A 72,089-nucleotide genomic window follows, 5' to 3' on the forward strand; every position below is an offset into this window, starting at 1 on the left:
TTAAGTACACCGCTTAGGAGGTGCCAAGCACGAGATTATCCACTCGCGACGGATGTCTTACAAACTCCCAAGTCATACAAATAACATAAATAACTCAAAATAAATACTCAAAGATCACACACTCAAATATCTTATATCCCCAAAATCATATATAAATTTATCAAATAACTATTTGGGGTTTCAAGGGGAGAGACAAAGACAGGGATGCTTTTTAAGAAAACAAGAGGCTCTGCACCTTTAGTAAGGATAAAAGAGGCTTTATAAGGGGAGGGAAGGAGGGCTAGGACAGGGGAAGAAAGAGGCTAGGAGAAGAAGGCGGTACTTTGAACTTTAATGGAGGGTATAGATTAAAACCCTAATTTAATAGACGACCTACACTAAATAATTTAAAAAATCTCTAATTCCAATTGCTCATTAAAATCCTAATTAAAATTTACAACTCACATATCAAGCAAATTCACTCCTCCATCATATTCACTAAATCAAAAAAAAATCAATTATATCATATTTCTGCAAATAAAACTTTAAATCATTAAAAATAATTAATAAATACTAGAACTTTTTTACCAAGTTAGTATTATATTTTTTAGTAAATATTATATTTAAGAGACTGCAAATTATTTTTCTTAATTTTGATGTTCATTATTAATAAAAAAATATTTAATTTTGGAATAAATTTTAGGTTTTACTATTAATTTATTATATGGCACTAAAATATAAAGTTTACTTTCTCTTTACAACACTACTCAATAAAAAATATTTTAAAAAAATAGGAAGTGATATAATATTTTTATTTATGAGGCATGCATATAAACATTTTCTTTTCTTAATTCTATTATATGATAAAAAAAATTATTTTTCTTTTTACGAAATGAAAATTATTTTATACTACTATGATACAATGTGATACCAATATAATAACTTTGTTTATGCAAATCACATTTATCTATTTCGGTCTTGTGTGTATATTTTAAAATTTATAAAATTTAATTTATTTCACAAATTTGTAATGCAAAATGATTGAAATTTAAGAAACACTATAAATAAAATGTATTGAGGAATTAAATTATTTCTTAATTTAGTGTATGGACTTATAAATTAAAATATACTTAAAAAGAAATTAAAATGAGTATCCATTAATTGTTAATCTTTAGATATTTTAACAACATGAAAGATAAATGTAAAAGAATATAAATACAATTCTTCATTATATAAATTAACTGTAATATTCGGGATATCGTGTAAAATTATTTTTATCAATAAATGAAATAGTGCCTACGACATCACCCGTTTAACATCAGTTAGAAATGTCACCGATGTTCAAAGCAGTTTTAACATCGGTTACTTTAAAACCGATGTTAAAGGTGTTGTAAGACATCAATATCTAAACCAACCGATGTCTATAATCGTTTTTTTTATAAAAAAATGCCCGCTTCTTTCTTCCCCCGTAAATACACCAAAAAATTCGTGGTTAACAAAATTTTTATTTTCAGTTCCCCCCATTAACCAAAATAGTTTTCCCCCTCTCTCTCTCATCTCTCTCATTCTCTCATCTCTCTCTCATTCTCTCACTCACTCTCTTCAACCTAAAACCCCTAAATATATATGAATTAATAAACTCGACTAATTCATAAGTCGAGGTCGATTGGTCCTGAAGAGCCTTGAAGAAAGTCTGGACCACTCGATTAGTGTGTGAAAAGTATATTTTTTCGAATTTAATTTCAAATTTTATGTTTTGATTTTAATCGAGTTTGTTTTTTCTATTTTATGTTTTTTCGAGTTTGATTTTAGGTCTCTGAAGCTCGGTTTGGTTAATCTTGAAGTTGGTTTGCTCGATTAGGTAAGATTTCACATGCATTTATATGTTTTGTTACTTTAATAGATGCATGTGTTCCTGTTTGTTCTTATTTAATTTTAATAGATGCATGTGTATGGATCCTGTTTAGTTTATGTTGAGTATGTTCTTGTTCTTGTTATGTTTAGTTTATGTTGTTTATGTTGTGTTCCTCACTGTATGTTCTTGTTCTTGTTTATGTTCTTGTTTAGTTTAGGTGTGGAATTGTATATGTGTAAACGTGTGTAGTTGTAATAACTAATTTATTTGTTTAATTATGCGTGTTATAAGCATTCATATTACAAGCTTGACCAGGATGATATGTATTATGTTTTACTGTTATATATCTGATTTGGCATACATCATTTGACAAATTTTGTGTGACAGGAGTGCTTACTGGGTCTTCTGGAGTCGAAGACAGTGATTTATGTAACACATCAAGTTGAGTTTCTACCTGCTGTAGACCTCATCCTGGTGAGCTAGACTTCTTATTTTTCTCCTTCATCATTATATGTGATGATATATTTTGAGATAATTCCATCTTATTAGGTTATGAAATATGGTCAGATTACACAATCCGGAAAATATGGCAAATTACTTGATTCAGGGAATGACTTTATTCAACTTGTGGGTGCACATAAGACAGATTTATCTGCTCTCATCTCTTTAGACACTGGGCCAGCTTCGAAATCTTCTAATCTCGGTGAGAATAGAAGTACAGGGAGTTTTCAGGCCTCGTAACAGACTGTAGATGTTCAGAGCGCTCAACCACCGGATGAAACAGTAGGAACGAAAGGACAGCTTGTTAATGAAGAAGAAAGGGAGAAAGGGAGAGTCGGCTTCTTAGTCTACTGGAAATATGTGATAACAGCATATCGGGGTGCGCTCATACCCGTTATTATGTGGTCACAAGTTTTTTTTCATGTACTTCAGATTGGAGGCAATTACTGGATGGCCTGGGCAACTCATGTGTCAAGGAGTGTGGCTGTTGTAGTTAAAGTTTCTACTTTAATAATATTTTATGTAGCCTTGGCAATCAGAAGTTCTTTTTGCATACTTGGAAGATCCCTATCTCTTGCAATTGTTGGACACTAGACAGCAACACTCCTCTTCTACAAAATGCATGCTTGCATTTTTCGTGCTCCAATGTCTTTCTTTGATTCTACTCTAAGTGGACGCATCGTAAATAGAGTAAGTGCATTGAACGAATGGTACATTTAATACAAAAACAGGATGTCTGTATAATTAACTTTTTTTTCAGGGATCTACAGACCAGAGCACGGTTGATTTGGATATTCCCAATCAAGTTGGTATATTTGCCTTTTCAATTATACAACTTCTAGGGATTATTGCAGTAATGTCGCAGGTGGCATGGCAGGTCTTCCTAATTTTCATTCCCGTTATTGTAATTTATATTTGGTTACAAGTACATTTATGTCCCTTTTCTTAGTACTTCTTATCCGTTATTGCTGTAAGGATATTTGGTTGAGCGTTCTAAAAGAAAGAAAAAAATGATGTGAGCAATTCACCTCTACTCATAGTTCTAAGTTTTTCATATCTCCTTGTGTAAACTTCAGTGTTGGTATAGAAAATATTCAGAAGCATACAAGTTTTGAGCATAATTGTATTTTCCATAGTAACTTGTCCTTTATCTTGAGCTGCATGTCATATTTTTATACTGCAGCAATATTATCTACCTTCAGCATGTGAGCTGGCTTGTTTAGTTGGAGTGCGTCAAGCTCCAGTTATACAAAAAATTTTCGAAACAATCTCAGGATCAGCCACGATTAGGAGTTTTGATCAAGAAAGCAGATTTCGAGAAACAAATATGAAACTAATCGATGGAAGCTCCCGACCAAAGTTTCACAGTTTTAGTGTAAGGGAGTGGTTGACCTTTCACTTGGATATATTGTCTTCTCTAACATTTGCATTCTCGTTAGTTTTCCTGATCTCTGTTCCTCATGGAACAATAGATCCAAGTATGTGGTTTGATTCTTGATAATTCTTATTTTCCATCTGATTTTGGTTCTCCACATTCTCAGTTTTTTCGCCAACATTGGTGACATATCGGTTTGCAGGCATAGCAGGCTTTGCAGTTACTTAAGGCCTCAACCTAAACCAGTTACAAGCTTGGGTAATATGGAGTCTCTTTAATCTCGAGAATAAACTTATATCAGTTGAAAGGATGTTCCAATACACTTCCATCCCAAGTGAGCCTCCTCTTATCTTAGAACCAAATAGGCCAGTTGATCACTGGCCATTGTATGGTAAAGTTGATGTCTTCAACCCACTACGCCATAGATGGCCTATAGTTACAACAGACCCAAAAAAAATGTTACCACAGCCAACAAAAGCCCTATGGTAACATAAAAATTAAGTTGCTTTTTTTCGAGTTACCTTTGGCCCCTAAGGTAACATTCTTTTGCCCTCTTGCAACCTTGAATTTTGTGTTACAATAGGCTACAAAGGTAACATCAAAGTATGTCTATAGTATCACACTATACATGTTACCTTTGCACTTAAAATTTGCAAAAAAAAATGGGCCGCACATGTAAGGCCACTGTGGGTCACCCAATCATTATAACATTTTTTCCCTGCTGTAATAGTTTTATAATAATTTATATTATATTATACTATTTTTTTTGTAATATTGAAGTAACTAATGTAACATATTTCTCAAAAAAAAAATTGACATGATTTGTTTGTAAATTGAACATGCCATAAACCTGTTTTTCATACAAGTCAACAAAATAATCAATTCTAACCACCAAACTTCAAATAAATTTTCACAAACCCCCACCAAATACTACTTCAGTTTTCACACAATTCACCATCAACTCCACGTACTCCAAAAAACTGTTACTTAGTCTATAATCTAGGACGATAAATAAACATCTAAAATCAATAAAACTAAATAATAGTATACAAAAGAAGATATGTAAAATGATACACATCTGAAATCTAAAGGTAACTGGTGTGAGGTTAATCACAGTCGACAAAGCACACCTTCCCACTTCCCTGTCTCCATTTAAGTTTGGGCTCCAGCCTACACTTGATGTACTCAAAGGTCTCCTGTAGTTTATATAGTTTTCCCTTTGAAGTAGCAATGCTTCCAACTGCCATTACTGAATGAAGGGCATGCTTGGTGTTCTGCGTGCGCATCTGAAAATATTTGGGATAAATGAAATTAGACATGAAATTAGTTAGCTCATTTACGATTTCATTTTGTCTTGTTGTGCCTGGATAGAGTTATTCTAGGGATGCTAACCTATTATCGAATTGAAAGAAAAGCACGACAGTGGGCTAAGCTACGCAACCACCTCTACAAAACCTAGCACAAAATAAGTAGCACCTATATTATCATAATTTTGTTCTTGAGTAAATGGTTTAAATACCTCTGTTTTATTATGTGATGGGAGAGCAGAGCTACGTGATGGTTCCACGAGAGAAATGTCATCTTGTAATAAAGATATCTTCGATATATTTTAGCTAGTTAATGAGTGTATTAAACCGAGTTTTTTCCATGAGATAGCGAAACAGGGTTTTCCTGGCTTATGTTTATACTTGTTGATGTTCTACTGTCATTCTAATATCCTTATACTTGTTGATTAATTTGGTTTCTTGTTAATATAAGATGGATAGGTCATGGTTATGAGCTGATAGAAGAACGAAAGAGTTTCAAAGAGGCGTTAAAGATTTATTATTGTTTGCATATGGAATGGGGTATACCGAAGAAAAGATTAGTTGTCCATGCACAAGGTGCGCACATAGTAAATTATGGAAAGCTCAAACGGTTAAAAATCATCTTTTTCAATATGGTATCGATCAAACTTATACATGTTGGATATGGAACAGTGAGTCAAATTTAGTAGAAAGTCCTGTACTGACTGAAACAGACAGTACTTCAGAATCTATCAATCAATTTTCCACAGGAATGGATATACCTGAGGACGATGAAGATGATATTTCTTTGATTCTTCAGATTTTATCAACCATGTTAAAGGTGAACATCAGCCACTTTATCCCGGATGTGAGAGTTACACTAAGTTAAAAGCTTTAGTTAAGTTGTACAATTTGAAAGCGATGCTTGGTATGCCTGATTCATGCTTCTCTGATGTTCTACTACTAATCGGGTTTATGCTCCCGGAAGGCAACAATATTCCTTCTTCCTTCACTGAAGTGAAAAAAACCTTATGTTCATTAGGAAAGGGGTATGAAAAGATACACATATGTGCGAATAATTGTTTATTATACCATGGTGAGAGAGATGAGGATGAGACTACATGTCGCATATGTAAGGCCTCTAGATGGAAATTGAATCGGAAAGGAGAGGAACTGGAAGGGGTCCCTGCTAAGGTTTTATAGTATTTTCCGTTGATACCAAGATTAAGAAATTTATTCAGTACACTGCACATTGCAAAAGAAATGACTTGGCATGACACTGGGCGAAAAAATGATGGTAAAATGAGGCATCCAGCTGACTCAAAAACATGGAAGGATGTCGACCAGAATTGGCCGAATTTGCATCAGAGACCAGGAACCTTCGATTAGCTTTATCTGTTGATGGTTTCAATCCCTTTCATGGAAACCGTACTGATCACTCAAGTTGGCCTATTTTGCTATCAATTTATAATCTTCCTCCCTGGCTTTGTATGAAGAGAAGATATATTATGCTCTGTTTATTGATATCAGGACCAACTGAGGCAGGAAATGATATCGACTTGTACTTTCAACCACTTATAGAAGATTTACAGGAGTTGTGGCGAGGGAAACAAGTGTACGACGCATATAAGGAAGAATCTTTCATACTTAGGGGCATTTTATTATGGACAATAAGTGATTATCCAGCCTTAGTGAACTTGTCGGGAAATGTCATTAAAGGTTATAATTCTTGTGCTGTATGCATTGATCAAACAAAAGCTACCAGGCTTGTTAATTACCGCAAGACGGTGATCTTGAGGCATCAGAGGTGGTTGCCCCGTCATCATCCGTATAGAAAGCAAAAGTCATCTTTTGATAACACGATAGAGAAGGAGGGTGCTCCTATTCCGTTAACTGGAGAGAAAGTTTTTCAAAGAGTACAACATCTGAGGGGTCATGTCTTTGGTAAGACACAACGCCCACTTCGATGGAAGAAAGGTGAAGCTCGACCCATATGGAAGAATGTTTCTATATTCTTCCAACTCGAGTATTAGAAGTTTTTTCCAGTCAGGCATGTCCTCGATGTGATGCACATCGAGAAAAATATATATGAAGCTTTGCTTAGAACTTTTCTAAATATTCCGGGAAAGATAAAAGATCGAGAGTATGTCCGTCTTGACATAGCTGAAATGGGAATAAGAACAGAGTTGAGGCAAAAAAATCCCAGAAAGAAAGAGAAGGTGTCATTGGCGTCATGGAACTTATTACATGCTGAAAAAAAACTTTTTGCTCATCCTTTCTTAAAATGAAGTTACCGGATGGATTTTGTTTAAATATCAAGAATCTGATAAATATGGAAAATCTGCGACTTGGTGGAATGAAATCGCATGATTGTCACACAATATTGCATTATTTGCTTCCAATTTCAATTCAATCAGTACTGCAAAAGAAGTCAGGTGCACAATTATTAAGTTTTGTCTCTTCTTCAAGGCAATTTACAGTAAAGTCATCGATATAGATAAACAGGAAAAAATCCAATCTTAGTTGGTGGAAATATTATGCCAGCTTGAAAAGCACTTCCCTCCCTCGTTATTTGATGTGATGATCCATCTCTCAATTCATCTTGTGTGAGAGGTTAAACTTTGCGGGCCAATATTCCTAGGTTGGATGTATCCTTTCGAAAGATACATGAAGGCGTTTAAGGGATATGTACGGAATTCAGCTCTTTCTGAAGGATGTATTGCCGAGGTATATGTTGCCGAAGAGGCCGTCGAGTGTTTGGTAAATTTTGAAGAAGCTACCAAAGGATTTCCGTGAAATCCTAGGCAAGAGCATAATGCTGGCAGACCCTTATCTGGTGCAACTATGATAAAGCCAATCAATCACGACTTGCACCTAGCACATATGCATTTTTTGCAAAATGGTAATGACATAAGGCCATATTTTGATTAAGTAGTTATTGAAATATGTGTGTGTGTTATTTCCTTATTTTGTGCATTTCGATCAATATATAAAATCCATGGATTTTACTCGCAGGGAGCATATGGCATCTTTGATGATGAGATTTAAACACCATGAAAATGACGAAGACTGGCTAAAAAATAAGCAAAATGATACATTTCCCACATGGTTTAGGAAAAAGGTATGATTTTTATTTGGTTTTAACATTATATGTAGGCCTAATTAATATGCTCACAATAATTAGTCATACTGAAAGATGTTAATTTAACAAATCTAGAACTCCACACTATCAGTTTCTACATATTTCAAATTCAATAATTAGTAATTTTCCTCGGATGCATATTACATTTTTGATACATTAAAAAGAGAATGATTATCACACAAGAGAATAATGCAGTAAACTACCTCTCTCACCCTCTATTTTCTAGTTTTACCCTAATAAAAGACTTGTTATTTTACATGTTGTCTATGTACCTTCATTTCTGTTTCCTGTGTGTTATTTTTACATTTTTCAAACTTTCCTTTATACCACCAAATAATAGTACTTCCACTAAAATACTCTGCTTCTGAAACTAAAAGTTCAGACATAAAATAAGGGGAAATATAAAAACCAATAGATTTATAATCAAAAAATAAGTAAAAAGATGCCTCAGTACTTTTATATTTTTATAGTAGCATGAAGAAAATTTAGTTTGTTTAAAAAAGGTGAAAATAGGAATAGCTATGTCTATCATGATAATTAAATATTAAATACTATAAATATAAAAATAATTCAATATGTCTTTTCTCACTAAAACATAATGGACCTCTCTTTTATTATTTCACTTATAAAATTGTATAATAATTTAACTTTCCCGCTTTGGCTAAAATTAATAAATTTTTATACATTAATAGTTTGGTTTGCACAATATATGTGCAAGGCCTGGTCACCCACACTATTGTGGAAATTAATAACCATTTAAGTTAAATTTATACTTTATCAAAAGAATTTATATAATTACATTTTGAAAGACCATATAAAATTGAAACCATAATATTTCACTCCCTAGTAATATGAAATAATTAGTTTTAAACAAATTTTTTTGGACAAATTGAATCAGAATTGTTGGACGAACACAATACTATAACCGACCAGATATGGTGGATAGCAGAAGGCCCGTACAAGATTGTGCCTACATTTAGGGGATATAAAATCAACGGTGTTACTTATAGCACGAAGGAGTGTGATGATAAACGGCAAGTTCAATGCAGTGGTGTTTGTGTGGTTGCAGATACAATGCTTGTGCAGGGTAAGGATAAGAATATTGAACATACTTCGTACACCTACTACGGAGTTATAAAAAGTATCTGGGAGTTAGTCTATAACAAATTTCGAGTTCCTGTATTTCGTTGTAATTTGGTAGATATCAACAAAGGGGTTAAGGTAGATAACTTGGGATTTACACTGGTTAATTTAAATAAATTAGGCTTTATAAATGATCCTTTTGTGCTAGGTAAACATGTTAAGCAAGTATGTTACATTGAGGATCCTCTTGAAAAAAATTGGTCTGTTGTGTTGAAATTACCGGAAAAGAACTATTATGACCACTGTGATGACGAAAATGATGGATCGGTAGAAATAGAACTTGAGAATGAGTTACATGTACCAACTTTCGCGAATGATGATGAACATGATGAGGAAGAAGCTAGTTATATGAGGGATGAAGAAAAATGGATCCAACTTTCTTGATGGTAATAAATTATATTTGTTTTAAATTTGAAGAAGAGTATACATGTTTTGTTAGAAAATGGAAAGTTTGAGGCATATTTTATATATGTTCTTGATATGATTTCCGGAAGCTAACACTTGGAGGTTGTTCCTTGACATGAGGACTTCAACTTTCATATTTGGATCTAAGACATTTTCTGAGTGGAATCCATGAATATATTGCGATAAAGTTGCTTGTTTGAAATGGGTTATGGGGATTTTGTCCCACATTGATATTGTAAAAGAAAGATATTGAGTTTATATAGCATCTTGTATTAGTGTTGTTTATAACTACTAGCATAAGTGGAATGCTTTGTGGCCTAATGCTAGTGGGAACTCTTATATTTTTCTTTTCTATTACAAGTTTAATTATTTATATTGATTATTTAATTATTAATATAAAAATTATTGAGTAAGGATTATTTTAATCATACTCTGAATATATTTTGTAATATTAATATTAATTAATCAGGATATAATATAAATAATAAGGAAAACCTATTTTGTTTACTTTTTCTATTTTGTTACTTGGTGTACCACATCGAGTAAAATAGAAGAAGAGTAATTGAGATGCCTATATATTGAAAGGTACACTTGAGATAAATATAACACAAGTCACTGTGCCTACCTCGCAAACATATATGAGTTGCATAGGTTTTATGGGCAAACTGAGGTGCGAGTCGTCGTTGATCATTGTTGGTTCTGTGGCCAGATTGATCTGTTGTTGTTTTATCCAGGAAGCGATATTGCTGTATTCCATCACAGCTTAAGTGGGGGGCAATAATCTCTTCAAGAATAGTCAAGTCCTCTTGAAGGGTTTGGCGACTCAGCTGTTGTATTCTTCTTCTTATCAGAATTTGGAAAATGATAAGAAATAAGTTTTCTTTACTTTCTTTGTCAATTACAGTCTTTATAGTTTGTTATTGCCTTCGTGTTTTGTTTCGTTAGTTGGTTATTTTGTTATTTGCCTTGTTCTTGTTGTTATATATATATAACTGCCCGTTGTTGCTGTGTAGTTAGAATTATACCCAACAATCTTGAAGAGATTATTGTTATATATAGTTAATTAGAAAGATGGTTAATGAAACTGATGTTCCTAATACTATTGAGACTGGTTATGGTTCTGATGGTACTACTACCATTGACTGGACCACGTATCGTTTTCCCCTGCTAATTGATTTATCAGGTATGCCTAATAAATTCAGTGGTGGAGCTTATTTTTCTCGTTGGCAGAAAAAGATGACGCTCTAGTTAACGGTTAAGTGTCTTTGGTTAGGGGAACATTATGATCCTCCTGGGTTGGATCAAGAGAAAGCTGAATCTGTGAAGGTTTATGCTTTATGGGCTGAGAAGGATGGGGTGGCTAGGGAAGCCATTTTGGCAGCTTGGAGAACACCTTGTTCGATGTTTATTCATCAGATACCTATACTGCTAAAGTCTTATGGGATAAGCTGGACCAAATCCATAATACTGATTCTTAAGGTCTAGAGAAGTATTATGTGGCTAGGTTCCTTGATTTCAAACTGGTGGATGAGAAATCCATGACTGAACAGGTTCATGAGTTTGAGATGTTGGTTCATGCTTTGGGTGAATCCGATATGGTCTTGCCTTAGAAGTTTCGAGTGATGTCTGTGATTGAAAAGCTCCCTAAGTCTTGGGAAGAGTTTGTTCTCCCCTTGAAAAGAAAAAAAAGGAGAGATCACATGGACTAACTTGATGTTGGACATCTCTGTATAGGAGCAGCACAAGTCCAAACAGGGACATGTGTTGCCTGTGGAACATGGGAGCTCGAAGGTGAATGTAGTGACTGTAGGACATAAAAGAAATGTAGTCACTAAGAAGGCTAACACTAAACCTAACAAGAACAAGGCTAAGAAACCAAAGGCGAACAAACCATGTTGGTCTTGTGGACAGGATGGTCATTGGGGCAAGGACTGTCCAAGTAAGAAAGCTAAGAAAGCTGGAGTTGTAGCTCAAGCAAATACTATGCTTGGACTTGGAACCATGAGTGGGCCAGTAGCTAACATGGCCATTGGTGAGGTTGTTGCCTCTGGAACAGATGACTGTTATGTTACTTACCACCCTGTACTACTTTCCACTTATCTATCACGTGAGTGGTTGATTGATACTGGAGCTAATATACATATTTGTGCTGATATTAGCTTGTTTGTATCTTATCAACAGTCATGGAGTGACAGTGACGATGGGTAATGCTAGTGCTGCACAAGTGCTAGGAATAGGAAATATGGACTTGAAGTTTGCTTCTGGGCGGATTTTATCTTCAACTACGGTGCATCATGTTCCCTCTATTCGTAGAAATATTATTAGTGGAAGTTATTTAGTTAAAAATGGCTTTGAACTTTCTTTGAAATGTAATAAAATAGTTATTACTCATACTGGTACATTCTTTGGCAAGGGTTACTTGTCTAATGGTTTGTTTTAATAAATGTTGAACCCGTTTTGGTTGGTTTTATTAATGATAGTGTTGCACCTTCTGTTAATTGTATAATCATCTGATTTGTGGCTTTTACGACTTGGTCATTTAAATTTTGGTGCTCTAAAGAATATGATGAATTTAGAGTTGATTCCAAAGTACGCCATTGATAAGAAATCTAAGTGTCAAGTGTGTGTAACTGCTAAACAAACAAGGAAACCTTTTCATAATGTTGTCAGGGATTCAGACTTGTTAGATTTAGTGCACTCAGACGTATGTGAATTTGGTGGTGTGTTGACTAAGGATCACTGTAGATATTTCATTACCTTTATAGATGATTGTAGTAGATATTGTTATGTTTATTTGTTTAAACATAAGGATGAAACACTAGATAAATTCATTAGGTATAAAAAATGAAGCTGAAACACAAACTGACAAAGTACTTAAATGTTTGAGGTCTGATAGAGGTGGTAAGTATACGAGTACCTTGTTTAATGAATTTTGCACAAGAAATGGTATAGTTCATAAGGTTACTCTACCATACGCACCTGAGTCTAATGGGGTGGCAGAACGAAAGAATAGAACTTTTAAAGACATGATTTACAGTATGCTAATTAATTCTGGGTTGCCTAACTACATGTGGGGAGAGGCTCTGAATACGGCTTGTCATATTCTGAATAGAGTCCCTCTGAAACATATGGACAAGACACTATATGAATTATGGAGAAAGCATAGGACACGTTTGAGTTATCTTCGTGTGTGGGGGTGCCTTGCTAAGGCGCTTTTCCCTGAACACAAGAGAAAGAAACTGGGTCCGAAAACTGTTGATTGTATCTCTCTGGGCTATCTTGGAACCACAACTGCTATGAGATTTTTAGTATTAAAATCTGACATAGATGGTATTGTAGCGAATACGATAGTTGAGTTTCGTGATGCAACTTTCTTTGAGGAAGTATTCCCAATGAAGACTGATATACATTTGGGTAGTTCTGAGGATGATCCCACTCACACATCGATTTCTATTCCTGATCATGTGGAAAAGATGACAAATATGGGGGTGGATCCTGGTAGTAGCTCTACTCCTAACGAAGTAGAGGAACCTAGAAGGAGTAAGCGTGCAAGGCTAGTCAAGGACTTTGGAAGTGATTACATCACTTACAATGTTGAGGACGAACCTTTTACTTTCCGTCAGGCCATGGATTCTTCGGAGTCAAGGCACTGGAAAGGTGCTGTGACGAGTGAGATGGACTCCATTGTTTTTAACAGAACATGGGAGTTAGTCGATCTCCCTCCTAGGTGTTCTACTATAGGATGTAAGTTGATTTTCAAGAGGAAGTTAAACCCTAATGGTTCAATAGATAACACTACTAGAAATAGTTGATACGACATCGGTGCTTAGACATCGGCATGTAATGCACCCGATGTTAAAGTCCTGTTTAACATCGGTTTAGAAAAAAACGATGTTGAATAAGAATACTGACATCGGTTTCACATAGTAGGCGTTGTCTATGTTCAGAAATTAAAAAGGCCAAATATATGCGTTTAGCTTTGACATCGGTTAATTTTGTTAACCGTTGTCTATGGCCTTTTAAAAAAAATAAAAATTTACTTATCTTTTTTCCCCTGATTTCAGTACAGTTTTCCCCCCTTTAATTTTAACAAAAAAAATTGTTCCCCCTTTACACATATTTCATTTCCCTCTTTCCAAAACTATCTCCCCTCTTTCTTTCTTTACTCGCACGCCCGACTCTCTCTCTGGCACCTCTCTCTCTCTGTCTCTAAACTTCATCTCAAACACCACGACTCTCACTCATCTCTCTTCTCTTTCTTTCTTTTCTTGCCATTCCCTCTCGTAAACCCTAATTAGAAACTAGTATATAATCGACACTAAAATTGGATTTGATTAGGAACCAAATCGTGCTTCAAATTGGTAAGGTTAGACCTAAATAGTGGCTTTAGAGCTTGAAAAGGGCCATGGGTTTCGTTCTAAAAATATCATCGAGTTCTTGTGTACATCTCTCTCTCCCTCTCCCTCGGGCTCTCTCTCTCTCCCTCTCTCCCTCCCTCCCTGCTATACACACACTGTATGTGAACATACACTTACTTCTTTATTACACACACATCTCTGCACTCCCCTCTCTCCTCTTTCTTACACATATGTGCACCCTTATTTTAGGGTTTTTTCAATTGATTCAATTTTTCTCTTTTTCTCAGTGCTAATTTCGAAATTAGGACCTGTTTCAAGTTTGGGGCTTCATTCGAGTTCAATTTGGGCCTTTAGGGTTTGAATTGAGTTTAAGGTAATTCTCTCTCTTGTGTTACATATGTTAATTTATATATGTTATTGAATGTGCAATTTGATATGTTGGCTGATTTTGTTCAATTATCTTTTTTGTTCATATGTATGGATGTTTGTGTTATCTATATTATTGATCTGAAGTTCTTCATGTTGTTCCAATTGATTGATTTTTCGTCTAAATGTTGTTGATTTAGTTGAATAATGCAAGTTTATCGAACTATTGTTAATCTGAAACTGTCGATCTTGAGATACCTCTACTTAATTGATATTGCATAACAACTGTTTGTGAAAATTACTGAGAATTTTCTTATCAAAATATCGTCTAGTTCTGCAAATCCTACCAGCCGTTGTATTTCTTTTATTTTCTTTTTTCCTGAAAAACATGTGTTACTTGTTACAACATGGTTGAACCATGTATTTTTAGTTAATATAAAGATTCAGCTTATCAAATTTTGTATTTCACAGCTCAACTATTCATTAAAAAGATGATTATCCAATCAACAGTCAATACAAACAAAGTAACAATGTTTCAACCAGAAAGCTATACTAGTACTAGTAGTCTTATAAATCCTATCATGTAACTCATTTTAAGATTTTAGCAGACCATAACCACTAAAAAGTAAAAAGTAGTAAATGAAAACAATTTTAAGAACACAGGGTAGAGTTTACCGTATTTGCTCTGTATCTTCCTAATTAAGCCTCCTAAGAGAAGTTGAGGAAGTAAGTATAGGCTGTATAGCGCTTTTCGGATACCTTATTCCCTCAAGTCCTTCATGGTAGGAAACATTAAACCATAACCTGATGCTCACTGGTTTACAAGAAATAAATAGACATGCAATCTAATTTCTTGAGGGTTTAAGAGGCAATAATGTATCTAATGGCACTGGACATGAACATGCAACAATGTGCGTAGAATATGGATTGTCTTTCAGATCTTTGATCAGTGATAGAGTCTGTATTCTCTAGTTCTGCAACCAAATATTTCTTAAAGCTCATATAGCTTTGCTTCAATCATTGACAAGGGAATCTACTATGATGAGAAAAAGTTTAATATCATATTATATTTACTTAGTGGAGTTAATAATTTTTGGGCCCTTGAGTGTAGGAGGCCCTAGACGCAAGTCTTGCTCGCCTATAGCCAGGGCCACCCTGCATGGCTATTAAGATTTCTAAAAGTATACTATTTAAGTCTGGTCCTTGATTATAAAAAAGTAAACTAATCAGAAAGTAATGAAGTTTGATAGTCTTTGATTATTTTCCAAGATCTAGATAGGAAGAAACATATATGTTTGATTAGAAGTTATAGAGTATAAGAGGCATGAAGAACCTGAAACTAGTACGAAATGAAGGACTCTTAACAAGGTAGTTAGGGGTTTGTAGGCCCTATTTTTCATTAGCTCATGCATTCCATCCCTCTCATAATATATTTCAATCTAATATTTATCAAACACTTGATTACTATTATTTATACACTAACTAATTAAATTCCACTAAACTTGCTACTCTTCTTCTGGTAACAAAGTCCAACTCCCTCCCCCTATGTCATGCATGTCATTCTCTTCATCTACAACAGTAACGGCATATCTACATATACATCTATTTTATATAGCTAAGATAATAGTGAGGTTAGGATATGAGGATACTCACAACATGATGTTGCAGTTAGACATAGCTATCTGCCATCTACTGGTATTGGTATGGACATTTGCTGCTTTTTTTTACTTGACTTTTGTTTCTTGCAGCATCCTACTTTTGTTTACCCTTACATGCTCAGGTACAAGATATAGATATATCTGATGTGGAAAGTTCCCTTTCCTGTGGTTGCCAAGTAGTAGAGCCGACACTTTTTTGTTCTACCAGTTCCTTTTCTAACAATTCTTATTATCAGTCAGAGTTTGATACCATTCCATATGAGACAGAAAACTTTTCCTATGATCACACAGATTCAGAAAGTAGAGTTTCCGAAACGCCAGGTACTCTTCTACTACTCCAAATATCACTTTTATATATTTTTTCTAATGCAATATTAGTTTATCTATATGTTTTGTTTTGAGTAAGCTTGTGCTTGTGTATATGTTTTGTATTGATATAACCTAGAAACATGATTAAAGTGTCATCTTTTACCTTGCTAAAATAAAAGCGCGTATTAACCTTAGTGGCTGTATGGCTTTAGCCTTTACACATATTCCTGAGCATGTAGAAGGCAAAAATTTATATAAGTAATGTACACAGCCGTTCGGTTTTTCCTTTTTAATAAAGAAACATATTGTAGTTGGAAAGACTTTATATTCAATTTAGCTGTGTATATGATACAACATAAATTTTATAATCATTCAATTATGAAGTGTGGCATCAAAATACATGAGGCTATCATTGTAGTGAAGCCCAAAAGAAAGCTAAAAAGCCTGCCATTTTGAACTTGAGATGCTCCAACCAGGCCCAAAATAGAGGGTCTAGTAAAATTATTTCGGTTAACTTTGATAAATATTATTTGGTGATTACATAAGTGACTAATCTTTACTATCCAAAAGAACAATCAATTACAGAGAAATTATAGAATATAAAATCTTCTTTACGCTTTTACTATTTTCTGATAAGTCTACGCTGTCTTGTAGCTTAATTAATTTTTACATTTCTTATCTAATTGAAGTGATGAGCATAAAAAGTATCTGTTTAGCAGTAGTATATGTAACTGTACATTAATATATGTTTGTGTGTGGCTGAATTACTAATTTGTTAGGGTTCTAGTAGAGGATGTTGATAGTAATAGAAGCCTATTCCAGTTGTAATCATGTCGATAAGAATGAAAATTTTTAGCAGAGTATCAGGCCTGGAAATGCCATCATCATCGCAGTAGTTTAAAATTTTACTACTTTAATGAGCTTTACCAAATTTGTTTGTTTAATTAAAGACTCTCGTATAATGCATTATATCTTATATAGTTATTCCATTTTCTATAAAGTCCAATTAAGAACATATTTGTTAGTCCTGCAAAAACATGTGATTATTTGTTTTATTATAATATAAATTATATACATGCAGGAAGAGATGACAGAGTTGAGAAAGAGAGCTGATGAGTTTCTGTGCATGTTTAATGAAGTTCAAAATGAGAGCAAAGACAGACTTAAAGAAATAGAGGAATCCCAGTTCTTCGGCAGCGTCATCGAGCTTCTCCTACAACCCTGTTTGACAGAATGGCACAAGTTAACTTTTCAAATTAGAGCTAAAATTTTATAGTAGGAAATTACCATATAAATATGTTGACTCAGTTTTTAAAAGTCTACTTATATGTACAGGGTTTTTGTGCATCTTCAATGGGAAAGTAAATCTTCAGTGGGTACACTGGAATGGAGGGAAAACCAAACACACAATTGAAAATACAAGCCAAGTATACGGCTCTGCTGTTTAAGCAGCACTTAACGGCTTGTATTGAAAAAATATATGGACTAATCTGTGATAGCTTGAAGAAATAGATTAGCCCATTCCTGAAGTTGTGTATTCAAGTATGTGTTTTACTTTAATTTTTTGGTCATGTATAAACTCTTGACAAGTCCTTAGTTAAAAGAGTCTGGATAACTAAGTTATTTTATTGTTATTAGTTGGGATGTGTATTTTAGACTTGGAATGTATGTCCGAATTATTTGTTGGAATATTATATGTTAAGAAATTTGGTATCAATGTAGCTTTATGTTTTGTTGAATGTTGCATTGTTTGGTATTTTTTTGGTTGTTTAAATGAAATTGGTTCATGTGGCTGTAAAATAGGACCAGGATGGCATGTAATTTACACCACATTAACATCACAATGGTAAATGTAAACCGATGTAAAAAATGTACAAAAGACATCATGTAAAATAATATTAAACAAAAAAGAACTAAAAAACTGATGTGAAATTGACATTTGACATCGGTTCTGAAAAGAAACTCAATGTATTTTAAGTCAAATAACATCAGTTTCGAGAAGAACACCCATGTCTTATCCATCATTTTACATTGGGGGCCAATTTAATCGATGTCTGATCAGACATTTCACATCGGGCAACAAATCTAACTGATGTCTGATCTAGCATTTCACATCGGTTTGTTCGAAATTTTTTTAATTTATGGCTTTTAGAGCTTGTAGGTTTTATGTTTTAATGGATAAATACCTCATAATATACTTATATTCACCTAAAAATACTGTAATATAAGCTGAAATTTGTTGCAAAGACATAACATTTATTCTTAAAACCGATGTATAGCACTGTAATAGACATCGGCTGTTAACCGATGTCAAACGCTGATGACATTTAACATCACACGCGAAGACATCGGTTCAGATTTTTTTTAACATCGGTTCTGAACCGATGTCTGATCCCATATTTCTAGTAGTGTTAGTACAAGGCTAGGCTAGATGCTAAGGGCTTTAGGCAAAGAGAAGGAATTGACTATTTTGATATACACTCTCCTGTTGCTAGAATGATAACACTCAGATTGCTTATTGCATTGGCTTCCGTACATGGTCTTATCATCCATCAGATGGATGTAAAGACAGCTTTTCTTCATGGTGACCTTGAAGAAGAGATTTATATAGATCAGCCTGAGGGATTTGTTGCTTCTGGTAACGAGAGTCAAATCCATTTATGGCCTAAAACAAGCTCCTATAGACTGGCACAAGAAGTTTGATGAAACTGTTTTAAGCTTTGAGTTTTTAGTTAATGAAAGTGACAAGTGTGTCTACTTTAAAGTTAGAGGAAATGAATGTGTGATTGTGTGCCTATATTTGGATGATATTTTGTTGTTTGGAACCAATATTGAGATTATTAACGAGACAAAGAGTTTCTTAAAAAGGCATTTTAAGATGAAGGATTCGTGTGAAGCTAGTGTGATTCTTGGGATCAAGTTGACTCGGTCAACCGATGGAATAACCTTGTCACAGTCTCATTATATAGAGAAATCTATACTTGAGAAGTATGGTTATTCAAATTGTAGAATCGCTAGTACTCCATTCGATCCTAAAGTTGGCCTTATCAAGAATAGTTCAGGTTTTCCTATGTCTCAGTTAAGGTATTCTCAGATTATTGGGAGTTTGCAATATCTTGCTAATGTGACTAGACCAGATACTTCTTATTCTGTGTCTAAGTTAGCTAGATATACAAGCTGTCCGAACAAGACTCATTGGGAGGCACTGGATAGAGTTCTTAGATATCTCAAGGGAACAATTTCTCTTGGCTTGCATTATCGGAGATTTTCGGGGGTACTCGAGGGGTACAGTGATGCAAGTTGGATAGCTAAGAAATCTAGTTCCAATGGAGTGACTGGATATGTGTTTACCCTTGCGGGTGGAGCAGTGTCCTGGAAGTCTGCTAGACAGACTATGATTATCCGGTCTACTTTTGAGGCTGAGTTGTGTGCACTTGATGCCACGGGAATGGAGGCTAAATGGGTACATGGACTCATATGAATGTTACCCGTAGTAAGCAAGCCGCTTCTTGCCATTTCTGTTCATTGTGATAGCCGTACAACTATCGACAAAGTCAGAAGTGTAAAGTATAATACTAAAACAAAGAGACACATCCAAGTTAGACTAAAGTCTATAAGGGGTCTTGTGTCTGACAGGAATATTGCTACAGAGTTAATAGGAACTCAGGATAATATAGCTGATCCGCTGACAAAAGGGCTTGAGCATGCTACAGTCCTTAAGTCGAGGTTGGGGATGGGACTGATAACCCATCATAATTCATCAACAGCGGGAACCCAATACACCTGAGAGGAGATCCCTCAAAGTATATTCAATATGGTAATAACAAGTTGTAAGGATGAATTGGTAGTACCTCTACCATATATATTTAGATACTTATGTATCAGAGTCTATCCCCTATAAACCTTAAGAAGTACTTGAACTGCTAGTTAGGAAGAGTTATTTGAACTCTGAATGGGGTCAAGTCGTTTGACGAGATGATAGCAATACATCTCTGGAGATGCCCAGCTAAGCGAATGTAATTGTGTGGTCACAATTAGAGGAAAGGGTTATTCCTCAAAACATTCAAGGAACAGGATCGAGACATGACCATTAACGTCTCAAAGCCGTATATTGGCATCATAGCCTTTGACTTGTCGTCGCCTATGGAGTGTGGTTACACCCAACGGATAAAGATTCAAGGTGAACTATTCCATCTGTATCCGGTAGCCATCGAAGTAGAGGACTTAGGAGGGTTCAAACCCGGAAGGATACCGACTCTGAAAAACATGTCATGTATAAAATTTGGTATGCAATTTGATTATGGATTTGTGGGGAATTGTTAGAAAATAGAAACTTTGAGGCATATTTTATATAAGTTCTTGATATGATTTCCGAAAGCTAACACTTGGAGGTTGTTCCTTGACATGAGGACTTCAACTTTCATATTTGGATCTAAGATATTTTCTTAGTGGAATCTATGAATATATTGCGATAAAGTTGCTTGTTTGAAATGGGTTATGGGAATTTTGTCCCACATTGATATTGTAAAAGAAAGATATTGAGTTTATATAGTATCTTGTGTTAGTGTTCTTTACAACTACTAGCATAAGTGGAATGCTTGTGTGGCCTAGTGCTAGTGGGAACCCTTATATTTTTCTTTTCTATTACAAGTTTAATTATTTATATTGATTATTTAATTATTAATATAAAATATATTGAGTAAGGATTATTTTAATCATACTCTGAATATATTTTATAATATTAATATTAATTAATCAGGATATAATATAAATAATAAGGAAAACCCATTTTGTTTACTTTTTCTGCTTTGTTACTTGGTGTAACACATCGACTAAAGTAGAAGAAGAGTAACTTGAGATGCCTATATAGTGAGAGGTACACTTGAGATAAATATAACACAAGTCGCTGTTCCTACCTCATAAACATATATGAGTTGCATAGGTTTTATGGGCAAACTGAGGTGCGAGTCACCGTTGAGCATTGTTGGTTTCGTGGCCAGATTGATCTGTTGTTGTTTTATCTTGGAAGCGATATTGCTGCATTCTATAAGCTTAAGTGGGGGGCAATAATCTCTTCAAGAATAGTCAAGTCCTCTTGAAGGGTTTGGCGACTCAGCTGTTGTATTCTTCTTCTTATCAGAATTTGGAAAGCGATAAGAGATAAGTTTTCTTTACTTTCTTTGTCAATTACAGTCTTTATAGTTTGTTATTGCCTTCGTGTTTTGTTTCGTTAGTTGGTTATTTCGTTATTTGCCTTGTTCTTGTTATTATATATATATAACTGCCCATTGTTGCCGTGTAGTTAGAATTATACCCAACATGTTTGCCTTTTATTACTATTTATTCACAATAATTTCTTAAATGATTCTATTTGTTGAATTTTTTTTAGTTAATATGTGTCATTTATGATTACTGTCTTAATATGCATGAATTTATGAGTTTTATAAATTTTAATATATCTTAATTATTTGGACTCTTCCCTCTATTTGGTTTCAAGTAATTATACTACGTATACATTAATATTGTCATGAACCATGTTCCTTTAATATTTGTTAATGTTTAAATTTTTATTTTGATTTCAGTGAATGATCCAATTTTTGAGCCTCTTTTAAAACTACTTAAGGGCAAGAAAATTTAGGTCATTTAATGATGATGGAACCTGCAGGGTTTACTGATGATGTTGATCAAGTTGAGATGATGTTGATCAAGCTGAGGTATAAGAAATTTTAACAGTTTGGCCAATTTGGGCGGACACCACTGTTTGATCGCTTTCTTGTTTTCCTAGTTGGTGCCTTGTATTCTACTGTAATACGCTTCTCTGCCAACATAATTTTATGTTTTGTGTAGGCATTAGGATTAGTTTGTTTATTTCTCGATTCATGGATTAACTTGTAAATTTGTGTAAGTATTTAGTTTGTTTGATGAATGCAATATGTCCATTATTTACTCTCTTTAAAGAAATGCAACAACATTTTGTAGCTGTTGTATACTTTAGAGAGAGTAAAACTGGACATGTATGCTCTTATCGCCAAACTTAAAATTTAAAAGTTGAAACCATGATGAATATAAGTTAATTGTGATTTTGGTGGATTGTAAACTCACTACTAGAAAAACGTCAATAGACATCGGCTAAAAACTGATGTCCATGAATAAAAAAATCTAATGTCTTCGTGGGTGATGTTATAGACCCCCATTTAACATCGGTTTTAAACTAATGTGAAAGGGAGCATATTTAACAACCCAACTAATAAAATTTCTCAAGAAAATACTTACTTAAATCCAAACTCCATTAAAATCCGATAAAACTTTACAACTTCTCAAAAATACAATAAAGTTACAATTCTTGAATTAAAATACAACTAAATTACAACCATGCCAACAAACTCTCAGAGAAATCTAAGAAAGGCCAAACTACTTAAAGTTCCATAACTCGCACCCTTCCCATAAGTAGCCCGCCTAAGTAAGAATACCTGCCGAAGGAATACAAAGAGAATAAAGGACCGGCAGTGAGCGAAAGGCTCATATACGGATATAAAATAAATCATAACTGAACAAATATTAAAAGATAAAGAGGCTAAGAACACAACTGAATATCTGAATGAAGCACAATAATAATAGTGAATGAGACAATATAAAAAAATGAATAATCAACTCACAAAATAAAACTAAATGCTTACCACCTAAAACTTATCATACTCTTACACATATCCTTATCAATTATACATAATAATCATAAATAATATAATCGAAAGAATAATGATAAAATGAAATCATACCCTTACACATACTCTTACACATATTCTCACACTTACAAAATAACATATAAAATAGCTTACATACGAACATGGGAGATAATCTTACACTTATAGGATGTCCTACATTTTTGGTAATCCAGAAATATGTAGTCATCAAAACTTATAGGGGCTTGCACGACAATAAGCACGTGCTACCCAAAAGGCCAAATCATACACATACTAGCCATGGCTATATGTGTCCCACAACTTCGGCGACACGCCCATATAATTTAAGTACACCGCTTAGGAGGTGCCAAGCACGAGATTATCCACTCGCGACGGATGTCTTACAAACTCCCAAGTCATACAAATAACATAAATAACTCAAAATAAATACTCAAAGATCACACACTCAAATATCTTATATCCCCAAAATCATATATAAATTTATCAAATAACTATTTGGGGTTTCAAGGGGAGAGACAAAGACAGGGATGCTTTTTAAGAAAACAAGAGGCTCTGCACCTTTAGTAAGGATAAAAGAGGCTTTATAAGGGGAGGGAAGGAGGGCTAGGACAGGGGAAGAAAGAGGCTAGGAGAAGAAGGCGGTACTTTGAACTTTAATGGAGGGTATAGATTAAAACCCTAATTTAATAGACGACCTACACTAAATAATTTAAAAAATCTCTAATTCCAATTGCTCATTAAAATCCTAATTAAAATTTACAACTCACATATCAAGCAAATTCACTCCTCCATCATATTCACTAAATCAAAAAAAAAATCAATTATATCATATTTCTGCAAATAAAACTTTAAATCATTAAAAATAATTAATAAATACTAGAACTTTTTTACCAAGTTAGTATTATATTTTTTAGTAAATATTATATTTAAGAGACTGCAAATTATTTTTCTTAATTTTGATGTTCATTATTAATAAAAAAATATTTAATTTTGGAATAAATTTTAGGTTTTACTATTAATTTATTATATGGCACTAAAATATAAAGTTTACTTTCTCTTTACAACACTACTCAATAAAAAATATTTTAAAAAAATAGGAAGTGATATAATATTTTTATTTATGAGGCATGCATATAAACATTTTCTTTTCTTAATTCTATTATATGATAAAAAAAATTATTTTTCTTTTTACGAAATGAAAATTATTTTATACTACTATGATACAATGTGATACCAATATAATAACTTTGTTTATGCAAATCACATTTATCTATTTCGGTCTTGTGTGTATATTTTAAAATTTATAAAATTTAATTTATTTCACAAATTTGTAATGCAAAATGATTGAAATTTAAGAAACACTATAAATAAAATGTATTGAGGAATTAAATTATTTCTTAATTTAGTGTATGGACTTATAAATTAAAATATACTTAAAAAGAAATTAAAATGAGTATCCATTAATTGTTAATCTTTAGATATTTTTAACAACATGAAAGATAAATGTAAAAGAATATAAATACAATTCTTCATTATATAAATTAACTGTAATATTCGGGATATCGTGTAAAATTATTTTTATCAATAAATGAAATAGTGCCTACGACATCACCCGTTTAACATCAGTTAGAAATGTCACCGATGTTCAAAGCAGTTTTAACATCGGTTACTTTAAAACCGATGTTAAAGGTGTTGTAAGACATCAATATCTAAACCAACCGATGTCTATAATCGTTTTTTTTATAAAAAAATGCCCGCTTCTTTCTTCCCCCGTAAATACACCAAAAAATTCGTGGTTAACAAAATTTTTATTTTCAGTTCCCCCCATTAACCAAAATAGTTTTCCCCCTCTCTCTCTCATCTCTCTCATTCTCTCATCTCTCTCTCATTCTCTCACTCACTCTCTTCAACCTAAAACCCCTAAAATATATATGAATTAATAAACTCGACTAATTCATAAGTCGAGGTCGATTGGTCCTGAAGAGCCTTGAAGAAAGTCTGGACCACTCGATTAGTGTGTGAAAAGTATATTTTTTCGAATTTAATTTCAAATTTTATGTTTTGATTTTAATCGAGTTTGTTTTTTCTATTTTATGTTTTTTCGAGTTTGATTTTAGGTCTCTGAAGCTCGGTTTGGTTAATCTTGAAGTTGGTTTGCTCGATTAGGTAAGATTTCACATGCATTTATATGTTTTGTTACTTTAATAGATGCATGTGTTCCTGTTTGTTCTTATTTAATTTTAATAGATGCATGTGTATGGATCCTGTTTAGTTTATGTTGAGTATGTTCTTGTTCTTGTTATGTTTAGTTTATGTTGTTTATGTTGTGTTCCTCACTGTATGTTCTTGTTCTTGTTTATGTTCTTGTTTAGTTTAGGTGTGGAATTGTATATGTGTAAACGTGTGTAGTTGTAATAACTAATTTATTTGTTTAATTATGCGTGTTATAAGCATTCATATTACAAGCTTGACCAGGATGATATGTATTATGTTTTACTGTTATATATCTGATTTGGCATACATCATTTGACAAATTTTGTGTGACAGGAGTGCTTACTGGGTCTTCTGGAGTCGAAGACAGTGATTTATGTAACACATCAAGTTGAGTTTCTACCTGCTGTAGACCTCATCCTGGTGAGCTAGACTTCTTATTTTTCTCCTTCATCATTATATGTGATGATATATTTTGAGATAATTCCATCTTATTAGGTTATGAAATATGGTCAGATTACACAATCCGGAAAATATGGCAAATTACTTGATTCAGGGAATGACTTTATTCAACTTGTGGGTGCACATAAGACAGATTTATCTGCTCTCATCTCTTTAGACACTGGGCCAGCTTCGAAATCTTCTAATCTCGGTGAGAATAGAAGTACAGGGAGTTTTCAGGCCTCGTAACAGACTGTAGATGTTCAGAGCGCTCAACCACCGGATGAAACAGTAGGAACGAAAGGACAGCTTGTTAATGAAGAAGAAAGGGAGAAAGGGAGAGTCGGCTTCTTAGTCTACTGGAAATATGTGATAACAGCATATCGGGGTGCGCTCATACCCGTTATTATGTGGTCACAAGTTTTTTTTCATGTACTTCAGATTGGAGGCAATTACTGGATGGCCTGGGCAACTCATGTGTCAAGGAGTGTGGCTGTTGTAGTTAAAGTTTCTACTTTAATAATATTTTATGTAGCCTTGGCAATCAGAAGTTCTTTTTGCATACTTGGAAGATCCCTATCTCTTGCAATTGTTGGACACTAGACAGCAACACTCCTCTTCTACAAAATGCATGCTTGCATTTTTCGTGCTCCAATGTCTTTCTTTGATTCTACTCTAAGTGGACGCATCGTAAATAGAGTAAGTGCATTGAACGAATGGTACATTTAATACAAAAACAGGATGTCTGTATAATTAACTTTTTTTTCAGGGATCTACAGACCAGAGCACGGTTGATTTGGATATTCCCAATCAAGTTGGTATATTTGCCTTTTCAATTATACAACTTCTAGGGATTATTGCAGTAATGTCGCAGGTGGCATGGCAGGTCTTCCTAATTTTCATTCCCGTTATTGTAATTTATATTTGGTTACAAGTACATTTATGTCCCTTTTCTTAGTACTTCTTATCCGTTATTGCTGTAAGGATATTTGGTTGAGCGTTCTAAAAGAAAGAAAAAAAATGATGTGAGCAATTCACCTCTACTCATAGTTCTAAGTTTTTCATATCTCCTTGTGTAAACTTCAGTGTTGGTATAGAAAATATTCAGAAGCATACAAGTTTTGAGCATAATTGTATTTTCCATAGTAACTTGTCCTTTATCTTGAGCTGCATGTCATATTTTTATACTGCAGCAATATTATCTACCTTCAGCATGTGAGCTGGCTTGTTTAGTTGGAGTGCGTCAAGCTCCAGTTATACAAAAAATTTTCGAAACAATCTCAGGATCAGCCACGATTAGGAGTTTTGATCAAGAAAGCAGATTTCGAGAAACAAATATGAAACTAATCGATGGAAGCTCCCGACCAAAGTTTCACAGTTTTAGTGTAAGGGAGTGGTTGACCTTTCACTTGGATATATTGTCTTCTCTAACATTTGCATTCTCGTTAGTTTTCCTGATCTCTGTTCCTCATGGAACAATAGATCCAAGTATGTGGTTTGATTCTTGATAATTCTTATTTTCCATCTGATTTTGGTTCTCCACATTCTCAGTTTTTTTCGCCAACATTGGTGACATATCGGTTTGCAGGCATAGCAGGCTTTGCAGTTACTTAAGGCCTCAACCTAAACCAGTTACAAGCTTGGGTAATATGGAGTCTCTTTAATCTCGAGAATAAACTTATATCAGTTGAAAGGATGTTCCAATACACTTCCATCCCAAGTGAGCCTCCTCTTATCTTAGAACCAAATAGGCCAGTTGATCACTGGCCATTGTATGGTAAAGTTGATGTCTTCAACCCACTACGCCATAGATGGCCTATAGTTACAACAGACCCAAAAAAAATGTTACCACAGCCAACAAAAGCCCTATGGTAACATAAAAATTAAGTTGCTTTTTTTCGAGTTACCTTTGGCCCCTAAGGTAACATTCTTTTGCCCTCTTGCAACCTTGAATTTTGTGTTACAATAGGCTACAAAGGTAACATCAAAGTATGTCTATAGTATCACACTATACATGTTACCTTTGCACTTAAAATTTGCAAAAAAAAATGGGCCGCACATGTAAGGCCACTGTGGGTCACCCAATCATTATAACATTTTTTCCCTGCTGTAATAGTTTTATAATAATTTATATTATATTATACTATTTTTTTTGTAATATTGAAGTAACTAATGTAACATATTTCTCAAAAAAAAATTGACATGATTTGTTTGTAAATTGAACATGCCATAAACCTGTTTTTCATACAAGTCAACAAAATAATCAATTCTAACCACCAAACTTCAAATAAATTTTCACAAACCCCCACCAAATACTACTTCAGTTTTCACACAATTCACCATCAACTCCACGTACTCCAAAAAACTGTTACTTAGTCTATAATCTAGGACGATAAATAAACATCTAAAATCAATAAAACTAAATAATAGTATACAAAAGAAGATATGTAAAATGATACACATCTGAAATCTAAAGGTAACTGGTGTGAGGTTAATCACAGTCGACAAAGCACACCTTCCCACTTCCCTGTCTCCATTTAAGTTTGGGCTCCAGCCTACACTTGATGTACTCAAAGGTCTCCTGTAGTTTATATAGTTTTCCCTTTGAAGTAGCAATGCTTCCAACTGCCATTACTGAATGAAGGGCATGCTTGGTGTTCTGCGTGCGCATCTGAAAATATTTGGGATAAATGAAATTAGACATGAAATTAGTTAGCTCATTTACGATTTCATTTTGTCTTGTTGTGCCTGGATAGAGTTATTCTAGGGATGCTAACCTATTATCGAATTGAAAGAAAAGCACGACAGTGGGCTAAGCTACGCAACCACCTCTACAAAACCTAGCACAAAATAAGTAGCACCTATATTATCATAATTTTGTTCTTGAGTAAATGGTTTAAATACCTCTGTTTTATTATGTGATGGGAGAGCAGAGCTACGTGATGGTTCCACGAGAGAAATGTCATCTTGTAATAAAGATATCTTCGATATATTTTAGCTAGTTAATGAGTGTATTAAACCGAGTTTTTTCCATGAGATAGCGAAACAGGGTTTTCCTGGCTTATGTTTATACTTGTTGATGTTCTACTGTCATTCTAATATCCTTATACTTGTTGATTAATTTGGTTTCTTGTTAATATAAGATGGATAGGTCATGGTTATGAGCTGATAGAAGAACGAAAGAGTTTCAAAGAGGCGTTAAAGATTTATTATTGTTTGCATATGGAATGGGGTATACCGAAGAAAAGATTAGTTGTCCATGCACAAGGTGCGCACATAGTAAATTATGGAAAGCTCAAACGGTTAAAAATCATCTTTTTCAATATGGTATCGATCAAACTTATACATGTTGGATATGGAACAGTGAGTCAAATTTAGTAGAAAGTCCTGTACTGACTGAAACAGACAGTACTTCAGAATCTATCAATCAATTTTCCACAGGAATGGATATACCTGAGGACGATGAAGATGATATTTCTTTTGATTCTTCAGATTTTATCAACCATGTTAAAGGTGAACATCAGCCACTTTATCCCGGATGTGAGAGTTACACTAAGTTAAAAGCTTTAGTTAAGTTGTACAATTTGAAAGCGATGCTTGGTATGCCTGATTCATGCTTCTCTGATGTTCTACTACTAATCGGGTTTATGCTCCCGGAAGGCAACAATATTCCTTCTTCCTTCACTGAAGTGAAAAAAACCTTATGTTCATTAGGAAAGGGGTATGAAAAGATACACATATGTGCGAATAATTGTTTATTATACCATGGTGAGAGAGATGAGGATGAGACTACATGTCGCATATGTAAGGCCTCTAGATGGAAATTGAATCGGAAAGGAGAGGAACTGGAAGGGGTCCCTGCTAAGGTTTTATAGTATTTTCCGTTGATACCAAGATTAAGAAATTTATTCAGTACACTGCACATTGCAAAAGAAATGACTTGGCATGACACTGGGCGAAAAAATGATGGTAAAATGAGGCATCCAGCTGACTCAAAAACATGGAAGGATGTCGACCAGAATTGGCCGAATTTGCATCAGAGACCAGGAACCTTCGATTAGCTTTATCTGTTGATGGTTTCAATCCCTTTCATGGAAACCGTACTGATCACTCAAGTTGGCCTATTTTGCTATCAATTTATAATCTTCCTCCCTGGCTTTGTATGAAGAGAAGATATATTATGCTCTGTTTATTGATATCAGGACCAACTGAGGCAGGAAATGATATCGACTTGTACTTTCAACCACTTATAGAAGATTTACAGGAGTTGTGGCGAGGGAAACAAGTGTACGACGCATATAAGGAAGAATCTTTCATACTTAGGGGCATTTTATTATGGACAATAAGTGATTATCCAGCCTTAGTGAACTTGTCGGGAAATGTCATTAAAGGTTATAATTCTTGTGCTGTATGCATTGATCAAACAAAAGCTACCAGGCTTGTTAATTACCGCAAGACGGTGATCTTGAGGCATCAGAGGTGGTTGCCCCGTCATCATCCGTATAGAAAGCAAAAGTCATCTTTTGATAACACGATAGAGAAGGAGGGTGCTCCTATTCCGTTAACTGGAGAGAAAGTTTTTCAAAGAGTACAACATCTGAGGGGTCATGTCTTTGGTAAGACACAACGCCCACTTCGATGGAAGAAAGGTGAAGCTCGACCCATATGGAAGAATGTTTCTATATTCTTCCAACTCGAGTATTAGAAGTTTTTTCCAGTCAGGCATGTCCTCGATGTGATGCACATCGAGAAAAATATATATGAAGCTTTGCTTAGAACTTTTCTAAATATTCCGGGAAAGATAAAAGATCGAGAGTATGTCCGTCTTGACATAGCTGAAATGGGAATAAGAACAGAGTTGAGGCAAAAAAATCCCAGAAAGAAAGAGAAGGTGTCATTGGCGTCATGGAACTTATTACATGCTGAAAAAAAACTTTTTGCTCATCCTTTCTTAAAATGAAGTTACCGGATGGATTTTGTTTAAATATCAAGAATCTGATAAATATGGAAAATCTGCGACTTGGTGGAATGAAATCGCATGATTGTCACACAATATTGCATTATTTGCTTCCAATTTCAATTCAATCAGTACTGCAAAAAGAAGTCAGGTGCACAATTATTAAGTTTTGTCTCTTCTTCAAGGCAATTTACAGTAAAGTCATCGATATAGATAAACAGGAAAAAATCCAATCTTAGTTGGTGGAAATATTATGCCAGCTTGAAAAGCACTTCCCTCCCTCGTTATTTGATGTGATGATCCATCTCTCAATTCATCTTGTGTGAGAGGTTAAACTTTGCGGGCCAATATTCCTAGGTTGGATGTATCCTTTCGAAAGATACATGAAGGCGTTTAAGGGATATGTACGGAATTCAGCTCTTTCTGAAGGATGTATTGCCGAGGTATATGTTGCCGAAGAGGCCGTCGAGTGTTTGGTAAATTTTGAAGAAGCTACCAAAGGATTTCCGTGAAATCCTAGGCAAGAGCATAATGCTGGCAGACCCTTATCTGGTGCAACTATGATAAAGCCAATCAATCACGACTTGCACCTAGCACATATGCATTTTTTGCAAAATGGTAATGACATAAGGCCATATTTTGATTAAGTAGTTATTGAAATATGTGTGTGTGTTATTTCCTTATTTTGTGCATTTCGATCAATATATAAAATCCATGGATTTTACTCGCAGGGAGCATATGGCATCTTTGATGATGAGATTTAAACACCATGAAAATGACGAAGACTGGCTAAAAAATAAGCAAAATGATACATTTCCCACATGGTTTAGGAAAAAGGTATGATTTTTATTTGGTTTTAACATTATATGTAGGCCTAATTAATATGCTCACAATAATTAGTCATACTGAAAGATGTTAATTTAACAAATCTAGAACTCCACACTATCAGTTTCTACATATTTCAAATTCAATAATTAGTAATTTTCCTCGGATGCATATTACATTTTTGATACATTAAAAAGAGAATGATTATCACACAAGAGAATAATGCAGTAAACTACCTCTCTCACCCTCTATTTTCTAGTTTTACCCTAATAAAAGACTTGTTATTTTACATGTTGTCTATGTACCTTCATTTCTGTTTCCTGTGTGTTATTTTTACATTTTTCAAACTTTCCTTTATACCACCAAATAATAGTACTTCCACTAAAATACTCTGCTTCTGAAACTAAAAGTTCAGACATAAAATAAGGGGAAATATAAAAACCAATAGATTTATAATCAAAAAATAAGTAAAAAGATGCCTCAGTACTTTTATATTTTTATAGTAGCATGAAGAAAATTTAGTTTGTTTAAAAAAGGTGAAAATAGGAATAGCTATGTCTATCATGATAATTAAATATTAAATACTATAAATATAAAAATAATTCAATATGTCTTTTCTCACTAAAACATAATGGACCTCTCTTTTATTATTTCACTTATAAAATTGTATAATAATTTAACTTTCCCGCTTTGGCTAAAATTAATAAATTTTTATACATTAATAGTTTGGTTTGCACAATATATGTGCAAGGCCTGGTCACCCACACTATTGTGGAAATTAATAACCATTTAAGTTAAATTTATACTTTATCAAAAGAATTTATATAATTACATTTTGAAAGACCATATAAAATTGAAACCATAATATTTCACTCCCTAGTAATATGAAATAATTAGTTTTAAACAAATTTTTTTGGACAAATTGAATCAGAATTGTTGGACGAACACAATACTATAACCGACCAGATATGGTGGATAGCAGAAGGCCCGTACAAGATTGTGCCTACATTTAGGGGATATAAAATCAACGGTGTTACTTATAGCACGAAGGAGTGTGATGATAAACGGCAAGTTCAATGCAGTGGTGTTTGTGTGGTTGCAGATACAATGCTTGTGCAGGGTAAGGATAAGAATATTGAACATACTTCGTACACCTACTACGGAGTTATAAAAAGTATCTGGGAGTTAGTCTATAACAAATTTCGAGTTCCTGTATTTCGTTGTAATTTGGTAGATATCAACAAAGGGGTTAAGGTAGATAACTTGGGATTTACACTGGTTAATTTAAATAAATTAGGCTTTATAAATGATCCTTTTGTGCTAGGTAAACATGTTAAGCAAGTATGTTACATTGAGGATCCTCTTGAAAAAAATTGGTCTGTTGTGTTGAAATTACCGGAAAAGAACTATTATGACCACTGTGATGACGAAAATGATGGATCGGTAGAAATAGAACTTGAGAATGAGTTACATGTACCAACTTTCGCGAATGATGATGAACATGATGAGGAAGAAGCTAGTTATATGAGGGATGAAGAAAAATGGATCCAACTTTCTTGATGGTAATAAATTATATTTGTTTTAAATTTGAAGAAGAGTATACATGTTTTGTTAGAAAATGGAAAGTTTGAGGCATATTTTATATATGTTCTTGATATGATTTCCGGAAGCTAACACTTGGAGGTTGTTCCTTGACATGAGGACTTCAACTTTCATATTTGGATCTAAGACATTTTCTGAGTGGAATCCATGAATATATTGCGATAAAGTTGCTTGTTTGAAATGGGTTATGGGGATTTTGTCCCACATTGATATTGTAAAAGAAAGATATTGAGTTTATATAGCATCTTGTATTAGTGTTGTTTATAACTACTAGCATAAGTGGAATGCTTTGTGGCCTAATGCTAGTGGGAACTCTTATATTTTTCTTTTCTATTACAAGTTTAATTATTTATATTGATTATTTAATTATTAATATAAAAATTATTGAGTAAGGATTATTTTAATCATACTCTGAATATATTTTGTAATATTAATATTAATTAATCAGGATATAATATAAATAATAAGGAAAACCTATTTTGTTTACTTTTTCTATTTTGTTACTTGGTGTACCACATCGAGTAAAATAGAAGAAGAGTAATTGAGATGCCTATATATTGAAAGGTACACTTGAGATAAATATAACACAAGTCACTGTGCCTACCTCGCAAACATATATGAGTTGCATAGGTTTTATGGGCAAACTGAGGTGCGAGTCGTCGTTGATCATTGTTGGTTCTGTGGCCAGATTGATCTGTTGTTGTTTTATCCAGGAAGCGATATTGCTGTATTCCATCACAGCTTAAGTGGGGGGCAATAATCTCTTCAAGAATAGTCAAGTCCTCTTGAAGGGTTTGGCGACTCAGCTGTTGTATTCTTCTTCTTATCAGAATTTGGAAAATGATAAGAAATAAGTTTTCTTTACTTTCTTTGTCAATTACAGTCTTTATAGTTTGTTATTGCCTTCGTGTTTTGTTTCGTTAGTTGGTTATTTTGTTATTTGCCTTGTTCTTGTTGTTATATATATATAACTGCCCGTTGTTGCTGTGTAGTTAGAATTATACCCAACAATCTTGAAGAGATTATTGTTATATATAGTTAATTAGAAAGATGGTTAATGAAACTGATGTTCCTAATACTATTGAGACTGGTTATGGTTCTGATGGTACTACTACCATTGACTGGACCACGTATCGTTTTCCCCTGCTAATTGATTTATCAGGTATGCCTAATAAATTCAGTGGTGGAGCTTATTTTTCTCGTTGGCAGAAAAAGATGACGCTCTAGTTAACGGTTAAGTGTCTTTGGTTAGGGGAACATTATGATCCTCCTGGGTTGGATCAAGAGAAAGCTGAATCTGTGAAGGTTTATGCTTTATGGGCTGAGAAGGATGGGGTGGCTAGGGAAGCCATTTTGGCAGCTTGGAGAACACCTTGTTCGATGTTTATTCATCAGATACCTATACTGCTAAAGTCTTATGGGATAAGCTGGACCAAATCCATAATACTGATTCTTAAGGTCTAGAGAAGTATTATGTGGCTAGGTTCCTTGATTTCAAACTGGTGGATGAGAAATCCATGACTGAACAGGTTCATGAGTTTGAGATGTTGGTTCATGCTTTGGGTGAATCCGATATGGTCTTGCCTTAGAAGTTTCGAGTGATGTCTGTGATTGAAAAGCTCCCTAAGTCTTGGGAAGAGTTTGTTCTCCCCTTGAAAAGAAAAAAAAGGAGAGATCACATGGACTAACTTGATGTTGGACATCTCTGTATAGGAGCAGCACAAGTCCAAACAGGGACATGTGTTGCCTGTGGAACATGGGAGCTCGAAGGTGAATGTAGTGACTGTAGGACATAAAAGAAATGTAGTCACTAAGAAGGCTAACACTAAACCTAACAAGAACAAGGCTAAGAAACCAAAGGCGAACAAACCATGTTGGTCTTGTGGACAGGATGGTCATTGGGGCAAGGACTGTCCAAGTAAGAAAGCTAAGAAAGCTGGAGTTGTAGCTCAAGCAAATACTATGCTTGGACTTGGAACCATGAGTGGGCCAGTAGCTAACATGGCCATTGGTGAGGTTGTTGCCTCTGGAACAGATGACTGTTATGTTACTTACCACCCTGTACTACTTTCCACTTATCTATCACGTGAGTGGTTGATTGATACTGGAGCTAATATACATATTTGTGCTGATATTAGCTTGTTTGTATCTTATCAACAGTCATGGAGTGACAGTGACGATGGGTAATGCTAGTGCTGCACAAGTGCTAGGAATAGGAAATGTGGACTTGAAGTTTGCTTCTGGGCGGATTTTATCTTCAACTACGGTGCATCATGTTCCCTCTATTCGTAGAAATATTATTAGTGGAAGTTATTTAGTTAAAAATGGCTTTGAACTTTCTTTGAAATGTAATAAAATAGTTATTACTCATACTGGTACATTCTTTGGCAAGGGTTACTTGTCTAATGGTTTGTTTTAATAAATGTTGAACCCGTTTTGGTTGGTTTTATTAATGATAGTGTTGCACCTTCTGTTAATTGTATAATCATCTGATTTGTGGCTTTTACGACTTGGTCATTTAAATTTTGGTGCTCTAAAGAATATGATGAATTTAGAGTTGATTCCAAAGTACGCCATTGATAAGAAATCTAAGTGTCAAGTGTGTGTAACTGCTAAACAAACAAGGAAACCTTTTCATAATGTTGTCAGGGATTCAGACTTGTTAGATTTAGTGCACTCAGACATATGTGAATTTGGTGGTGTGTTGACTAAGGATCACTGTAGATATTTCATTACCTTTATAGATGATTGTAGTAGATATTGTTATGTTTATTTGTTTAAACATAAGGATGAAACACTAGATAAATTCATTAGGTATAAAAAATGAAGCTGAAACACAAACTGACAAAGTACTTAAATGTTTGAGGTCTGATAGAGGTGGTAAGTATACGAGTACCTTGTTAATGAATTTTGCACAAGAAATGGTATAGTTCATAAGGTTACTCTACCATACGCACCTGAGTCTAATGGGGTGGCAGAACGAAAGAATAGAACTTTTAAAGACATGATTTACAGTATGCTAATTAATTCTGGGTTGCCTAACTACATGTGGGGAGAGGCTCTGAATACGGCTTGTCATATTCTGAATAGAGTCCCTCTGAAACATATGGACAAGACACTATATGAATTATGGAGAAAGCATAGGACACGTTTGAGTTATCTTCGTCTGTGGGGGTGCCTTGCTAAGGCGCTTTTCCCTGAACACAAGAGAAAGAAACTGGGTCCGAAAACTGTTGATTGTATCTCTCTGGGCTATCTTGGAACCACAACTGCTATGAGATTTTTAGTATTAAAATCTGACATAGATGGTATTGTAGCGAATACGATAGTTGAGTTTCGTGATGCAACTTTCTTTGAGGAAGTATTCCCAATGAAGACTGATATACATTTGGGTAGTTCTGAGGATGATCCCACTCACACATCGATTTCTATTCCTGATCATGTGGAAAAGATGACAAATATGGGGGTGGATCCTGGTAGTAGCTCTACTCCTAACGAAGTAGAGGAACCTAGAAGGAGTAAGCGTGCAAGGCTAGTCAAGGACTTTGGAAGTGATTACATCACTTACAATGTTGAGGACGAACCTTTTACTTTCCGTCAGGCCATGGATTCTTCGGAGTCAAGGCACTGGAAAGGTGCTGTGACGAGTGAGATGGACTCCATTGTTTTTAACAGAACATGGGAGTTAGTCGATCTCCCTCCTAGGTGTTCTACTATAGGATGTAAGTTGATTTTCAAGAGGAAGTTAAACCCTAATGGTTCAATAGATAACACTACTAGAAATAGTTGATACGACATCGGTGCTTAGACATCGGCATGTAATGCACCCGATGTTAAAGTCCTGTTTAACATCGGTTTAGAAAAAAACGATGTTGAATAAGAATACTGACATCGGTTTCACATAGTAGGCGTTGTCTATGTTCAGAAATTAAAAGGCCAAATATATGCGTTTAGCTTTGACATCGGTTAATTTTGTTAACCGTTGTCTATGGCCTTTTAAAAAAAATAAAAATTTACTTATCTTTTTTCCCCTGATTTCAGTACAGTTTTCCCCCCTTTAATTTTAACAAAAAAAATTGTTCCCCCTTTACACATATTTCATTTCCCTCTTTCCAAAACTATCTCCCCTCTTTCTTTCTTTACTCGCACGCCCGACTCTCTCTCTGGCACCTCTCTCTCTCTGTCTCTAAACTTCATCTCAAACACCACGACTCTCACTCATCTCTCTTCTCTTTCTTTCTTTTCTTGCCATTCCCTCTCGTAAACCCTAATTAGAAACTAGTATATAATCGACACTAAAATTGGATTGATTAGGAACCAAATCGTGCTTCAAATTGGTAAGGTTAGACCTAAATAGTGGCTTTAGAGCTTGAAAAGGGCCATGGGTTTCGTTCTAAAAATATCATCGAGTTCTTGTGTACATCTCTCTCTCCCTCTCCCTCGGGCTCTCTCTCTCTCCCTCTCTCCCTCCCTCCCTGCTATACACACACTGTATGTGAACATACACTTACTTCTTTATTACACACACATCTCTGCACTCCCCTCTCTCCTCTTTCTTACACATATGTGCACCCTTATTTTAGGGTTTTTTCAATTGATTCAATTTTTCTCTTTTTCTCAGTGCTAATTTCGAAATTAGGACCTGTTTCAAGTTTGGGGCTTCATTCGAGTTCAATTTGGGCCTTTAGGGTTTGAATTGAGTTTAAGGTAATTCTCTCTCTTGTGTTACATATGTTAATTTATATATGTTATTGAATGTGCAATTTGATATGTTGGCTGATTTTGTTCAATTATCTTTTTTGTTCATATGTATGGATGTTTGTGTTATCTATATTATTGATCTGAAGTTCTTCATGTTGTTCCAATTGATTGATTTTTCGTCTAAATGTTGTTGATTTAGTTGAATAATGCAAGTTTATCGAACTATTGTTAATCTGAAACTGTCGATCTTGAGATACCTCTACTTAATTGATATTGCATAACAACTGTTTGTGAAAATTACTGAGAATTTTCTTATCAAAATATCGTCTAGTTCTGCAAATCCTACCAGCCGTTGTATTTCTTTTATTTTCTTTTTTCCTGAAAAACATGTGTTACTTGTTACAACATGGTTGAACCATGTATTTTTAGTTAATATAAAGATTCAGCTTATCAAATTTTGTATTTCACAGCTCAACTATTCATTAAAAAGATGATTATCCAATCAACAGTCAATACAAACAAAGTAACAATGTTTCAACCAGAAAGCTATACTAGTACTAGTAGTCTTATAAATCCTATCATGTAACTCATTTTAAGATTTTAGCAGACCATAACCACTAAAAAGTAAAAAGTAGTAAATGAAAACAATTTTAAGAACACAGGGTAGAGTTTACCGTATTTGCTCTGTATCTTCCTAATTAAGCCTCCTAAGAGAAGTTGAGGAAGTAAGTATAGGCTGTATAGCGCTTTTCGGATACCTTATTGCCCTCAAGTCCTTCATGGTAGGAAACATTAAACCATAACCTGATGTCTCACTGGTTTACAAGAAATAAATAGACATGCAATCTAATTTCTTGAGGGTTTAAGAGGCAATAATGTATCTAATGGCACTGGACATGAACATGCAACAATGTGCGTAGAATATGGATTGTCTTTCAGATCTTTGATCAGTGATAGAGTCTGTATTCTCTAGTTCTGCAACCAAATATTTCTTAAAGCTCATATAGCTTTGCTTCAATCATTGACAAGGGAATCTACTATGATGAGAAAAAGTTTAATATCATATTATATTTACTTAGTGGAGTTAATAATTTTTGGGCCCTTGAGTGTAGGAGGCCCTAGACGCAAGTCTTGCTCGCCTATAGCCAGGGCCACCCTGCATGGCTATTAAGATTTCTAAAAGTATACTATTTAAGTCTGGTCCTTGATTATAAAAAAGTAAACTAATCAGAAAGTAATGAAGTTTGATAGTCTTTGATTATTTTCCAAGATCTAGATAGGAAGAAACATATATGTTTGATTAGAAGTTATAGAGTATAAGAGGCATGAAGAACCTGAAACTAGTACGAAATGAAGGACTCTTAACAAGGTAGTTAGGGGTTTGTAGGCCCTATTTTCATTAGCTCATGCATTCCATCCCTCTCATAATATATTTCAATCTAATATTTATCAAACACTTGATTACTATTATTTATACACTAACTAATTAAATTCCACTAAACTTGCTACTCTTCTTCTGGTAACAAAGTCCAACTCCCTCCCCCTATGTCATGCATGTCATTCTCTTCATCTACAACAGTAACGGCCTATCTACATATACATCTATTTATATAGCTAAGATAATAGTGAGGTTAGGATATGAGGATATCACAACATGATGTTGCAGTTAGGACATAGCTATCTGCCATCTACTGGTATTGGTATGGACATTTGCTGCTTTTTTTTACTTGACTTTTGTTTTCTTGCAGCATCCTACTTTTGTTTACCCTTACATGCTCAGGTACAAGATATAGATATATCTGATGTGAAAGTTCCCTTTCCTGTGGTTGCCAAGTAGTAGAGCGACACTTTTTTGGTTCTACCAGTTCCTTTTCTAACAATTCTTATTATCAGTCAGAGTTTGATACCATTCCATATGAGACAGAAAACTTTTCCTATGATCACACAGATTCAGAAAGTAGAGTTTCCGAAACGCCAGGTACTCTTCTACTACTCCAAATATCACTTTTATTATATTTTTTCTAATGCAATATAGTTTATCTATATGTTTTGTTTTGAGTAAGCTTGTGCTTGTGTATATGTTTTGTATTGATATAACCTAGAAACATGATTAAAGTGTCATCTTTTACCTTGCTAAAATAAAAGTGCGTATAACCTTAGTGGCTGTATGGCTTTAGCCTTTACACATATTCCTGAGCATGTAGAAGGCAACAAATTATATAAGTAATGTACACAGCCGTTCGGTTTTTCCTTTTTAATAAAGAACATATTGTAGTTGGAAAGACTTTATATTCAATTTAGCTGTGTATATGATACAACATAAATTTTATAATCATTCAATTATGAAGTGTGGCATCAAAATACCTGAGGCTATCATTGTAGTGAAGCCCAAAAGAAGCTAAAAAGCCTGCCATTTTGAACTTGAGATGCTCCAACCAGGCCCAAAATAGAGGGTCTAGTAAAATTATTTCGGTTAACTTTGATAAACTATTATTTGGTGATTACATAAGTGACTAATCTTTACTATCCAAAAGAACAATCAATTACAGAGAAATTATAGAATATAAAATCTTCTTTACGCTTTTACTATTTTCTGATAAGTCTACGCTGTCTTGTAGCTTAATTAATTTTTACATTTCTTATCTAATTGAAGTGATGAGCATAAAAAGTAATCTGTTTAGCAGTAGTATATGTAACTGTACATTAATATATGTTTGTGTGTGGCTGAATTACTAATTTGTTTAGGGTTCTAGTAGAGGATGTTGATAGTAATAGAAGCCTATTCCAGTTGTAATCATGTCGATAAGAATGAAAATTTTTAGCAGAGTATCAGGCCTGGAAATGCCATCATCATCGCAGTAGTTTAAAATTTTACTACTTTAATGAGCTTTACCAAATTTGTTTGTTTAATTAAAGACTCTCGTATAATGCATTATATCTTATATAGTTATTCCATTTTCTATAAAGTCCAATTAAGAACATATTTGTTAGTCCTGCAAACACATGTGATTAATTTTTCATTATAATATAAAATTATATACATGCAGGAAGAGATGACAGAGTTGAGAAAGAGAGCTGATGAGTTTCTGTGCATGTTTAATGAAGTTCAAAATGAGAGCAAGACAGACTTAAAGAAATAGAGGAATCCCAGTTCTTCGGCAGCGTCATCGAGCTTCTCCTAACAACCCTGTTTGACAGAATGGCACAAGTTAACTTTTCAATTAGAGCTAAAATTTTATAGTTAGGAAATTACCATATAAATATGTTGACTCAGTGTTTTAAAAGTCTACTTATATGTACAGGGTTTTTTGTGCATCTTCACTGGGGAAAGTAAATCTTCAGTGGGTACACTGGAATGGAGGGAAAACCAAACACACAATTGAAAATACAAGCCAAGTATACGGCTCTGCTGTTTAAGCAGCACTTAACGGCTTGTATTGAAAAAATATATGGACTAATCTGTGATAGCTTGAAGAAATAGATTAGCCCATTCCTGAACGTGTGTATTCAAGTATGTGTTTTACTTTAATTTTTTGGTCATGTATAAACTCTTGACAAGTCCTTAGTTAAAAGAGTCTGGATAACTAAGTTATTTTATTGTTATTAGTTGGGATGTGTATTTTAGACTTGGAATGTATGTCCGAATTATTTGTTGGAATATTATATGTTAAGAATTTGGTATCAATGTAGCTTTATGTTTTGTTGAATGTTGCATTGTTTGGTATTTTTTTGGTTGTTTAAATGAAATTGGTTCATGTGGCTGTAAAACTAGGACCAGGATGGCATGTAATTTACACCACATTAACATCACAATGGTAAATGTAAACCGATGTAAAAAATGTACAAAAGACATCATGTAAAATAATATTAAACAAAAAGAACTAAAAAACTGATGTGAAATTGACATTTGACATCGGTTCTGAAAAGAAACTCAATGTATTTTAAGTCAAATACATCAGTTTCGAGAAGAACACCCATGTCTTATCCATCATTTTACATTGGGGGCCAATTTAATCGTATGTCTGATCAGACATTTCACATCGGGCAACAAATCTAACTGATGTCTGATCTAGCATTTCACATCGGTTGTTCGAAATTTTTTTAATTATATGGCTTTTAGAGCTTGTAGGGTTTATGTTTTAATGGATAAATACCTCATAATATACTTATATTCACCTAAAAATACTGTATATAAGCTGAAATTTGTTGCAAAGACATAACATTTATTCTTGAAAACCGATGTATAGCACTGTAATAGACATCGGCTGTTCAACCGATGTCAAACGCTGATGACATTTAAACATCACAACGCAGAAGACCATCGGGTTCAGATTTTTTTAACATCGGATTCTGAACCGATGTCGGATCCCATATTTCTAGTAGTGTTAGTAAAAGGCTAGGCATAGATGCTAAGGGCTATTAGGCAAAGAGAAGGAATATGACTAGTTTGAATATACCCCTCTCGCTGTTGCTAAATGATAACTCAGATTGGCTTATTGCATTGGCTTCCAGGACATGCGTCGTATCATCCATCAGATGGATGTAAAGACAGCTTTTCTTCATGGTGACCTTGAAGAAGAGATTTATATGATCAGCCTGAGGGATTTGTTGCTTCTGGTAACGAGAGTCAAATACCATTTAGGCCTAAAACAAGCTCCTATAGACTGGCACAAGAAGTTTGAATTGAACACTGTTTTAAGCTTTGAGTTTTAGTTAATTGAAAGTGACAAGTGTGTCTACTTTAAAGTTAGAGGAAATGCATGGGTGATTGTGGTGCCTATATTTGGATGATATTTGTGTTGTTTGGAACCAATAGTGAGATTATTAACGAGACAAGAGTTTCTTAAAAAGGCATTTTTAAGATGAAGGATTCGGTGAGCTAGGTGATTCTTGGGATCAAGGTTTGACTCGGTCAAAACGATGGGAATACCTTGTCCACAGTCTCATTATAGAGAAAATTCTATACTTGAGAAGTATGGTTATTCAATATTGTAGAATCGCTAGTACTCCATTCGATCCTAAAGTTGGCCTTATCAAGAATAGTTCAGGTTTTCCTATGTCTCAGTTAAGGTATTCTCAGATTATTGGGAGTTTGCAATATCTTGCTAATGTGACTAGACCAGATACTTCTTATTCTGTGTCTAAGTTAGCTAGATATACAAGCTGTCCGAACAAGACTCATTGGGAGGCACTGGATAGAGTTCTTAGATATCTCAAGGGAACAATTTCTCTTGGCTTGCATTATCGGAGATTTTCGGGGGTACTCGAGGGGTACAGTGATGCAAGTTGGATAGCTAAGAAATCTAGTTCCAATGGAGTGACTGGATATGTGTTTACCCTTGCGGGTGGAGCAGTGTCCTGGAAGTCTGCTAGACAGACTATGATTATCCGGTCTACTTTTGAGGCTGAGTTGTGTGCACTTGATGCCACGGGAATGGAGGCTAAATGGGTACATGGACTCATATGAATGTTACCCGTAGTAAGCAAGCCGCTTCTTGCCATTTCTGTTCATTGTGATAGCCGTACAACTATCGACAAAGTCAGAAGTGTAAAGTATAATACTAAAACAAAGAGACACATCCAAGTTAGACTAAAGTCTATAAGGGGTCTTGTGTCTGACAGGAATATTGCTACAGAGTTAATAGGAACTCAGGATAATATAGCTGATCCGCTGACAAAAGGGCTTGAGCATGCTACAGTCCTTAAGTCGAGGTTGGGGATGGGACTGATAACCCATCATAATTCATCAACAGCGGGAACCCAATACACCTGAGAGGAGATCCCTCAAAGTATATTCAATATGGTAATAACAAGTTGTAAGGATGAATTGGTAGTACCTCTACCATATATATTTAGATACTTATGTATCAGAGTCTATCCCCTATAAACCTTAAGAAGTACTTGAACTGCTAGTTAGGAAGAGTTATTTGAACTCTGAATGGGGTCAAGTCGTTTGACGAGATGATAGCAATACATCTCTGGAGATGCCCAGCTAAGCGAATGTAATTGTGTGGTCACAATTAGAGGAAAGGGTTATTCCTCAAAACATTCAAGGAACAGGATCGAGACATGACCATTAACGTCTCAAAGCCGTATATTGGCATCATAGCCTTTGACTTGTCGTCGCCTATGGAGTGTGGTTACACCCAACGGATAAAGATTCAAGGTGAACTATTCCATCTGTATCCGGTAGCCATCGAAGTAGAGGACTTAGGAGGGTTCAAACCCGGAAGGATACCGACTCTGAAAAACATGTCATGTATAAAATTTGGTATGCAATTTGATTATGGATTTGTGGGGAATTGTTAGAAAATAGAAACTTTGAGGCATATTTTATATAAGTTCTTGATATGATTTCCGAAAGCTAACACTTGGAGGTTGTTCCTTGACATGAGGACTTCAACTTTCATATTTGGATCTAAGATATTTTCTTAGTGGAATCTATGAATATATTGCGATAAAGTTGCTTGTTTGAAATGGGTTATGGGAATTTTGTCCCACATTGATATTGTAAAAGAAAGATATTGAGTTTATATAGTATCTTGTGTTAGTGTTCTTTACAACTACTAGCATAAGTGGAATGCTTGTGTGGCCTAGTGCTAGTGGGAACCCTTATATTTTTCTTTTCTATTACAAGTTTAATTATTTATATTGATTATTTAATTATTAATATAAAATATATTGAGTAAGGATTATTTTAATCATACTCTGAATATATTTTATAATATTAATATTAATTAATCAGGATATAATATAAATAATAAGGAAAACCCATTTTGTTTACTTTTTCTGCTTTGTTACTTGGTGTAACACATCGACTAAAGTAGAAGAAGAGTAACTTGAGATGCCTATATAGTGAGAGGTACACTTGAGATAAATATAACACAAGTCGCTGTTCCTACCTCATAAACATATATGAGTTGCATAGGTTTTATGGGCAAACTGAGGTGCGAGTCACCGTTGAGCATGTTGGTTCGTGGCCAGATTGATCTGTGTTGTTTTTATCTTGGAAGCGATATTGCTGCATTCTATAAGCTTAAGTGGGGGGCAATAATCTCTTCAAGAATAGTCAAGTCCTCTTGAAGGGTTTGGCGACTCAGCTGTTGTATTCTTCTTCTTATCAGAATTTGGAAAGCGATAAGAGATAAGTTTTCTTTACTTTCTTTGTCAATTACAGTCTTTTAGTTTGTTATTGCCTTCGTGTTTTGTTTTCGTTAGTTGGTTATTTCGTTATTTGCCTTGTTCTTGTTATTATATATATAACTGCCCATTGTTGCCGTGTAGTTAGAATTATACCCAACATGTTTGCCTTTTATTACTATTTATTCACAATAATTTCTTAAATGATTCTATTTGTTGAATTTTTTTTAGTTAATATGTGTCATTTATGATTACTGTCTTAATATGCATGAATTTATGAGTTTTATAAATTTTAATATATCTTTTATTTGGACTCTTCCCTCTTTTGGTTTCAAGTAATTATACTACGTATACATTAATATTGTCATGAACCATGTTCCTTTAATATTTGTTAATGTTTAAATTTTTATTTTGATTTCAGTGAATGATCCAATTTTTGAGCCTCTTTTAAAACTACTTAAGGGCAAGAAAATTTAGGTCATTTAATGATGATGGAACCTGCAGGGTTTACTGATGATGTTGATCAAGTTGAGATGATGTTGATCAAGCTGAGGTATAAGAAATTTTAACAGTTTGGCCAATTTGGGCGGACACCACTGTTTGATCGCTTTCTTGTTTTCCTAGTTGGTGCCTTGTATTCTACTGTAATACGCTTCTCTGCCAACATAATTTTATGTTTTGTGTAGGCATTAGGATTAGTTTGTTTATTTCCTCGATTCATGGATTAACTTGTAAATTTGTGTAAGTATTTAGTTTGTTTGATGAATGCAATATGTCCATTATTTACTCTCTTTAAAGAAATGCAACAACATTTTGTAGCTGTTGTATACTTTAGAGAGAGTAAAACTGGACATGTATGCTCTTATCGCCAAACTTAAAATTTAAAAGTTGAAACCATGATGAATATAAGTTAATTGTGATTTTGGTGGATTGTAACTCACTACTAGAAAAACGTCAATAGACATCGGCTAAAAACTGATGTCCATGAATAAAAAAATCTAATGTCTTCGTGGGTGATGTTATAGACCCCCATTTAACATCGGTTTTAAACTAATGTGAAAGGGAGCATATTTAACAACCCAACTAATAAAATTTCTCAAGAAAATACTTACTTAAATCCAAACTCCATTAAAATCCGATAAAACTTTACAACTTCTCAAAAATACATAAAGTTACAATTCTTGAATTAAAATACAACTAAATTACAACCATGCCAACAAACTCTCAGAGAAATCTAAGAAAGGCCAAACTACTTAAAGTTCCATAACTCGCACCCTTCCCATAAGTAGCCCGCCTAAGTAAGAATACCTGCCGAAGGAATACAAGAGAATAAAGGACCGGCAGTGAGCGAAAGGCTCATATACGGATATAAAATAAATCATAACTGAACAAATATTAAAAGATAAAGAGGCTAAGAACACAACTGAATATCTGAATGAAGCACAATAATAATAGTGAATGAGACAATATAAAAAAATGAATAATCAACTCACAAAATAAAACTAAATGCTTACCACCTAAAACTTATCATACTCTTACACATATCCTTATCAATTATACATAATAATCATAAATAATATAATCGAAAGAATAATGATAAAATGAAATCATACCCTTACACATACTCTTACACATATTCTCACACTTACAAAATAACATATAAAATAGCTTACATACGAACATGGGAGATAATCTTACACTTATAGGATGTCCTACATTTTTGGTAATCCAGAAATATGTAGTCATCAAAACTTATAGGGGCTTGCACGACAATAAGCACGTGCTACCCAAAAGGCCAAATCATACACATACTAGCCATGGCTATATGTGTCCCACAACTTCGGCGACACGCCCATATAATTTAAGTACACCGCTTAGGAGGTGCCAAGCACGAGATTATCCACTCGCGACGGATGTCTTACAAACTCCCAAGTCATACAAATAACATAAATAACTCAAAATAAATACTCAAAGATCACACACTCAAATATCTTATATCCCCAAAATCATATATAAATTTATCAAATAACTATTTGGGGTTTCAAGGGGAGAGACAAAGACAGGGATGCTTTTTAAGAAAACAAGAGGCTCTGCACCTTTAGTAAGGATAAAAGAGGCTTTATAAGGGGAGGAAGGAGGGCTAGGACAGGGGAAGAAAGAGGCTAGGAGAAGAAGGCGGTACTTTGAACTTTAATGGAGGGTATAGATTAAAACCCTAATTTAATAGACGACCTACACTAAATAATTTAAAAAATCTCTAATTCCAATTGCTCATTAAAATCCTAATTAAAATTTACAACTCACATATCAAGCAACACTCCTCCATCATATTCACTAAATCAAAAAAAACAATCAATTATATCATATTTCTGCAAATAAAACTTTAAATCATTAAAAATAATTAATAAATACTAGAACTTTTTTACCAAGTTAGTATTATTTTTTTAGTAAATATTATATTTAAGAGACTGCAAATTATTTTTCTTAATTTTGATGTTCATTATTAAAAAAATATTTAATTTTGGAATAAATTTTAGGTTTTACTATTAATTTATTATATGGCACTAAAAATAAAGTTTACTTTCTCTTTACAACACTACTCAATAAAAAATATTTTAAAAAAATAGGAAGTGATATAATATTTTTATTTATGAGGCATGCATATAAACATTTTCTTTTCTTAATTCTATTATATGATAAAAAAAATTATTTTTCTTTTTACGAAATGAAAATTATTTTATACTACTATGATACAATGTGATACCAATATAATAACTTTGTTTATGCAAATCACATTTATCTATTTCGGTCTTGTGTGTATATTTTAAAATTTATAAAATTTAATTTATTTCACAAATTTGTAATGCAAAATGATTGAAATTTAAGAAACACTATAAATAAAATGTATTGAGGAATTAAATTATTTCTTAATTTAGTGTATGGACTTATAAATTAAAATATACTTAAAAAGAAATTAAAATGAGTATCCATTAATTGTTAATCTTTAGATATTTTTAACAACATGAAAGATAAATGTAAAAGAATATAAATACAATTCTTCATTATATAAATTAACTGTAATATTCGGGATATCGTGTAAAATTATTTTTATCAATAAATGAAATAGTGCCTACGACATCACCCGTTTAACATCAGTTAGAAATGTCACCGATGTTCAAAGCAGTTTTAACATCGGTTACTTTAAAACCGATGTTAAAGGTGTTGTAAGACATCAATATCTAAACCAACCGATGTCTATAATCGTTTTTTTTATAAAAAAATGCCGCTTCTTTCTTCCCCCGTAAATACACCAAAAATTCGTGGTTAACAAATTTTTATTTTCAGTTCCCCCCATTAACCCAAATAGTTTTCCCCCTCTCTCTCTCATCTCTCTCATTCTCTCATCTCTCTCATTCTCACTCACTCTTCAACCTAAAACCCCTAAAATATATTGAATTAATAAACTCGACTAATTCTAAGTCGAGGTCGATTGGTCCTGAAGAGCCTTGAAGAAAGTCTGGACCACTCGATTGTGTGTGAAAAGTATATTTTTTCGAATTTAATTTCAAATTTTATGTTTTGATTTTAATCGAGTTTGTTTTTTCTATTTATGTTTTTTCGAGTTTGATTTTAGGTCTATGAAGCTCGGTTTGGTAATCTTGAAGTTGGTTGCTCGCGATTAGGTAAGATTTCACATGCATTATTATGTTTGTTACTTTAATAGATGCATGTGTTCCTGTTTGTTCTATTTAATTTTAATAGATGCATGTGTATGGATCCTGTTTATGTTGAGTATGTTCTTGTTCTTGTTATGTTTAGTTTTGTTGTTTATGTTGTGTCCTCACTGTATGTCTTGTTCTTGTTTTAGTTCTTGTTTAGTTTTAGTGTGTGGAATTGTATATGTGTAAACGTGTGTAGTTGTAATAACTAATTTATTTGTTTAATTATGGTGTTATAAGCATTCATATTACAAGCTTGACCGGATGATATGTATGTTTTACTGTTATATATCTGATTTGGCATACATCATTTGACAAATTTTGTGTGACAGGAGTGCTTACTGGGTCTTCTGGAGTCGAAGACAGTGATTTATGTAACACATCAAGTTGAGTTTCTACCTGCTGTAGACTCATCCTGGTGAGCTAGACTTCTTTTTTCTCCTTCATCATTATATGTGATGATATATTTTGAGATAATTCCATCTTATTAGGTTATGAAATATGGTCAGATTACACAATCCGGAAAATATGGCAAATTACTTGATTCAGGGAATGACTTTATTCAACTTGTGGGTGCACATAAGACAGATTTATCTGCTCTCATTCTTAGACACTGGGCCAGCTTCGAAATCTTCTAATCTCGGTGAGAATAGAAGTACAGGGAGTTTTCAGGCTCGTAACAGACTGTAGATGTTCAGAGCGCTCCAACCACCGGATGAAACAGGAACGAAAGGACAGCTTGTTAATGAAGAAGAAAGGGAGAGGAGAAAGGGAGAGTCGGCTTCTTAGTCTACTGGAAATATGTGATAACAGCATATCGGGGTGCGCTCATACCGTTATTATGTGGTCACAAGTTTTTTTTCATGTACTTCAGATTGGAGGCAATTACTGGATGGCCTGGGCAACTCATGTGTCAAGGAGTGTGGCTGTTGTAGTTAAGTTTCTACTTTAATAATATTTTATGTAGCCTTGGCAATCAGAAGTTCTTTTTGCATACTTGGAAGATCCCTATCTCTTGCAATTGTTGGACACTAGACAGCAACACTCCTCTCTTTACAAAATGCATGCTTGCATTTTTCGTGCTCCAATGTCTTTCTTTGATTCTACTCTAAGTGGACGCATCGTAAATAGAGTAAGTGCATTGAACGAATGGTACATTTAATACAAAAACAGGATGTCTGTATAATTAACTTTTTTTTCAGGGATCTACAGACCAGAGCACGGTTGATTTGGATATCCCAATCAAGTTGGTATATTTGCCTTTTCAATTAACAACTTCTAGGGATTATTGCAGTAATGTCGCAGGTGGCATGGCAGGTCTTCCTAATTTCATTCCCGTTATTGTAATTTATATTTGGTTACAAGTACATTTATGTCCCTTTTCTTAGTACTTCTTATCCGTTATTGCTGTAAGGATATTTGGTTGAGCGTTCTAAAAAGAAAGAAAAAAAATGATGTGAGCAATTCACCTCTACTCATAGTTCTAAGTTTTTCATATCTCCTTGTGTAAACTTCAGTGTTGGTATAGAAAATATTCAGAAGCTACAAGTTTTGAGCATAATTGTATTTTCCATAGTAACTTGTCCTTTATCTTGAGCTGCATGTCATATTTTTATACTGCAGCAATATATCTACCTTCAGCATGTGAGCTGGCTTGTTAGTTGGAGTGCGTCAAGCTCCAGTTATACAAAAAATTTCGAAACAATCTCAGGATCAGCCACGATTAGGAGTTTTGATCAAGAAAGCAGATTTTTGAGAAACAATATGAAACTAACGATGGAAGCTCCCGACCAAAGTTTCACAGTTTTAGTGTAGGGAGTGGTTGACCTTTCACTTGGATATATTGTCTTCTCTAACATTTGCATTCTCGTTATTTCCTGATCTCTGTCCTCATGGAACAATAGATCCAAGTAGTGGTTTGATTCTTGATAATTCTTATTTTCCATCTGATTTTGGTTCTCCACATTCTCAGTTTTTTTCGCCAACATTGGTGACATATCGGTTTGCAGGCATAGCAGGCTTTGCAGTTACTTAAGGCCTCAACCTAAACCAGTTACAAGCTTGGGTAATATGGAGTCTCTTTAATCTCGAGAATAAACTTATATCAGTTGAAAGGATGTTCCAATACACTTCCATCCCAAGTGAGCCTCCTCTTATCTTAGAACCAAATAGGCCAGTTGATCACTGGCCATTGTATGGTAAAGTTGATGTCTTCAACCCACTACGCCATATGGCCTATAGTTACCAACAGACCCAAAAAAAATGTTACCACAGCCAACAAAAGCCCTATGGTAACATAAAAATTAAGTTGCTTTTTTTCGAGTTACCTTTGGCCCCTAAGGTAACATTCTTTTGCCCTCTTGCAACCTTGAATTTTGTGTTACAATAGGCTACAAAGGTAACATCAAGTATGTCTATAGTATCACACTATACATGTTACCCTTTGCACTTAAAATTTGCAAAAAAAATGGGCCGCACATGTAAGGCCACTGTGGGTCACCCAATCATTATAACATTTTTTCCCTGCTGTAATAGTTTTATAATAATTTATATTATATTATACTATTTTTTTGTAATATTGAGTAACTAATGTAACATATTTCTCAAAAAAAAATGACATGATTTGTTTGTAAATTGAACATGCCATAAACCTGTTTTTCATACAAGTCAACAAAATAATCAATTCTAACCACCAAACTCAAATAATTTTCACAAACCCCACCAAATACTACTTCAGTTTTCACACAATTCACCATCAACTCCACGTACTCCAAAAACTGTTACTTAGTCTATATCTAGGACGATAATAACATCTAAAATCAATAAAACTAAATAATAGTATACAAAAGAAGATATGTAAAATGATACACATCTGAAATCTAAAGGTAACTGGTGTGAGGTTAATCACAGTCGACAAAGCACACCTTCCACTTCCCTGTCTCCATTTAGTTGGCTCCAGCCTACACTTGATGTACTCAAAGGTCTCCTGTAGTTTATATAGTTTTCCCTTTTGAAGTAGCAATGCTTCCAACTGCCATTACTGATGAAGGGCATGCTTGGTGTTCTGCGTGCGCATCTGAAAATATTTGGGATAAATGAAATTAGACATGAAATTAGTTTAGCTCATTTACGATTTCATTTTGTTCTTGTTGTGCCTGGATAGAGTTATTCTAGGGATGCTAACCTATTATCGAAATTGAAAGAAAAGCACGACAGTGGGCTAAGCTACGCAACCACCTCTACAAAACCTAGCACAAAATAAAGTAGCACCTATATTATCATAATTTTGTTCTTGAGTAAATGGTTTAAATACCTCTGTTTTATTATGTGATGGGGAGAGCAGAGCTACGTGATGGTTCCACGAGAGAAATGTCATCTTGTAATAAAGATATCTTCGATATATTTTAGCTAGTTAATGAGTGTATTAAAACCGAGTTTTTTCCATGAGATAGCGAAACAGGGTTTTCCTGGCTTATGTTTATACTTGTTGATGTTCTACTGTCATTCTAATATCCTTATACTTGTTGATTAATTTGGTTTCTTGTTAATATAAGATGGATAGGTTCATGGTTATGAGCTGATAGAAGAACGAAAGAGTTTCAAAGAGGCGTTAAAGATTTATTATTGTTTGCATATGGAATGGGTATACCGAAGAAAGATTAGTTGGTCCATGCACAAGGTGCGCACATAGTAAATTATGGAAAGCTCAAACGGTTTTAAAAATCATCTTTTTCAATATGGTATCGATCAAACTTATACATGTTGGATATGGAACAGTGAGTCAAATTTAGTAGAAAGTCCTGTACTGACTGAAACAAGACAGTACTTCAGAATCTATCAATCAATTTTCCACAGGAATGGATATACCTGAGGACGATGAAGATGATATTTCTTTTGATTCTTCAGATTTTATCAACCATGTTAAAGGTGAACATCAGCCACTTTATCCCGGATGTGAGAGTTACACTAAGGTTAAAAGCTTTAGTTAAGTTGTACAATTTGAAAGCGATGCTTGGTATGCCTGATTCATGCTTCTCTGATGTTCTACTACTAATCGGGTTTATGCTCCCGGAAGGCAACAATATTCCTTCTTCCTTCACTGAAGTGAAAAAAACCTTATGTTCATTAGGAAAGGGGTATGAAAGATACACATATGTGCGAATAATTGTTTATTATACCATGGGAGAGAGATGAGGATGAGACTACATGTCGCATATGTAAGGCCTCTAGATGGAAATTGAATCGGAAAGGAGAGGAACTGGAAGGGGTCCCTGCTAAGGTTTTATAGTATTTTCCGTTGATACCAAGATTAAGAAATTTATTCAGTACACTGCACATTGCAAAAGAAATGACTTGGCATGACACTGGGCGAAAAAATGATGGTAAAATGAGGCATCCAGCTGACTCAAAAACATGGAAGGATGTCGACCAGAATTGGCCGAATTTGCATCAGAGACCAGGAACCTTCGATTAGCTTTATCTGTTGATGGTTTCAATCCCTTTCATGGAAACCGTACTGATCACTCAAGTTGGCCTATTTGCTATCAATTTATAATCTTCCTCCCTGGCTTTGTATGAAGAGAAGATATATTATGCTCTGTTATTGATATCAGGACCAACTGAGGCAGGGAAATGATATCGACTTGTACTTTCAACCACTTATAGAAGATTTACAGGAGTTGTGGCGAGGGAAACAAGTGTACGACGCATATAAGGAAGAATCTTTCATACTTAGGGCATTTTATTATGGACAATAAGTGATTATCCAGCCTTAGTGAACTTGTCGGGAAATGTCATTAAGGTTATAATTCCTTGTGCTGTATGCATTGATCAACAAAAGCTACCAGGCTTGTTAATTACCGCAAGACGGTGATCTTGAGGCATCAGAGGTGGTTGCCCCCGTCATCATCCGTATAGAAAGCAAAAGTCATCTTTTGATAACACGATAGAGAAGGAGGGTGCTCCTATTCCGTTAACTGGAGAGAAAGTTTTTCAAAGAGTACAACATCTGAGGGGTCATGTCTTTGGTAAGACACAACGCCCACTTCGATGGAAGAAGGTGAAGCTCGACCCATATGGAAGAATGTTTCTATATTCTTCCAACTCGAGTATTAGAAGTTTTTTTCCAGTCAGGCATGTCCTCGATGTGATGCACATCGAGAAAAATATATATGAAGCTTTGCTTAGAACTTTTCTAAATATTCCGGGAAAGATAAAAGATCGAGAGTATGTCCGTCTTGACATAGCTGAAATGGGAATAAGAACAGAGTTGAGGCAAAAAAAATCCCAGAAAGAAAGAGAAGGTGTCATTGGCGTCATGGAACTTATTACATGCTGAAAAAAAAACTTTTTGCTCATCCTTCTTAAAATGAAGTTACCGGATGGATTTTGTTTAAATATCAAGAATCTGATAAATATGGAAAATCTGCGACTTGGTGGAATGAAATCGCATGATTGTCACACAATATTGCATTATTTGCTTCCAATTTCAATTCAATCAGTACTGCAAAAAGAAGTCAGGTGCACAATTATTAAGTTTTGTCTCTTCTTCAAGGCAATTTACAGTAAAGTCATCGATATAGATAAACAGGAAAAAAATCCAATCTAGTTGGTGGAAATATTATGCCAGCTTGAAAAGCACTTCCCTCCCTCGTTATTTGATGTGATGATCCATCTCTCAATTCATCTTGTGTGAGAGGTTAAACTTTGCGGGCCAATATTCCTAGGTTGGATGTATCCTTTCGAAAGATACATGAAGGCGTTAAGGGATATGTACGGGAAATTCAGCTCTTTCTGAAGGATGTATTGCCGAGGTATATGTTGCCGAAGAGGCCGTCCGAGTGTTTGGTAAATTTTGAAGAAGCTACCAAAGGATTTCCGTGAAATCCTAGGCAAGAGCATAATGCTGGCAGACCCTTATCTGGTGCAACTATGATAAAGCCAATCAATCACGACTTGCACCTAGCACATATGCATTTTTTGCAAAATGGTAATGACATAAGGCCATATTTGATTAAGTATTATTGAAATATGTGTGTGTGTTATTTCCTTATTTTGTGCATTTCGATCAATATATAAAATCCATGGATTTTACTCGCAGGGAGCATATGGCATCTTTGATGATGAGATTTAAACACCATGAAAATGACGAAGACTGGCTAAAAAAATAAGCAAAATGATACATTTCCCACATGTTTAGGAAAAAGGTATGATTTTTATTTGGTTTTAACATTATATGTAGGCCTAATTAATATGCTCACAATAATTAGTCATACTGAAAGATGTTAATTTAACAAATCTAGAACTCCACACTATCAGTTTCTACATATTTCAAATTCAATAATTAGTAATTTTCCTCGGATGCATATTACATTTTTGATACATTAAAAAGAGAATGATTATCACACAAGAGAATAATGCAGTAAACTACCTCTCTCACCCTCTATTTTCTAGTTTTACCCTAATAAAAGACTTGTTATTTTACATGTTGTCTATGTACCTTCATTTCTGTTTCCTGTGTGTTATTTTTACATTTTTCAAACTTTCCTTTATACCACCAAATAATAGTACTTCCACTAAAATACTCTGCTTCTGAAACTAAAAGTTCAGACATAAAATAAGGGGAAATATAAAAACCAATAGATTTATAATCAAAAAATAAGTAAAAAGATGCCTCAGTACTTTTATATTTTTATAGTAGCATGAAGAAAATTTAGTTTGTTTAAAAAAGGTGAAAATAGGAATAGCTATGTCTATCATGATAATTAAATATTAAATACTATAAATATAAAAATAATTCAATATGTCTTTTCTCACTAAAACATAATGGACCTCTCTTTTATTATTTCACTTATAAATTGTATAATAATTTAACTTTCCCGCTTTGGCTAAAATTAATAAATTTTTATACATTAATAGTTTGGTTTGCACAATATATGTGCAAGGCCTGGTCACCCACACTATTGTGGAAATTAATAACCATTTAAGTTAAATTTATACTTTATCAAAAGAATTTATATAATTACATTTTGAAAGACCATATAAAATTGAAACCATAATATTTCACTCCCTAGTAATATGAAATAATTAGTTTTAAACAAATTTTTTTGGACAAATTGAATCAGAATTGTTGGACGAACACAATACTATAACCGACCAGATATGGTGGATAGCAGAAGGCCCGTACAAGATTGTGCCTACATTTAGGGGATATAAAATCAACGGTGTTACTTATAGCACGAAGGAGTGTGATGATAAACGGCAAGTTCAATGCAGTGGTGTTTGTGTGGTTGCAGATACAATGCTTGTGCAGGGTAAGGATAAGAATATTGAACATACTTCGTACACCTACTACGGAGTTATAAAAAGTATCTGGGAGTTAGTCTATAACAAATTTCGAGTTCCTGTATTTCGTTGTAATTTGGTAGATATCAACAAAGGGGTTAAGGTAGATAACTTGGGATTTACACTGGTTAATTTAAATAAATTAGGCTTTATAAATGATCCTTTTGTGCTAGGTAAACATGTTAAGCAAGTATGTTACATTGAGGATCCTCTTGAAAAAAATTGGTCTGTTGTGTTGAAATTACCGGAAAAGAACTATTATGACCACTGTGATGACGAAAATGATGGATCGGTAGAAATAGAACTTGAGAATGAGTTACATGTACCAACTTTCGCGAATGATGATGAACATGATGAGGAAGAAGCTAGTTATATGAGGGATGAAGAAAAATGGATCCAACTTTCTTGATGGTAATAAATTATATTTGTTTTAAATTTGAAGAAGAGTATACATGTTTTGTTAGAAATGGAAAGTTTGAGGCATATTTTATATATGTTCTTGATATGATTTCCGGAAGCTAACACTTGGAGGTTGTTCCTTGACATGAGGACTTCAACTTTCATATTTGGATCTAAGACATTTTCTGAGTGGAATCCATGAATATATTGCGATAAAGTTGCTTGTTTGAAATGGGTTATGGGGATTTTGTCCCACATTGATATTGTAAAAGAAAGATATTGAGTTTATATAGCATCTTGTATTAGTGTTGTTTATAACTACTAGCATAAGTGGAATGCTTTGTGGCCTAATGCTAGTGGGAACTCTTATATTTTTCTTTTCTATTACAAGTTTAATTATTTATATTGATTATTTAATTATTAATATAAAAATTATTGAGTAAGGATTATTTTAATCATACTCTGAATATATTTTGTAATATTAATATTAATTAATCAGGATATAATATAAATAATAAGGAAAACCTATTTTGTTTACTTTTTCTATTTTGTTACTTGGTGTACCACATCGAGTAAAATAGAAGAAGAGTAATTGAGATGCCTATATATTGAAAGGTACACTTGAGATAAATATAACACAAGTCACTGTGCCTACCTCGCAAACATATATGAGTTGCATAGGTTTTATGGGCAAACTGAGGTGCGAGTCGTCGTTGATCATTGTTGGTTCTGTGGCCAGATTGATCTGTTGTTGTTTTATCCAGGAAGCGATATTGCTGTATTCCATCACAGCTTAAGTGGGGGGCAATAATCTCTTCAAGAATAGTCAAGTCCTCTTGAAGGGTTTGGCGACTCAGCTGTTGTATTCTTCTTCTTATCAGAATTTGGAAAATGATAAGAAATAAGTTTTCTTTACTTTCTTTGTCAATTACAGTCTTTATAGTTTGTTATTGCCTTCGTGTTTTGTTTCGTTAGTTGGTTATTTTGTTATTTGCCTTGTTCTTGTTGTTATATATATATACTGCCCGTTGTTGCTGTGTAGTTAGAATTATACCCAACAATCTTGAAGAGATTATTGTTATATATAGTTAATTAGAAAGATGGTTAATGAAACTGATGTTCCTAATACTATTGAGACTGGTTATGGTTCTGATGGTACTACTACCATTGACTGGACCACGTATCGTTTTCCCCTGCTAATTGATTTATCAGGTATGCCTAATAAATTCAGTGGTGGAGCTTATTTTTCTCGTTGGCAGAAAAAGATGACGCTCTAGTTAACGGTTAAGTGTCTTTGGTTAGGGGAACATTATGATCCTCCTGGGTTGGATCAAGAGAAAGCTGAATCTGTGAAGGTTTATGCTTTATGGGCTGAGAAGGATGGGGTGGCTAGGGAAGCCATTTTGGCAGCTTGGAGAACACCTTGTTCGATGTTTATTCATCAGATACCTATACTGCTAAAGTCTTATGGGATAAGCTGGACCAAATCCATAATACTGATTCTTAAGGTCTAGAGAAGTATTATGTGGCTAGGTTCCTTGATTTCAAACTGGTGGATGAGAAATCCATGACTGAACAGGTTCATGAGTTTGAGATGTTGGTTCATGCTTTGGGTGAATCCGATATGGTCTTGCCTTAGAAGTTTCGAGTGATGTCTGTGATTGAAAAGCTCCCTAAGTCTTGGGAAGAGTTTGTTCTCCCCTTGAAAAGAAAAAAAAGGAGAGATCACATGGACTAACTTGATGTTGGACATCTCTGTATAGGAGCAGCACAAGTCCAAACAGGGACATGTGTTGCCTGTGGAACATGGGAGCTCGAAGGTGAATGTAGTGACTGTAGGACATAAAAGAAATGTAGTCACTAAGAAGGCTAACACTAAACCTAACAAGAACAAGGCTAAGAAACCAAAGGCGAACAAACCATGTTGGTCTTGTGGACAGGATGGTCATTGGGGCAAGGACTGTCCAAGTAAGAAAGCTAAGAAAGCTGGAGTTGTAGCTCAAGCAAATACTATGCTTGGACTTGGAACCATGAGTGGGCCAGTAGCTAACATGGCCATTGGTGAGGTTGTTGCCTCTGGAACAGATGACTGTTATGTTACTTACCACCCTGTACTACTTTCCACTTATCTATCACGTGAGTGGTTGATTGATACTGGAGCTAATATACATATTTGTGCTGATATTAGCTTGTTTGTATCTTATCAACAGTCATGGAGTGACAGTGACGATGGGTAATGCTAGTGCTGCACAAGTGCTAGGAATAGGAAATGTGGACTTGAAGTTTGCTTCTGGGCGGATTTTATCTTCAACTACGGTGCATCATGTTCCCTCTATTCGTAGAAATATTATTAGTGGAAGTTATTTAGTTAAAAATGGCTTTGAACTTTCTTTGAAATGTAATAAAATAGTTATTACTCATACTGGTACATTCTTTGGCAAGGGTTACTTGTCTAATGGTTTGTTTTAATAAATGTTGAACCCGTTTTGGTTGGTTTTATTAATGATAGTGTTGCACCTTCTGTTAATTGTATAATCATCTGATTTGTGGCTTTTACGACTTGGTCATTTAAATTTTGGTGCTCTAAAGAATATGATGAATTTAGAGTTGATTCCAAAGTACGCCATTGATAAGAAATCTAAGTGTCAAGTGTGTGTAACTGCTAAACAAACAAGGAAACCTTTTCATAATGTTGTCAGGGATTCAGACTTGTTAGATTTAGTGCACTCAGACATATGTGAATTTGGTGGTGTGTTGACTAAGGATCACTGTAGATATTTCATTACCTTTATAGATGATTGTAGTAGATATTGTTATGTTTATTTGTTTAAACATAAGGATGAAACACTAGATAAATTCATTAGGTATAAAAAATGAAGCTGAAACACAAACTGACAAAGTACTTAAATGTTTGAGGTCTGATAGAGGTGGTAAGTATACGAGTACCTTGTTTAATGAATTTTGCACAAGAAATGGTATAGTTCATAAGGTTACTCTACCATACGCACCTGAGTCTAATGGGGTGGCAGAACGAAAGAATAGAACTTTTAAAGACATGATTTACAGTATGCTAATTAATTCTGGGTTGCCTAACTACATGTGGGGAGAGGCTCTGAATACGGCTTGTCATATTCTGAATAGAGTCCCTCTGAAACATATGGACAAGACACTATATGAATTATGGAGAAAGCATAGGACACGTTTGAGTTATCTTCGTCTGTGGGGGTGCCTTGCTAAGGCGCTTTTCCCTGAACACAAGAGAAAGAAACTGGGTCCGAAAACTGTTGATTGTATCTCTCTGGGCTATCTTGGAACCACAACTGCTATGAGATTTTTAGTATTAAAATCTGACATAGATGGTATTGTAGCGAATACGATAGTTGAGTTTCGTGATGCAACTTTCTTTGAGGAAGTATTCCCAATGAAGACTGATATACATTTGGGTAGTTCTGAGGATGATCCCACTCACACATCGATTTCTATTCCTGATCATGTGGAAAAGATGACAAATATGGGGGTGGATCCTGGTAGTAGCTCTACTCCTAACGAAGTAGAGGAACCTAGAAGGAGTAAGCGTGCAAGGCTAGTCAAGGACTTTGGAAGTGATTACATCACTTACAATGTTGAGGACGAACCTTTTACTTTCCGTCAGGCCATGGATTCTTCGGAGTCAAGGCACTGGAAAGGTGCTGTGACGAGTGAGATGGACTCCATTGTTTTTAACAGAACATGGGAGTTAGTCGATCTCCCTCCTAGGTGTTCTACTATAGGATGTAAGTTGATTTTCAAGAGGAAGTTAAACCCTAATGGTTCAATAGATAACACTACTAGAAATAGTTGATACGACATCGGTGCTTAGACATCGGCATGTAATGCACCCGATGTTAAAGTCCTGTTTAACATCGGTTTAGAAAAAAACGATGTTGAATAAGAATACTGACATCGGTTTCACATAGTAGGCGTTGTCTATGTTCAGAAATTAAAAAGGCCAAATATATGCGTTTAGCTTTGACATCGGTTAATTTTGTTAACCGTTGTCTATGGCCTTTTAAAAAAAATAAAAATTTACTTATCTTTTTTCCCCTGATTTCAGTACAGTTTTCCCCCCTTTAATTTTAACAAAAAAAATTGTTCCCCCTTTACACATATTTCATTTCCCTCTTTCCAAAACTATCTCCCCTCTTTCTTTCTTTACTCGCACGCCCGACTCTCTCTCTGGCACCTCTCTCTCTCTGTCTCTAAACTTCATCTCAAACACCACGACTCTCACTCATCTCTCTTCTCTTTCTTTCTTTTCTTGCCATTCCCTCTCGTAAACCCTAATTAGAAACTAGTATATAATCGACACTAAAATTGGATTTGATTAGGAACCAAATCGTGCTTCAAATTGGTAAGGTTAGACCTAAATAGTGGCTTTAGAGCTTGAAAAGGGCCATGGGTTTCGTTCTAAAAATATCATCGAGTTCTTGTGTACATCTCTCTCTCCCTCTCCCTCGGGCTCTCTCTCTCTCCCTCTCTCCCTCCCTCCCTGCTATACACACACTGTATGTGAACATACACTTACTTCTTTATTACACACACATCTCTGCACTCCCCTCTCTCCTCTTTCTTACACATATGTGCACCCTTATTTTAGGGTTTTTTCAATTGATTCAATTTTTCTCTTTTTCTCAGTGCTAATTTCGAAATTAGGACCTGTTTCAAGTTTGGGGCTTCATTCGAGTTCAATTTGGGCCTTTAGGGTTTGAATTGAGTTTAAGGTAATTCTCTCTCTTGTGTTACATATGTTAATTTATATATGTTATTGAATGTGCAATTTGATATGTTGGCTGATTTTGTTCAATTATCTTTTTTGTTCATATGTATGGATGTTTGTGTTATCTATATTATTGATCTGAAGTTCTTCATGTTGTTCCAATTGATTGATTTTTCGTCTAAATGTTGTTGATTTAGTTGAATAATGCAAGTTTATCGAACTATTGTTAATCTGAAACTGTCGATCTTGAGATACCTCTACTTAATTGATATTGCATAACAACTGTTTGTGAAAATTACTGAGAATTTTCTTATCAAAATATCGTCTAGTTCTGCAAATCCTACCAGCCGTTGTATTTCTTTTATTTTCTTTTTTCCTGAAAAACATGTGTTACTTGTTACAACATGGTTGAACCATGTATTTTTAGTTAATATAAAGATTCAGCTTATCAAATTTTGTATTTCACAGCTCAACTATTCATTAAAAAGATGATTATCCAATCAACAGTCAATACAAACAAAGTAACAATGTTTCAACCAGAAAGCTATACTAGTACTAGTAGTCTTATAAATCCTATCATGTAACTCATTTTAAGATTTTAGCAGACCATAACCACTAAAAAGTAAAAAGTAGTAAATGAAAACAATTTTAAGAACACAGGGTAGAGTTTACCGTATTTGCTCTGTATCTTCCTAATTAAGCCTCCTAAGAGAAGTTGAGGAAGTAAGTATAGGCTGTATAGCGCTTTTCGGATACCTTATTCCCTCAAGTCCTTCATGGTAGGAAACATTAAACCATAACCTGATGCTCACTGGTTTACAAGAAATAAATAGACATGCAATCTAATTTCTTGAGGGTTTAAGAGGCAATAATGTATCTAATGGCACTGGACATGAACATGCAACAATGTGCGTAGAATATGGATTGTCTTTCAGATCTTTGATCAGTGATAGAGTCTGTATTCTCTAGTTCTGCAACCAAATATTTCTTAAAGCTCATATAGCTTTGCTTCAATCATTGACAAGGGAATCTACTATGATGAGAAAAAGTTTAATATCATATTATATTTACTTAGTGGAGTTAATAATTTTTGGGCCCTTGAGTGTAGGAGGCCCTAGACGCAAGTCTTGCTCGCCTATAGCCAGGGCCACCCTGCATGGCTATTAAGATTTCTAAAAGTATACTATTTAAGTCTGGTCCTTGATTATAAAAAAGTAAACTAATCAGAAAGTAATGAAGTTTGATAGTCTTTGATTATTTTCCAAGATCTAGATAGGAAGAAACATATATGTTTGATTAGAAGTTATAGAGTATAAGAGGCATGAAGAACCTGAAACTAGTACGAAATGAAGGACTCTTAACAAGGTAGTTAGGGGTTTGTAGGCCCTATTTTTCATTAGCTCATGCATTCCATCCCTCTCATAATATATTTCAATCTAATATTTATCAAACACTTGATTACTATTATTTATACACTAACTAATTAAATTCCACTAAACTTGCTACTCTTCTTCTGGTAACAAAGTCCAACTCCCTCCCCCTATGTCATGCATGTCATTCTCTTCATCTACAACAGTAACGGCATATCTACATATACATCTATTTTATATAGCTAAGATAATAGTGAGGTTAGGATATGAGGATACTCACAACATGATGTTGCAGTTAGACATAGCTATCTGCCATCTACTGGTATTGGTATGGACATTTGCTGCTTTTTTTTACTTGACTTTTGTTTCTTGCAGCATCCTACTTTTGTTTACCCTTACATGCTCAGGTACAAGATATAGATATATCTGATGTGGAAAGTTCCCTTTCCTGTGGTTGCCAAGTAGTAGAGCCGACACTTTTTTGTTCTACCAGTTCCTTTTCTAACAATTCTTATTATCAGTCAGAGTTTGATACCATTCCATATGAGACAGAAAACTTTTCCTATGATCACACAGATTCAGAAAGTAGAGTTTCCGAAACGCCAGGTACTCTTCTACTACTCCAAATATCACTTTTATATATTTTTTCTAATGCAATATTAGTTTATCTATATGTTTTGTTTTGAGTAAGCTTGTGCTTGTGTATATGTTTTGTATTGATATAACCTAGAAACATGATTAAAGTGTCATCTTTTACCTTGCTAAAATAAAAGTGCGTATTAACCTTAGTGGCTGTATGGCTTTAGCCTTTACACATATTCCTGAGCATGTAGAAGGCAAAAATTTATATAAGTAATGTACACAGCCGTTCGGTTTTTCCTTTTTAATAAAGAAACATATTGTAGTTGGAAAGACTTTATATTCAATTTAGCTGTGTATATGATACAACATAAATTTTATAATCATTCAATTATGAAGTGTGGCATCAAAATACATGAGGCTATCATTGTAGTGAAGCCCAAAAGAAAGCTAAAAAGCCTGCCATTTTGAACTTGAGATGCTCCAACCAGGCCCAAAATAGAGGGTCTAGTAAAATTATTTCGGTTAACTTTGATAAATATTATTTGGTGATTACATAAGTGACTAATCTTTACTATCCAAAAGAACAATCAATTACAGAGAAATTATAGAATATAAAATCTTCTTTACGCTTTTACTATTTTCTGATAAGTCTACGCTGTCTTGTAGCTTAATTAATTTTTACATTTCTTATCTAATTGAAGTGATGAGCATAAAAAGTATCTGTTTAGCAGTAGTATATGTAACTGTACATTAATATATGTTTGTGTGTGGCTGAATTACTAATTTGTTAGGGTTCTAGTAGAGGATGTTGATAGTAATAGAAGCCTATTCCAGTTGTAATCATGTCGATAAGAATGAAAATTTTTAGCAGAGTATCAGGCCTGGAAATGCCATCATCATCGCAGTAGTTTAAAATTTTACTACTTTAATGAGCTTTACCAAATTTGTTTGTTTAATTAAAGACTCTCGTATAATGCATTATATCTTATATAGTTATTCCATTTTCTATAAAGTCCAATTAAGAACATATTTGTTAGTCCTGCAAAAACATGTGATTATTTGTTTTATTATAATATAAATTATATACATGCAGGAAGAGATGACAGAGTTGAGAAAGAGAGCTGATGAGTTTCTGTGCATGTTTAATGAAGTTCAAAATGAGAGCAAAGACAGACTTAAAGAAATAGAGGAATCCCAGTTCTTCGGCAGCGTCATCGAGCTTCTCCTACAACCCTGTTTGACAGAATGGCACAAGTTAACTTTTCAAATTAGAGCTAAAATTTTATAGTAGGAAATTACCATATAAATATGTTGACTCAGTTTTTAAAAGTCTACTTATATGTACAGGGTTTTTGTGCATCTTCAATGGGAAAGTAAATCTTCAGTGGGTACACTGGAATGGAGGGAAAACCAAACACACAATTGAAAATACAAGCCAAGTATACGGCTCTGCTGTTTAAGCAGCACTTAACGGCTTGTATTGAAAAAATATATGGACTAATCTGTGATAGCTTGAAGAAATAGATTAGCCCATTCCTGAACTTGTGTATTCAAGTATGTGTTTTACTTTAATTTTTTGGTCATGTATAAACTCTTGACAAGTCCTTAGTTAAAAGAGTCTGGATAACTAAGTTATTTTATTGTTATTAGTTGGGATGTGTATTTTAGACTTGGAATGTATGTCCGAATTATTTGTTGGAATATTATATGTTAAGAAATTTGGTATCAATGTAGCTTTATGTTTTGTTGAATGTTGCATTGTTTGGTATTTTTTTGGTTGTTTAAATGAAATTGGTTCATGTGGCTGTAAAATAGGACCAGGATGGCATGTAATTTACACCACATTAACATCACAATGGTAAATGTAAACCGATGTAAAAAATGTACAAAAGACATCATGTAAAATAATATTAAACAAAAAAGAACTAAAAAACTGATGTGAAATTGACATTTGACATCGGTTCTGAAAAGAAACTCAATGTATTTTAAGTCAAATAACATCAGTTTCGAGAAGAACACCCATGTCTTATCCATCATTTTACATTGGGGGCCAATTTAATCGATGTCTGATCAGACATTTCACATCGGGCAACAAATCTAACTGATGTCTGATCTAGCATTTCACATCGGTTTGTTCGAAATTTTTTTAATTTATGGCTTTTAGAGCTTGTAGGTTTTATGTTTTAATGGATAAATACCTCATAATATACTTATATTCACCTAAAAATACTGTAATATAAGCTGAAATTTGTTGCAAAGACATAACATTTATTCTTAAAACCGATGTATAGCACTGTAATAGACATCGGCTGTTAACCGATGTCAAACGCTGATGACATTTAACATCACACGCGAAGACATCGGTTCAGATTTTTTTTAACATCGGTTCTGAACCGATGTCTGATCCCATATTTCTAGTAGTGTTAGTACAAGGCTAGGCTAGATGCTAAGGGCTTTAGGCAAAGAGAAGGAATTGACTATTTTGATATACACTCTCCTGTTGCTAGAATGATAACACTCAGATTGCTTATTGCATTGGCTTCCGTACATGGTCTTATCATCCATCAGATGGATGTAAAGACAGCTTTTCTTCATGGTGACCTTGAAGAAGAGATTTATATAGATCAGCCTGAGGGATTTGTTGCTTCTGGTAACGAGAGTCAAATCCATTTATGGCCTAAAACAAGCTCCTATAGACTGGCACAAGAAGTTTGATGAAACTGTTTTAAGCTTTGAGTTTTTAGTTAATGAAAGTGACAAGTGTGTCTACTTTAAAGTTAGAGGAAATGAATGTGTGATTGTGTGCCTATATTTGGATGATATTTTGTTGTTTGGAACCAATATTGAGATTATTAACGAGACAAAGAGTTTCTTAAAAAGGCATTTTAAGATGAAGGATTCGTGTGAAGCTAGTGTGATTCTTGGGATCAAGTTGACTCGGTCAACCGATGGAATAACCTTGTCACAGTCTCATTATATAGAGAAATCTATACTTGAGAAGTATGGTTATTCAAATTGTAGAATCGCTAGTACTCCATTCGATCCTAAAGTTGGCCTTATCAAGAATAGTTCAGGTTTTCCTATGTCTCAGTTAAGGTATTCTCAGATTATTGGGAGTTTGCAATATCTTGCTAATGTGACTAGACCAGATACTTCTTATTCTGTGTCTAAGTTAGCTAGATATACAAGCTGTCCGAACAAGACTCATTGGGAGGCACTGGATAGAGTTCTTAGATATCTCAAGGGAACAATTTCTCTTGGCTTGCATTATCGGAGATTTTCGGGGGTACTCGAGGGGTACAGTGATGCAAGTTGGATAGCTAAGAAATCTAGTTCCAATGGAGTGACTGGATATGTGTTTACCCTTGCGGGTGGAGCAGTGTCCTGGAAGTCTGCTAGACAGACTATGATTATCCGGTCTACTTTTGAGGCTGAGTTGTGTGCACTTGATGCCACGGGAATGGAGGCTAAATGGGTACATGGACTCATATGAATGTTACCCGTAGTAAGCAAGCCGCTTCTTGCCATTTCTGTTCATTGTGATAGCCGTACAACTATCGACAAAGTCAGAAGTGTAAAGTATAATACTAAAACAAAGAGACACATCCAAGTTAGACTAAAGTCTATAAGGGGTCTTGTGTCTGACAGGAATATTGCTACAGAGTTAATAGGAACTCAGGATAATATAGCTGATCCGCTGACAAAAGGGCTTGAGCATGCTACAGTCCTTAAGTCGAGGTTGGGGATGGGACTGATAACCCATCATAATTCATCAACAGCGGGAACCCAATACACCTGAGAGGAGATCCCTCAAAGTATATTCAATATGGTAATAACAAGTTGTAAGGATGAATTGGTAGTACCTCTACCATATATATTTAGATACTTATGTATCAGAGTCTATCCCCTATAAACCTTAAGAAGTACTTGAACTGCTAGTTAGGAAGAGTTATTTGAACTCTGAATGGGGTCAAGTCATTTGACGAGATGATAGCAATACATCTCTGGAGATGCCCAGCTAAGCGAATGTAATTGTGTGGTCACAATTAGAGGAAAGGGTTATTCCTCAAAACATTCAAGGAACAGGATCGAGACATGACCATTAACGTCTCAAAGCCGTATATTGGCATCATAGCCTTTGACTTGTCGTCGCCTATGGAGTGTGGTTACACCCAACGGATAAAGATTCAAGGTGAACTATTCCATCTGTATCCGGTAGCCATCGAAGTAGAGGACTTAGGAGGGTTCAAACCCGGAAGGATACCGACTCTGAAAAACATGTCATGTATAAAATTTGGTATGCAATTTGATTATGGATTTGTGGGGAATTGTTAGAAAATAGAAACTTTGAGGCATATTTTATATAAGTTCTTGATATGATTTCCGAAAGCTAACACTTGGAGGTTGTTCCTTGACATGAGGACTTCAACTTTCATATTTGGATCTAAGATATTTTCTTAGTGGAATCTATGAATATATTGCGATAAAGTTGCTTGTTTGAAATGGGTTATGGGAATTTTGTCCCACATTGATATTGTAAAAGAAAGATATTGAGTTTATATAGTATCTTGTGTTAGTGTTCTTTACAACTACTAGCATAAGTGGAATGCTTGTGTGGCCTAGTGCTAGTGGGAACCCTTATATTTTTCTTTTCTATTACAAGTTTAATTATTTATATTGATTATTTAATTATTAATATAAAATATATTGAGTAAGGATTATTTTAATCATACTCTGAATATATTTTATAATATTAATATTAATTAATCAGGATATAATATAAATAATAAGGAAAACCCATTTTGTTTACTTTTTCTGCTTTGTTACTTGGTGTAACACATCGACTAAAGTAGAAGAAGAGTAACTTGAGATGCCTATATAGTGAGAGGTACACTTGAGATAAATATAACACAAGTCGCTGTTCCTACCTCATAAACATATATGAGTTGCATAGGTTTTATGGGCAAACTGAGGTGCGAGTCACCGTTGAGCATTGTTGGTTTCGTGGCCAGATTGATCTGTTGTTGTTTTATCTTGGAAGCGATATTGCTGCATTCTATAAGCTTAAGTGGGGGGCAATAATCTCTTCAAGAATAGTCAAGTCCTCTTGAAGGGTTTGGCGACTCAGCTGTTGTATTCTTCTTCTTATCAGAATTTGGAAAGCGATAAGAGATAAGTTTTCTTTACTTTCTTTGTCAATTACAGTCTTTATAGTTTGTTATTGCCTTCGTGTTTTGTTTCGTTAGTTGGTTATTTCGTTATTTGCCTTGTTCTTGTTATTATATATATATAACTGCCCATTGTTGCCGTGTAGTTAGAATTATACCCAACATGTTTGCCTTTTATTACTATTTATTCACAATAATTTCTTAAATGATTCTATTTGTTGAATTTTTTTTAGTTAATATGTGTCATTTATGATTACTGTCTTAATATGCATGAATTTATGAGTTTTATAAATTTTAATATATCTTAATTATTTGGACTCTTCCCTCTATTTGGTTTCAAGTAATTATACTACGTATACATTAATATTGTCATGAACCATGTTCCTTTAATATTTGTTAATGTTTAAATTTTTATTTTGATTTCAGTGAATGATCCAATTTTTGAGCCTCTTTTAAAACTACTTAAGGGCAAGAAAATTTAGGTCATTTAATGATGATGGAACCTGCAGGGTTTACTGATGATGTTGATCAAGTTGAGATGATGTTGATCAAGCTGAGGTATAAGAAATTTTAACAGTTTGGCCAATTTGGGCGGACACCACTGTTTGATCGCTTTCTTGTTTTCCTAGTTGGTGCCTTGTATTCTACTGTAATACGCTTCTCTGCCAACATAATTTTATGTTTTGTGTAGGCATTAGGATTAGTTTGTTTATTTCTCGATTCATGGATTAACTTGTAAATTTGTGTAAGTATTTAGTTTGTTTGATGAATGCAATATGTCCATTATTTACTCTCTTTAAAGAAATGCAACAACATTTTGTAGCTGTTGTATACTTTAGAGAGAGTAAAACTGGACATGTATGCTCTTATCGCCAAACTTAAAATTTAAAAGTTGAAACCATGATGAATATAAGTTAATTGTGATTTTGGTGGATTGTAAACTCACTACTAGAAAAACGTCAATAGACATCGGCTAAAAACTGATGTCCATGAATAAAAAAATCTAATGTCTTCGTGGGTGATGTTATAGACCCCCATTTAACATCGGTTTTAAACTAATGTGAAAGGGAGCATATTTAACAACCCAACTAATAAAATTTCTCAAGAAAATACTTACTTAAATCCAAACTCCATTAAAATCCGATAAAACTTTACAACTTCTCAAAAATACAATAAAGTTACAATTCTTGAATTAAAATACAACTAAATTACAACCATGCCAACAAACTCTCAGAGAAATCTAAGAAAGGCCAAACTACTTAAAGTTCCATAACTCGCACCCTTCCCATAAGTAGCCCGCCTAAGTAAGAATACCTGCCGAAGGAATACAAAGAGAATAAAGGACCGGCAGTGAGCGAAAGGCTCATATACGGATATAAAATAAATCATAACTGAACAAATATTAAAAGATAAAGAGGCTAAGAACACAACTGAATATCTGAATGAAGCACAATAATAATAGTGAATGAGACAATATAAAAAAATGAATAATCAACTCACAAAATAAAACTAAATGCTTACCACCTAAAACTTATCATACTCTTACACATATCCTTATCAATTATACATAATAATCATAAATAATATAATCGAAAGAATAATGATAAAATGAAATCATACCCTTACACATACTCTTACACATATTCTCACACTTACAAAATAACATATAAAATAGCTTACATACGAACATGGGAGATAATCTTACACTTATAGGATGTCCTACATTTTTGGTAATCCAGAAATATGTAGTCATCAAAACTTATAGGGGCTTGCACGACAATAAGCACGTGCTACCCAAAAGGCCAAATCATACACATACTAGCCATGGCTATATGTGTCCCACAACTTCGGCGACACGCCCATATAATTTAAGTACACCGCTTAGGAGGTGCCAAGCACGAGATTATCCACTCGCGACGGATGTCTTACAAACTCCCAAGTCATACAAATAACATAAATAACTCAAAATAAATACTCAAAGATCACACACTCAAATATCTTATATCCCCAAAATCATATATAAATTTATCAAATAACCTCAAAACACTATAACCCAACATCACGAAACAAAATATCATAACAAACCACTAATTATTGACAAGCTCAAATCTGATCAGTTTCAAAGAATGTCAAATTACTACATAAATATGAAGTCAACTGAAAAAGTACGAAACACGAAAGTCGTAGAAAATTCCGAGACCTTTCCAGAATGGTAAGGCTCATAAAAAAACGAACAAGTAACGAATTCAGAAAACAAATAAATGTGGACTGCAGAACAGAATCAGCCCTGATTACAATTGTATTTTGGTGTTTAAGACATCAAAATCACAGAATTCAACAGCAGAATGTAGACGCAAATTGGAGTTATCAAAAAGAGCTTTTCAGAATGGTATTACTCATAATATTTGAACAAATATTCAATTTAATATGATTTTTCAAAGGTTGGATATTCAAATCCCGAAGTCAAACAGGCAGGTCATACAAATTGCCGAAGAACTCATATTTAGAGACCGAATTTCACAAATGACAAGGAACGAAAGTTGTAGATAATTAAAAGACCTTTCCGAAATGACCAAATTCAACAAATTCTAACAGATAACGAATCAGATATGAATTTAACAAGAAATCAGATCGTATACAATGAAGAATACGGAAACGAAAAACAAGAGAACAAAGAAGATATCGGTACCTCGAGATCTTAGTAACCGAGAATGAAAATCAATAAATTTAGAACCCCAATCACAGAACCCTAATTCCATAAACACCAGATTCAAAACCCTCCAAAAAGTTCTTGATTTTCATCTCTATCTCCATCTATTTCCTCCTTCTCTTTCTCTCTCCCTCTCTCCTCTCTTCTCCGATCAAAGTAACGCAAACCCTTATTTTTTTTAGCAAAGCCTAACTCTTCCTTCTTTCTCCCTTTTTTTTATTAAAACCCTCACTCTTTAATAAAGCCTTACTATTTTTCTAAAACTAATACTCTTAAAACAATATTCTGATTATAAATATAAAAATAAACTTACACAAACTAATTTAGTTACAACACATTGACATTAATAAATAATTAAATCAAATAATTCAACTAAAAATAATTATAAAACATTGGGATGTTACAACATATAACATCGATTTTTAATATGAAACCGATATGTATATCTTGATGTTAAATTTATAATGCACATCTATCATTTATATATTACTATAATATGATATTTTAATCAATTTAAACATATGCTGGATAAGCAATATTTTTGCCTCTAACCAATATAATTTAGTTAAAAATGATGTTACTAATATCTTTGACATCGATTTTTATAATAAAATGATGTTACTAATAATTTTAACATCAGTTTTATTAAACAACTGATTTCTATAGTAGATGAAACTGATGTCTATCAATATAATTAACATCACTATTTTGTATACAAATGTTGTCTAATATACTCTTTATCATCGGTTTTTTAATCTAAAGCCTTTGTCTGTTATGGTATTTAACAACAGTTTTTCTATATGAACTGAAGTATATATACTACTAAAACTGATGTTATTATGTTAAATTAACATCATTTTTCAGTGAAATAAACATTGCACATTTTTAAAATATAGATGCCAAAAAAATTGTCAAAAGATGAAACTATTAAAATCAAACTCCAATTATCATTATCAAATCAAGCCGATCAAATCCTATAACAATGGAAAAACTAAAAACCTATAATTCTGGTACCTAGGCCCATAATACCATTCATACATCTATGTAATAAATGACAACTGATTACACACATATCATTTGCCAACT

At 34.1% G+C, this 72,089-nt stretch overlaps 1 long non-coding RNA gene and 2 pseudogenes across 2 annotated transcripts in view; 2 read left to right on the forward strand and 1 right to left on the reverse strand.

Annotated features, from left to right (window-relative positions):
- The window catches only part of LOC141674368 (ABC transporter C family member 3-like), a 7,571-nt pseudogene extending 1,372 nt beyond the window's left edge, over positions 1–6,199 (forward strand).
- A 15,830-nt stretch (positions 6,200–22,029) lies between these two features.
- LOC141674369 (ABC transporter C family member 3-like) lies at positions 22,030–29,605 on the forward strand (annotated as a pseudogene).
- Positions 29,606–71,957: 42,352 nt separating this feature from the next.
- The window catches only part of LOC141671024 (uncharacterized), a 5,000-nt gene continuing 4,868 nt past the window's right edge, over positions 71,958–72,089 (reverse strand). For both annotated transcript variants that reach the window (XR_012554896.1, XR_012554897.1), the window contains one exon: positions 71,958–72,089. This exon is cut by the window's right edge and continues 410 nt beyond it. This is a non-coding gene — a long non-coding RNA (uncharacterized LOC141671024).

This window comes from Apium graveolens, chromosome 7 (assembly GCF_009905375.1).
Source record: "Apium graveolens cultivar Ventura chromosome 7, ASM990537v1, whole genome shotgun sequence".
Lineage (NCBI taxonomy): Eukaryota > Viridiplantae > Streptophyta > Magnoliopsida > Apiales > Apiaceae > Apium > Apium graveolens.